The 72,089-nt window shown below is 36.8% G+C and overlaps 2 pseudogenes; both read left to right on the forward strand.

Moving 5' to 3' along the window:
• Positions 1 to 6,067: 6,067 nt before the first annotated feature.
• LOC149142689 (DNA gyrase subunit B, chloroplastic/mitochondrial pseudogene) lies at positions 6,068 to 8,054 on the forward strand (annotated as a pseudogene).
• Positions 8,055 to 28,467: 20,413 nt separating this feature from the next.
• On the forward strand, positions 28,468 to 60,343 carry LOC149142690 (DNA gyrase subunit B, chloroplastic/mitochondrial pseudogene; annotated as a pseudogene).
• The last annotated feature ends 11,746 nt before the right edge of the window (positions 60,344 to 72,089 follow it).

Consider the following 72,089-nt stretch of genomic DNA (forward strand, 5'->3'; position numbering starts at 1 on the left):
ACTCATTTGTTTTCACATGAAGATATCGCTGTTGTAAACTAACTTATTTTCATCTCGTCTTCTTTTTAGGAATTCAGTTGAAGATGCCATGGAGATGCAACGAACTGTCAGGCCAGGCAGTAACTCCATTAAGCAAAAAATGATTCGTGTATTATTCCATCAGGTAGGTCTTTTTTATATACAATAGTGAGTGACTGTTCAGTGCATCTACTAATGACTGTTCACATTTCTAATTTAATTATTTACATAAATTCACCCAATCATGAGGATTAGGTTTCAACATTCCCCCCCTTAATCTGAAGGGATGTTGGTGAGTCCAAGCATCATTCTGAATTGTTCAAGCTTTTCTCTTCCAAGCACTTTGGTGAAGATGTCTGCAATTTTCTCATTTGTGGAACAATGACGGAGATGGATCGTTCTGGCCTCAACATGATGTCGAATCAGATGATATTTAGTATTGATGTGCTTCGTTCAATCATGGAACTTTGGGTTCTTTGCCAACTTTATTGCAGAGGTATTGTCAATCATGAGTGGAGTTGATTATACTTGTTTTACCTACAAATGTTCAAGAATTTTCCTGAGCCACACAATTTCATTTGTTGCTTCAACTGCTGCCACGTATTCTGCTTCTGTTGTGGAATCTGCTGGAATTGATTGTTTGCGTGATCTCTAGGAGACAGCTCCTGATCCAAGACTCATAGCATATCTTGAAGTTGATACCCCAGTTTCTTTGTCTCCATCAAAGTCTGAATCAGAGTATCCAATCAAGATGAAGTCCTCCACCTGTGTATACTTGATTCCAAAGTCTTGAGTTCCCTTCAAGTACCTTAGAACTGTTTTTGCAGCAGACCAATGTCCCTCACAAGGCTTTTGCATAAACTTGGAGAGGATTCCAACAGCAAACGAAATGTTTGGTCTGGTAGTAGTGAGGTAGTTGAGACTTCCTACAAGCTGTCTATACTTTGTTTCATCCTCAAATTCTTTTCCTTCAATAGATGTGAGCTTTAAGTTTTGTTCCATTGGAGTAGTAAGAGGATTGCACTCTGTCATGCCAAACCTGTTCAACAGATCTCCAATGTATTTCTTTTGAGAAAGAAATATGGACTTTGGATTCTGGGTTACTTCAATGCCAAGATTGTAATGAACATAGCCCAAATCAATCATTTCAAAACTTTTCCCCAATTCCTTCTTTATGGATGCAATGCAGCTTTCGTTGTTCCCTGTCATCAGAATATCATCTACATATACCACAAGATATACAATTGTTTTGCCAACTTTCTTGACAAATAAAGTTGCATCATCAAGATCAAAATGTTTGAAATTGAGTTTCAGAAGATGCTCAATCAGTTTTTCATACCAGGCTCGCGGTGCTTGTTTGAGGCCATACAAGGACTTCACAAGTTTGCATACTTTATGTTCATGTCCTTTCACAGCAAATCCTTCAAGCTGCGACATAAAAACATTCTCTTTTAGATCTCCATTCAAGAAAGTAGTTTTTCCATCCATTTGATGGACTTTCCAATCGTTCTGAGTTGCTAGTGCAAAGAGTGTCCGGATGGTAGCCCATTTCGCTGTGGGGGCAAAAGTCTCCTCATAATCGACCCCTTCCTTCTGTGCAAAACCTTTTTCCACAAGCCTAGCTTTGTGCTTGTCAAGTGAGCCATCAGCTTTATACTTGTTCTTGTAGACCCACTTGCAGCCAATTGGTTTGGTTCCTAATGGTGGATCAACCAGCTTCCAAGTGCCATTCTTTATGAGGGCATCATACGCCTTTTGCATTTCTTCTTTCCATTCATCATGAGAAGCAGCTTCTTTGAAGGAAGTTGGTTCAAAATCTGTAGACAAGTTCAACTCACAATCATAAGAAACATCCATATCAACAAGGGAATTAGAGTCATCTACATCACCTCCATTTTGCCGGTTTGAATTTCTGGTTCCTGTCTTTCCAACTTCATCAGGATGAACACTTTGAAGTGTCTTTGTCACCCACTTTGGGGGACCTTTCTGAGATGGTCCAGGATGCTCTATTGATTGAGTTGGGACTGAATCAAGATTGAGTCTCCCAATTGTATCAATTACATCACTTAAAGCATCATCCCTTGTTGGAGTTTCATGCGGGGGAGGGTGTTCTTCAGAGAAGATTCCACATGTTGATCTAATATAGGAATCCCCCCTTCAAGATGTGGAATTGATTATCAAATTCTTGAAATGATTTTGCTTTTGTGAGTCTATACAACCGATCAAGTTGTCGCTCAACAACATTGTTAGTTTTAGATGATTTAAAGAAAATTACATCTCTAGATACAACAAATTTCTTATTTACTTCATCATAGAGGCGGTATGGTTCGGAGGTGTTTGAATATCCCAAAAAGATACACCTATGAATTCTAGCACCAAGTTTGTTTCTATGTACCTTTGGTATCAAGGCATAACAAGTGGAACCAAAGACCCTGAGATTCTTTACCGAAGGAACATGTCCGTACCACATTTCATATGGAGTCTTGTTTCTTATAGCATTAGATGGACATCTATTCTTTATATATACAGCACATAGAACATCATTAGCCCAAAACATTATCTTTACATTTTTGAAGAAGAGCATGGATCGTACCATATTTAAGATTGTCCTATTCATTCTTTCAGCTACACCATTCTGTTGGGGATTATAAGGCACAGTTGTTTGATGTTTGATCCCATGTTAGCGAAGATAGTTTTCAAATTCATTTGATGTGTATTCTTTTCCATTGTCAGTGCGAATAGACCCAATATGAGATTGTGCATCATTTTCAATGCATTTATGAAAATTCTTGAATGTTTGAAAAGCATAAGATTTGTTCTTCAATAAATAAACCCAACACATTCTGGTGTAATCATCAATAAATGTCATGATATATTTATTTCCATTTGCAGAAGGAACAGGAATTGGAACACATAAATATGAATGAATGAGTTCAAGTTTCCTATGTGCTCTTGAATGTGAATCATGAAAAGACTGTTTGCTATGCTTTCCTAGAATGCAAGCATCACATTGCTTAAGTTTCCTAGGAATTGTAGGCAAACCAGCAACACCATTTTTCTTCAATAAGCAGAGATTGTCATAGTTCAAATGTCCAAATCTAGCATGCCATAACAAACTTGATGGAAGTGTACTTTCTTCATAATGAGAATTGTATGAGAAATTTTGTGAATGAGCAGAGGTTCCTTGCAGTTTGAGAAGCCTTTCCTCTTCTATTCCCCTCATGACAAGTGAGTAGTCAGATGCTTTTCTTACCTCAAGCTTGCCATCAAACATACGAATGGAATGACCTTGCTGGCGGTTGTGGATTGAGGACAACAAGTTTCTCTTGAGCTGTGGGAGATATAGAACATGATCCAGAAGAAATTCTGGAAGACTAGGCAGTTTAAGCCTGATTGTGCCAAGCCCTGATGGCTTGATTTTTGATTGATCTGCAAAGTATACTGCTCCATCAACATTGTCAGTGAAATTTTCAAAAAAATATTTTCTATGAGTCATGTGGTAGGTTGCTCCTGAATCAAGCAACCAATCATTTTTCCAAGAAGCAAGTGAAGCATGAAATAAATCTTCATTTACTCCAATGTTACATTGTGCCACAACATAGTGATCGGATTCAAGTGCTTTACATTTGTCTGTATCATTAGTTTTACCTTTCTGTTGGTTTCTTTTCTGCTCAATTTTGTCCCATGGTAGCTTGCATGTAGAGGCATCATGTGATCCATTTCTTTTGCAGTGAATACAGTGCAAATCTTCCTTTTCTCCTTGAGAATGTCTGCCCCCTGCCTATGAAATATCTTCCTCTTCCTCTTGTAGAATCTTGAGCAGGATGCTTTTCTTAATGAGAAAGGCACACAACTTCTTCAGAAGATTTAGGGGTTGTCTTCTTTCCAAAAGCTTTCTCTGTTTCAGCAAACCTTTTCACAAGAGTGTCAAAGGTTATATCTTTGAGATTTCCATTTGCTTGCAATGACTCAAGATAATTGGAGTAAGTAGGATAAAGTGCCTTGAGAAAAGCGATAAGAGGAATATCCAATTCAATCTTAGTGGATTTGATATCATGCATTATAGACCTTACTGCAGATGCAAGAGCAAGAGGATCATTATTTTGTAGTTCAAGAGTGAAGAGTTTAATCATGAGTTGGACAACTTCAAGTGCAGAATGTGAGCCATAGAGTTCTTTCAGCTTTTGTAAGGCTTCAAAGGTAGTTGAATATGACGAAATATGGTGACTCACCTCTTCATTTACAGATTCTGTGATTAATGCTTAAGCTTTGTTGTTCTTTTTTTCCCAAATGACGAGCTCTTTATTTGAGGTAGGCTGTACTGGGTCATTGTCTCCTTCTTTGACACACACTCCTTTCCACAACTCATTGAAAATGAGGGTGTGTTTTATCATCCAGGACCATTTAGGATAGTTCTCCTTGCTAGTGAGAAATATTCCCACCATGGATATGATTGAATGCATTCTGTAAAAAAAAATTACTTCTACTGATGGAAAAAATACTTTTGCTGCTAAAAAAAATGATTATGATATGAAAGTGTATTCAAAACCATCCAAAATCGGAGCAGGAATAGAATTCTGCTATGCCATTCATATACCATTGACCATTGAAAGGAACGCTACCACTGTCATAAAAATCTTCACCACATATAACATTTTAATCCATTATATGCCATGTCCAACATATAAAATGCAATGTGAAAAAAAAACTAACATGCACATAAAGTGGTATACAGTCATAGTTTAAATTTTAACACCATTCAGAAGGAACGCCCAACGAATATGGGGTTTATCCACAGAAAAAATATCCCAGTCAAACAATAACCATCAGCTAGAAATGACATGAATGAATCCCGAAGCCCGTCACGACAATACACACTCGAACTCGCTTTTTTTTTTTAACTGGCGCTCAAATTCCACATTGGACCCCTCTTGACGCGCAACTGAAAGCTTCACTAACTTCTCAGAGAAAGCATGCATGTACAGCTCAAACCAAAGTCTGGCACTCCACAATGTCTAGAACACTCCACTCAGTAACCTCAAAAGCACTCTCAAAAAACAATAGTTTCCTTACACGCAAGCTTTTGGGTTTCAAGCTCCATCAATTGAAGTGTGAAAGCCCATGCAGTAACACTCATCAAAACCAAAAGGCTGCCTCTATATTCCAAAAAAACTAGCTCGGAAATGTACTAAAAAGAACCCATCCAAGGATTTGAACTGCAGGCAGACTACAGTGTGACCATTTCATGAGAATTCAGAGACAGAAAAAGAGTAGCTGAGTGAGAAAACCGTAACAATGAATACAGAGCAAGAATTTGTACCATAAATACCCCTTCAACATGACACTAAGCTAGCGGGTGGTAACAAGGGAATAAATGATTGAGAGTATCAATGTTTACAAGGATAAAAACTGGTAGCCAATATTATCAACAGAGAGAAATCCGAGACAAAATTAGAAGACCAAGATGCGGAGGCCGATGCAGCCTCTGAACTATAGTCTCAAGGAAACCTCGACTATCATGTCATGCGTGGAGGCACCTATGGTTAGTGAAGGATAGCGCTAAAATTATGAAACGTTTATGGACAGAGAGCGCAGGTAAAGGAATATGGCAGACAGAACAGAGGCAATTTCAGACAGGCGTACAGGCACTCAATCACTAAATTATATGGAGAGCAGAGGAGCAGACTAGGGAGTTACAAAGACAAAAAGGCTAAAAAAAGGAGTTGGCTCTGATACCATGTCAGGCCAGGCAGTAACTCCATTAAGCAAAAACTGATTCATGTATTATTCCATCAGGTAGGTCTTTGTTATATACAATAGGGAGTGACTGTTCAGTTCATCTCCCGATGACTGTTGACATTTCTAATTTAATTATTTACATAAATTCACCCAATCATGAGGATTAGGTGTCAACACGAACTATGCTACAGTTGCATAATTATTCCCTTCACATGACACCACTAAGATGCTTTGGTGCCAGAGAGCACGCACCTTCAAAAGGATTACAAATTTCACACCTACAAGATGTTCTACGACCATACATGCTTTTATGTCATCAACTAGTTCCATAGACCCTTCATCTGATCCAGCTGCTTCAAAGTCTTATAATGCTAGACAAATTCAGGTTTTGGGAGGTCTAGACCCAGTACAAAAGTGGCCAAGGATGTACATTGGAAGCACTGGATCTCGTGGTTTCCATCATTTGGTTTACGAAGTTTTTGACAATGCCATAGATGAGGCTCAAGCTGGGTTTGCAACATGCATAGATGTTATTCTCTTCCCTGATGGCTCTATTAGAATCACAGATAATGGTTGAGGGATTCCCATAGATTTACATCATGTTACACAGAAGTCTTCTTTAAAGACTATTTTGACGGTGTTCCATGTTGGAGGCAATTTCGGTGGGGAAAGCAGTGGCTATAATGTTTCTAGAGGATTGCATGGTGTTGGTGTTTTTGTAGTGGATGTTTTGTCTGAGAAATTGGAAGTGACAGTTTAGCGTGATGGAAAGGAATGGGATCAAACCTTTGTGCATGGTGAGTGACTGAACTCACCTCTCATGACATTTTAGATGAATCCAAATTTCATCAGGGAACATGTGTAAGGTTTTGGCCAGATTAGGAAGTCTTCACAACCATGACAATGTTTGACTATAACATAGTAGCTGGACGTGTTAGAGAGCTTGCATTTCTAAACCCACAGGTAAAGATAACCTTGATGGAGAAGAATTTGGATGCAAAAAATATAACCTATAACGAATATCACTATGTTGGAGGCTTAGTTGAATATGTCTGTTGGCTAAATTATGACAAGGCACCTATTCATGGAACAATCTCCTTTAAGAATGAAAGAGACAAAGTCATTGTTGACTTAGCCCTTCAGTGGTGCTCTGATGCATATACAAACACCTTGTTGGGATATGAAAACAATATCCAAACAAGTGATCGAGGTTCTCATATGGATGGTGTGAAATATGCATTATCTAGTACAATGCATAACCTTGGAAGGAAGTCAAATATTATCAAGCAAGAGGATGAGAATCTTAGTGGTGAACATGTGAGGGGGAGGTTGACATGTGTAATTTCAGTTAAATTTTCAAGACCAGAGTTTGAGGGGAAAACAAACACAAGGTTAGGAAATCCAGAGGTGAGGAGGATAGTGAACCAATCTGTTTAGGGATATCTTACAAAAGTGTTTGGAATGTAATCCTAGAGTTCTAGAAATCATTCTCTCAAAGGTTTTAGTTGCGTAAAAAGAATCCATGGTAGGAAAAGGAGCAAGAGAATTACTAAGGAGAAAAATAATTTTAGGGTCATCTGCACTTCCTGGAAAGTTGGATGATTGCTCTGCATCAGATCGTTATGAATCTAAGATTTTTTATAGTTGAAGGAGAGTCTACAGGACATGCAAAACAAGGATGAGATAGGTGATTTTAGGCTATCTTACCTCTGCATGGTAAGATATTCAACATTGAATGTAAAGTTTAAGAAGATTTGTATAAAATGTATAAATTCAAGATCTTATCATTGGATTAGAACTTGCGGTGAAGGGTGAGGATTTCAAGAAAACGATTTATGATATCATAAGATCATCATCCTTACAGATGCTGATGTAGATAGTGCTCATATTCACACTCTTCTATTAAATTTTTTTCATATATCAGTAAACGCTTTGTGAGGAAGAGTTCCACCACTATAGAGGGTTGAGAGGGGTACACAGTTTCATTACTGCTTCGATGATGGTGATTTAAAGGAATTGCAGAAGAATCTTCCATTAAATGCATCATATAACATCAAGTGTTTCAAAGGAATAGGAGAGAGGATGCCTTTACAGTTTGGGAGATGACCTTGGATCCAGCAATAAGGAAGCTGAAACAACTAATAGGGGAAGATGTTGCAGAAGCAAATGAGGTTCTCTCTTTATTGATGGGGAATGAGGTGGAACCATTAAAGGAACATATTGAGAAATTTTAATCTAAAATCAACATACTAAACCTTGATATTTTAGAGAATTCCCAAGCAAAGATGATATTGTGAACTATATTCTCAACCATGTTGTGGCAATGGAAAGTCAAGGTCTTAGAAGCCATGTGCATTGTTGATTTTTTTGTAAAATTCAAATTTGAGAGTAGATTTTTCTGGTCATGTTCCTTTTGTTTTTGTATTATCACTTAGTAATTAAAAAGGGTAGTATTAAAGGTAATGTTTTGGGAAGTAAGGGCCAAGCGTATTGTATTCCAACAGTAAATGAAAAACTTCATAAGAGTCTACAAATGTATGCCTATCATTTGTGGTGAGCCTATTGAAAGTATCCCAACGAGTGTGAAGCTACCAACACTAACGTTCCAAAGGATCACATTCTTTTAGAAAGACCTTAAATTGTGAAATTGCGTCTTAAGAGTCTCAACTCGAAGTGCGACCAGCTTCACTATGACTGAGCGACCTGGAGGAGGTCCTGATTCTAGCCAAGTCACTTGATCACATTCCAATGCCTCAAGCCAGATTGCAGAAAATATGACCAACCCTTCCCTGTGACCATGTGACCTCTAGTGAGTTGCACTCCCACCTAGGTCATGAGATCACATTCCTATGATTTAGGGGAACATCCAAATAATATGACTTTGTGAAAACGTGACTATGTGACCTTTCATAAGTCATGAACTACTTCACTGGTTGTTACTTCGGTGGAATTGTCTCTTGAAAAGATTCTTCTTCTAAATGGTTATGCTGCATTGCGAGATCGATCAAATTTGTCTTTTGATCGAGAAATTAATATAAATTCAAGGATCAAAACCTAAAGTGTATCATGACACAAAAAAGGGGATGCTCAGAGAGATAAAACAATTCACTACTGGTTAGTCAACTTGTACAAAACACTTCACAGGCTCTTTTAACAATGAGATTATGATTTTGAGGAAATATGACAACTCCACAAAAGAATTTTAATCATTTGCGATTTCCCTGAGTTCAAGATTTCGATTTTGGTGGTTATTAGAATATCCTTGTGGTCTCTGATATCTTCGATACCATTTATTTTCTCAAATCAAATGACTTCAAAGTGTCATTTACAAGAAACATGGACACTTGTTGGAGTGATCGTTTGGGAGGATAGGGAAGCACATATATTTTATAGGTGTAGTATCATGGTTGTTACTTCAGATTATAGTCAATAACTTGGATAGGAGGGAAACCCACCAACCGAAACTAGGGAGACAACATCCATTCATAATATCTTATGTTTGTTTCCACAAGGATATTTCTATCCTAGTGGTGGCTCGACTAGTTAAGGTAGAAGTTAGGATTTGGATTCACTATGATTAAACCCAGGAAGACCCTGAAAATCCACCCTCTATAGCACTTCCATAGCACAGGATAGGACTATCCAGGGGTCCATAGATGATTTTGGTTTTTCGTGATTACTGCTATTTATTTCTCTGTTTTACATTTATGGCGTGGTTCTTCGATTATCATCGTGTATAACTATGGTTATTTTCTTACAGGGTATAGGAGAGCGAGAGCTTCCACCTATGAGGAGAGATCTATGGTTACTTTTGGGAAGCCCTACAACTAGGATTCCCAACTATTGAACAAGTTGGCTCCACATAACTGATCGAGACACTATGGCAACTGCGATGGCATTCCATGTAGCCAAGGAACCGCACAATTTGGTCTTGAACTGTGGCGATTGCCTTGGTGATAAGTGTTCTAGGTTCTACAAGAACCCTTTATATATTCTTCTTCTTTTTCATCATGATGTAAATATTCTCCTATGTTTTTAGTAGTTAGGCTGAGATCAAGTAAGCCTGTACTAGGCAGTAGGCATGAGAGAATAGTGTGGAAGCTTAAGAGGCATGAAGGTAGTTGAAAGGGCATGAGGGAAGGCCAAAGGTCATGGTAGGTGAACAGTCACCTGACCTCTATAAATGTGCCCTCATCCCTCATCTAAATGGATTCTATCACTTGAGTTGAGGCCAATATATATAGTTGATTTATGCTTGAGAGCTATGGCCACTCAGCTCTTGGTAGCTAGTAGAGTGTTTTTGCAGTGGGGCTAGGGTTTTGGCATTGGGCAACGATATGAACAACCCATGTTCCACTATAGGTTATTGACAAATTGCATGATATGTATTTAAAGTTGCAACAATATTAATAAGATTTTTCTTTTATCTTTGGCACTGATTCCCATGCTTACTGATGGGGGTTGTATTAGTTGTTTGGAACCTCACCATATTTGTATGTGTGCTTTTATATACGCAACCTGTTATGTACTGATACATAGTGGTTACATGTATGTTTCACTTTCAAATTTATGTTTATTTGTTCCTTGCCATGTCGGTGACCTATTGTGAACTACTTCGTAATTGAATTTTGGCATGTTCCTATTTATTATTTCGGATGGGGTTTTTAGCTCACTAATCCCTCTCAACGTATATCTATTCATATTTTTGCTGAGATTTGTTCACACCTGCTTTTGCAATTTGTCAATCTTGGGTTAATTTTTTTGTTTCTCGAGAATTCCATTCTTGCCCTACTCTGAAACTTTCTCATTTGATAACCAAGAGAAGAGAACATTCATGGTGGCAGCCAGACCCAAATACCGGATGGGGATCCTATCCCAAATGGTGTGAGGTCTATGGGACTTCACACCAGGGAGACCCCTTAGATGTTGGCAGTACATTTCAACCCATAAACACCACTAAACTCTAAGTCCTTTGTTTCCTTTAAAAACCTACAAAAATTACAGGATTTTATTAGTGGGCAGGTTTGAGGTCCCTGTGATGTCATTTTGTTTTTTTGTTTTTTGTTTTTTCATTTTTGTTTGCAGGACACAAAGGTTTCCTCAAATGATGTTTTCAACCTGTTTGCCTGCACTGGGCACTTCAAGGGAGGTTTTCACCCAGGGATCTTTTTATTTTCCTTTTTTCACTCTTGGGCTTCCTCAAGCACGTTTTCAACCCAAAAGTTGGCCTCAAATGCCTTATAGAGGTTTTCACCTAGGTCCCTTATTGTTTTTTTTCCTTTTTCATTTTTTTCAAAAATAAAACAATTTTAAGAATTTAGTGAGATGGAAGCTTAGACACTTCCAAGAACATTCACTTACTTACTAATGGTACTCATGAACTCTTCCCTTCATAAATGTATTTTATAGGTTTTTAATCTGTATCCTTTGACCAACAAGGAGATACTTCTCCATCAATGGTCCTTATTTTCACAACCTCATTGTCATGGAACGTTTCTATCAGATATGGGCCCAACCACCTCGTTATCAATTTTCCTTTGAAGTCCTTGAATGTGGATTCATATAGCAGAGCCCAATCACCTTCTTGAAAAAAAATGTCTTTGATTTTCTTGTCATGCCAAACCTTTCTTTGTACTTGAGTCATTGATGTGTGTAGGAAGGCCTGCATCCTAAATTCATCTAAATTGATGAGCTGGAGCAACCTCTCTTGTTGTGCCTTTGTAACATACAAATCCAACTACATTGTCATTGTCAAATTGCTGTACTCAAAATCAATGGAGACAAGAGCCTTATTCCCATACACCAAGTCATAAGGGGTGAAGCTAGTGGTTGTCTTCCAAGTTGTATTATAGGCCCAAGTGGCCTCCACTAGTCTGTCAACCCAATATTTCTATTGGTTCTCATAACCTTAGTAACAATGCCTTCCAATGCTCTATTGGTAACCTATAATTGTCCATTGGATTGATGATGATAAGCAGTTGACTTCTTTTGACTGATCTTATGCCGCCTCAATAGATATTCCATTATGTGTGAGGTGAATTGAGCTCCTTAATTAGTGAATAGCCCTCTAGGGTACCCAAACTTGTAAAATACATTCTCCCTTAAGAAATCAAACACTTCCTCTTTTGTTCTACCTTGACAGCCTTGGATTTAACCCACTTTTTCAAATAATTAGTGCACACAATTATGTACTTTTTTCCCCTGATGGTTGATTGAATCTGAATTAGGGTCAAAATTTTTCTCATAAATAAAAGTTCTCTAAATCGATCAAAACCTAAATTATCGCATCCATCTCACTGATACGATCCTAATGCAACTTGTTTCACTCAAAACAGAGTTCGTATGAGAAAGTTAGAGCATTCTGATCGTTTGGTCAAATAAGCGAATTTTGGTACAGGCTAACTGAGATGCCGACTAGGGATCCATACAACTCAATAAGAAAAAGTAATATTCTAGGGAATATTCCTTTGAATCAAGGAATATATTCCTGCAATATTCCCATAGGTGGCTCAATCACATCTTGACACTTGGCAACACGTTATTGGTCATAGCATATTTCGTGGACCAATGAGAGGGTGACATGTGGCAAGCCTGGAAGGTACCACGTGCCATCTCAAAGGTCTATAAAAGGTTTGTTTGGAGGCTAGCAGAGTTGAACCCATGACCTCACCCACACAAGCACCATGCACCACTGTTACACCAAATCCAATGGACTTAATATATAATGGTCACAAATTGTATTTATAGCTTAAACCATGGTTGATTTGGAGTTAACCACTAGCATTAATAGCTAATGATTAACCTTCGCATGTGGCCACCACCAATAAACTACTAGCATTTTATGTTAATCACAAGTGGTTACATAACTGCCAGGTAACTCTAACCGCCAGCATGTGACCAAAACCAATGGTAACCACCAGATTAATGCGCTAAGCGATATTAGTGCTAATTAATTTATGTTTATCATTTAATTAATGATGGATTAGGTTGGCGTAGCTTTTGGTGGATCCAAAAAATCCTGAGCTAACTCCAAATTTGGCGGAGTTAACTAGATTTTTTCTAGATTTAGTGGAGATTTCCTAGGAAAAACTGAAGAACCCACAACTTTGGCAGTTTTTAACCAATTTTGGCTTAGAAAGAGTCATTCCTAGATGATTTAGATGCTATGAACCCAATGGAATAGGTTGTATATGCAGAAAGGAGCTTCTTTACATGATTTTTCTACGTTGAGTTTTAAGGAAGCCTAGGGCCGTTAGAAGAGGAGGTCAAGCTTAGATCAACTAAAGTCCAAATGTAGAACTTGGAAAGTCATTTTTGGTGTTTTTGAGTCTTCTGAATCCAATGGAGTAGGATACAAAGCCGTTGGAGCACTGAAGGTGCATGTAATCAGAGAATCGACCATTAATCCATAGAGGGCCTAGCCATTGAAGTAGCTCCAAGGAGATGTAGCCTAGGAGGGGTGAACTCTTTTATCAACTTTTTGTTATGAGTTTGTTGTATTTTACTTCTCTACATTTTACTTGTTGTATATGTGTTTTTAAACAGCTAATTAACCTCATGAATTTCTCATAAAAGACACTCAAAACTTGACACATAATCCCTTACATTTTAGTTAATTTGAGACGATCCTAAACACATTTTAAATACTGATGAGGGAGATTGCATAGCATTAACAAGTTTACCCAAGATTTCAGATCAAGTTGGTATCAGATAAATTGTTAGATTGTTTTAACCCTAAGATGGTTTGCCAAGGTTAGCTAGAAAATTAGCTATTGGTTTTGTATTTGTGCAAGGATAATTTAATTGTGTGCAATTTTATGTGTGTAAGCTGAAGAAGGGAGATAATTCTTTGTTGAGAAATATTTTTGAAGCTTTGTGAAGCCTTTTGATGCATTAAAAGTGTGATGGAAGCTTCAACAAGTGATGTTTCTAATCCATATTCCTTAGCAAGACTCTTTGATGAAGATATGTTGCAAGAGATTATCATCATGACAGATATGGTGCAAGAGCTCTATGAAGATATGAAGGAGAACACTATACTTCAAGAGAAGTTGATGGCCTTGAAGGAGGAGAAGAAAGAGCTTCTTGAAAAGATGCATGAGATGGAGATTCAACACAATGATGCCAAGGAAACCCTCGCCAAGTATGTAAATGAAAATGAGGTATGAAATTCAATTTTATCTTCAATTTCCTCTCAAAATGAATTTTTTGGTGCTTTTGTAAGACACACTAGAGGAATAGGTGTTGGCATTATGATATAGGTATGATACAGGTGTTGTCCTTGATGGAAACTCACTCAGATGATAGATCATAGTGCAGTAGGTCAATTGCAAAGAATTAATGATCAGAGAGAGGTATACGCAAGTCCATTGTGACAAAGGAGTGTATACACGCGGGTTAGCAGACCAAAAGGAGCGTATAACGTACACACACACTTTCACAGAAAGAAAGGCATGTACATGTTGGAAAACTAATTTTTGGTCCATGGTATTTGGTCTGAGATATTGACCCCAGGTGTTGGGTCCAAGGTATTGGTCCTACGTGGTTTTGGACCATGGTATTGAGAGAGGAATAAACCTATATAAGGAGGAGAATATCATTAGGCCAAGGTTTGAAAGTGGTGCAAGTATTGAATATCTCATGAAGTGTGAGATCTAGTATGCTGGTTATGGGTTTGTGATGCTTTGCTTGATCTGAACTAAGGATGCACCTACGTGGGTGACAATGAATGATGGATTGGGATCATAAGGCTTGGAATGTACTATCATTATGTGATTTAATCATGGATAGACTAGATATGAATTATTGATGTATGTTTTATTGTATAAATGTTAAGATCTAGGTAACATTGATGTCTGGAATAGTTGTAAAGTTCTGAATTAATATTTATAGATCTGTATGCTAGTTCGCTTTCGAAGAAGTGCATATACACATTGGTTTGGCTCATCAGAGTTGCATATACTATTTAAAGTATGATACTTGAAGTTGCAGTTGGATCTGGTTGTTGTTACAGAGTTATGGGTTATGCTCTGTGTTCTGGTGGTTGTGTTTTGATAACAAGGTTTCAGTGATTCAGTGTTGGGTGATTTAGAGATTGATGATATAGGTGTAGTTGATGGTTGTATTGTAGTGGTAATTGTTTTGTGCTTCAATGTTGTTGATGGGTCCAGTATGAAAATTGGATGAAACATGGCCTTCAGATTATGGTGTTGTGATCCAGGAGTATCCAGTCTAAAAATTTATGAAACGTGGTCCCTGGAGGAAGAGAGAAGGTTGTAGCCTTATGTAGGCTAGTGCCTATGTACTGGTAAACATATGGGCCAGTAAAAGAACCAGGGGGTTGGAGCTCCCTTCCAATAGCAGCTAGAAAATGAGTGAAGGTTGGAGCCTTCAGTAGGCCAGTGCCTACGTACTAGTAAATATATCGGCTAGTACAAGAGCTAGGGGGTTGTAGCTCCCTTCCAGTAGAAGTTGTAGAATGAGAGAAGGTTGTAGCCTTCTGCAGGTGGGTGCCTGCATACTGGTATGAGTTTGTGCTAGTATAAGATTATAAATAGGTTTTTCTTATATTAAAGGAAGACGACAGCAGGTGGTTTTTGTCCCACATTAGGTTTCCACCTTATATCATGGTGTTCATGTGTGTTTCTTATGTGTGATGATATGTTCCATTTTTACTGCACCTAGTTACTGTTTATATTGTTAATGAAGTTTTGATGCATTGATTAAAGATCAACATATGATGAATTAACTGAATCGTAAGTTTACTGGATAAATTTTAGTTGCATTAAACATAGTTACGTGTACACGCGAGTTCCCTTAACTAGAGTAGCATATATGAATCTGATTATGGAAATGAAAAAGTTAGTGGTTTTCTAATACTGATTCACTCCCCCCCCTCCTAGTATTATTTCCAACAATTGGTATCAGAGCAGGTCCTTTGGTAGAAGATTGATCGCTTAAAGGATATCTATAGAACAATTGGAAAGAAAGCGTGTCAGAAGAAGAAGACAACTCAAAAGAATAGTGACAACTTGCCATCAGGTGGAAGTAAGTATTCATATTCTGAATCACCTTAGATTGAAGATGAACTAGCAAATGCAGCATCAAATCAACAATATCTATTTAACAAAAGAGAGAGTGCCTTGCAAGAAGGAGTTTCCAGACTAAATGCTCAGCTAGAGTGTGCCTTCAAAGTACGTCAAATGCTACAAGATGAAGTGATATCATTGAAAAATAAGCAGAATGAAGAATTACCTCAAGCAGATAAAGAACAAGAAAATGAGATTCTCAAATTAAGTCAACAAGTGGAAGAAGGAAGAAAGGCTGCAGAAATCTTGAGGAAACAACATTTAGAAAAGGAAGAGAAGCATAAGATTGAGGTAAATATCTTAAAAGTTAAATTAGACGAAAAGGATAAATTGTTATGATTTCGAGACAGTACTAAGATTTTGGATGATATTCTTAGTAGTCAAAGATCCCCTGCTAACAAAACTGGTCTTGGTTTTCATAAATCTGTTGAAGGTGAATCTAGCTCTTAGGGTGAGGCAAGGAACTCTAATGCAAAACCTGAAATGCTCAACAAGGAGATAAGAGGTCAACCACATCAACAACCAAGGAAAGAAATCCATCAAAGAAAATATTTTACTCCAAACTATGGAGTGATAGTCGGTCGCTTTCTCAGATGAATAATGTTGAGTGTTGTGTATGTCATAATCTTAGACATGTTGCAGGGAGATGCAGAAGTAGAATGGTGCAAGGCCGTCACACAGAAAGATCATCACATTCTAGGTACTTTAAGGATATTGTTTTGCTTGCAATATTTTTGGTCACAAAGCCATTGACTAATACAGAAGGAATATGAAACATTTAAGATTTTATGCATGTAACATGTTTGGAAATATAGAAAAGGAATGCAGGAACAAGGTACGGGCACCATACCAAAAGGAGAAAACATCATCACAGTCAAAGATATCAAAGAAGAAGGAAGTGCAGTCAGAAAGATGTGGCATAGAAGAGTATACAGACAAGACAGACTCAGAGGGAGCTAAAAGTGTGAAACTTCAGTGTTCTAAATCTCATATGTAGGTTTCATGAAGAGAAGTCGCGTGTATACGTGAGTTAGATGCTGCATAGTCACATATATGATGTTCTGAAGAAAAGCAGCAGTACGGAAGTCTCATATGGTTCAGTCACTTATCTGCTCTGTTTGATGATGGCATGACACAGGTTTAGGGGGAGCATATGCTTCAAATAATGCATTTTTTTCATTATGGTTATAAGTCTTTGGTGATGATGCTTATACATTTGGCTACTTATTATTGGTTAGTGAAAAGAATGGTATTGCAGGTCACAGGTCTGGATGTTGATGACAGATGCTTATGGTGCAGATCATATATGGTGTATGATAGTTGCTAATGACTATCATGGTGTTGTTTAGATTGCTGGTATTTGTTATAAAAGTCATGTATATCATTTGATGTAAGGGTCATGCAAAGACCTAATTTTTATCCCCACTATGCATGGGAAGGATAATGTAATAATTTCTATTTTGAGTCATGTATAAACATTTGGTATATCTGCACTTGGTTGGGTGGAAGACTAAAAAATGGTGTATCCCCACTTGGTTGGGAGATTGATGTATGTATGAGTCATTGGTGATAGGAAGGTCATACTCACTTAATTGAGTTGTAGAGTCATGTTATTCTTTTGAAAAATATTTTTGCAGACTCGGCATGTACTGAGGGGGAGCATGGATGGATTGATACATCTTAACATGTACAAAGGGGGAGCTCAATCGGAGACTACAACATGTACTCAGGGGGAGTATGGATAGTAGAATATATATCAAGGGAGAGAATATCTTGGTCCGCCCTTTGCCCTTGATGTCAAGCGGGGAGAGTGACTTGGTGTGGTTGTTGCCATCAAGTCCAAAGTGGGAGATTGTTTGCATTATGATACAGATGTTGTCCTTGATGGAAACTCACTCAGATGACAAATCATAGTGTAGTAGGTCAATAGCAAAGAATTAATGATTAGAGAGAGGTATACACAGGTCCACCATGACAAAGGAGCATATACACGCGGGTTAGTATACCAAAAGGAGCGTATAACGTACACACACACTTTCACAGAAGGAAAGGCATGTACTAATTTGGAAAACTAAATTTTGGTCGGTGGTATTTGGTCCATGGTATTTGGTTCGAGATATTAACCCCAGGTATTGGGTCCAAGGTATTGGTCCTACATGGTTTTGGACCATGGTATTGAGAGAGGCCTAAACCTATATAAGGAGGAGAAGATCATTAGGCCAAGGTCTATAAGTGGTGCAAGTATTGAATATCTCATGAAGTGTGAGATCCAGTATGCTGGTTATGGGTTTGTGATGTTTTTCTTGATTTGAACTAAGAATGCACCTATGTGGATGATGGTGAATGATGGATCGGGATCATAAGGCTTGGAATGTATTATCATTATGTGGTTTGATCATGGATGGACTAGATTTGAATTATTGATGCATGTTTTATTGTATAAATGTTATGATCTGGGTATGATTGATGTCTAGAATAACAACAAAGTTATGAATTAATGTTTATAGATCTGTACGTTGGTTCGATTTATAAGAAGCATGTATGCACGGTGGTTCCACTCATTAGAGTTGTGTATACTATTTAAAGTATGATATTTGAAGTTGCAGCTGGATCTGGTTGTTGTTACAGAGTTTTGGGTTATGCTCTGTGTTCTAGTGAATGTGTTTTGATGACAGGGCTTTAGTGATTTAGTGTTGGGTGATTGAGAGATTGATGATACAAGTGTAGTTGATGGTTGTATTGTAGTGGTGATTGTTTTGTGCTTCAAAGTTGTTTATGGGTCCAGTATGAAAATTGGATGAAACGTGGCCTTCAGATTATGGTGTTGTGATCCAGGAGTATCTAGTCTGAAAGTTTACGAAGTGTGGTCCTTGGAGGAAGATAGAAGGTAGTAGCCTTCCGTAGGCTGGAACCTACGTACTAGTAAACGTATTGGCTAGTATAAGAGCTAGGGGGTTCGAGCTCCCTTCCAGTAGCAGCTAGAAAACAAGTGAAGGTTGGAGCCTTCAGTAGGCCGGTGCCTACGTACTAGTAAATATATCGGCTAGTACAAGAGCCAGGGGGTTGTAGCTCCCTTCTAGTAGAAGCTGGAGAATGAGAGAAGGTTGTAGCCTTCTTCAGGTAGGTGCCTATGTACTGGTATGAGTCTGAACCAGTACAAGATTGTAAACAGGGTTTTCTTATATTAAAGGAAGACAACATCAGGTGGTTTTTATCCCACATTGGGTTTCCACCTTATATCATGGTGTTCATGCGTGTTTCTTATGTGTGATGATCTGTTCTGTTTTTACTGCACCTAGTTACTATTTATATGGTTAATGAAATTCTAATGCACTGATTAAAGATCAACATATGATGAATTAAATGAATCATAAGTTTAGTGGATATACGCTAGTTGCATTAAACACAGTTGCATGTATACGCGAGTTCCCTTAACTAAAGTATTGTATATGAACTGATTATGGAAATGAAAAAGTTAGTGATTTGCTAATACTAGTGCACCCCCCTCCCCCCTCTTAGTATTATTTCCAACAATAGGGTCCAAATTATTGATTAAGATGGGCTATGAAGGTAAAGGGTTAGGCAAAAATGCACAAGGCATAGTTGCGCCAATTTTTGTTGAGGAAAGGCCTAGGTATTTGGATCTTGGTTATGGACAACATGATGGAGAATGTTCCAAAGCCAAGGAGGCAAATGAAGGTGTTCAAAGAGGGAATTTCACTACATTTTCATTACCTCAAGCTTGTGAAGTTTGTGTTGATGAGGATGCAAGAGTTTTATAGCCACTTTGCAAGAAGATGCTCATGAGCATGTAACTAGTGGAAATGGAAAATAAGAGGATGTTGAAATCTCTAAGGTCATTGAAACCATTGTTGGTATTCTGAAGAGAGCCACTACCTCATCAAATTCACTTCCTTAAGAGTGCGACAAAGGTGAATGTCAAAGGTATAAATATGCCTTTATTCAAGTTTCTTTTGATTATGATAAACATGATAATTATTCACATAAGATTTGGAGAAAATTTACATGTTCCTTTTGTGGTTTGAATAACCATAATGTTTCTAGGTGTTGGAAGAGCATAGCCATACACAGGAAAATTTCAAAACAAAAGAGATAGAAAGCCCAAGGTCCATTGGATAATGGAAACCATCTTGAAAATAGGATGTAATTGTTTTGCACTCATTGCCATAATCAGGGTCATCCTGTGGACAAGTGTTGGAATTTTCATCCAACAAGTCATCCATGACATTTGAAGAAGATGGAGAGATATTTTGGAAAGAATGAAAAAGAGGATTCCATAATTGATTTGGGTCATGATGATATGCATGATGAAGTGCAACTGAAAGAAGCACCATTGAAATGGTTTGGAAAGAGATTGCTAGATTTCTTAACCAATTAAGGCCTTGCATTTCTTTTGATAATTGATGCAAATCTTTTCTTATTGATGCATCTCCTTGTTATTGGGATACATTTCTTTTATCCTAAAATCATGTTTCATATTACATGAAGAAAGATGTTGGAGAAGTAGAGTTATGTTGACTCACTTAGATGCATCAAAGATGGCAATTTGCAACTACAAATTTGCATGCATGATTGCATTCTTGAACTTGCATGTTTATGCCAGGAAGGTGTTCAAAAGTGGAGTATGTTGACTCACTTTATTGAAGAAAATTGGTCATTTCAGCTCTTTAAGTACTCGTATATACCAATGGGATTCTTGTACCTCTGATTGTACTTGTGAGAGAGTTCAGAGTTATTATACATGCATGAGAGTTTGTTTGTGTGAATAGTGGAATTTTTAATAGTTTCATTTTTATTGAATATGCATGAGTGATTGAATTGTCTTGGTTGATTTCTTATTTAACATGTATGTTGTCAACTTGAGAATGTTGATCATTTGCACATGCATGCGTCTTGTCTTGTGTGGTTGATTAATTGTTACATGTATGTTATTTTTGACTTGGAAGAGTTTATTTTGTCTCCAAATATGAAAGGGAGATGTGACGAATTGTTTCATGAGAATGTGGAATTCTTGTTGTAAATCGTCAAGTGGTTGTACTTGCTTTTGCTTGATTTGAGTCAGTTCCTTTGAAGAAGCATGTTTTGTCTACTTGTGTTTAGTAAACCATCGACTAAACACCAAGAGGGTTTATACACCAAGATTTAAGAGTACATGGAGATGTTCACATGATGTGACATTTGTTGCTTTGAAGAAGCAAAAGGAAGAGGTCGTCAACTTATATTCTTGCATGAGTGTTTTTCAAGGTTAATGGTGTTTCTTGTGACAAGATGTCAAGGATTTTGGAAGGTCCAAGCTTGAGGAAGAGGCTCATGATTGGCCTTCATTCGCAAATCATGACATGAGAAGCATATTAATACTTGAGAATGATGGAATCAAGAAGCAAAAGTGGACAAAAATCGAAAGAGATGGTGAATTCATTCGTCCAGATGTGAAATTTGGAACCATGGAGGTAAAATAATGGTCACTTATTTTCTTGTTATTACTGATATTGGAACTCATTGCTTTAGTTCACTAAGATGGGCTTAACTTGGAAAAGTGGTTTCTAAAGAGAAGCTTGCATCGAATGCATGTGTTGCAAAGGAGGAACATGATTCTCAGTGGGAAGGTCACTAGTCATCTTTCCAAGCACCGAGTGATCTCTTTGGTACAACAAGGTGTTTAATCAGCAAGAAGACAACAAGTGTTGGATTGGGTCAGTAGAAAAACAAGAACATTGGTTGAAGTGCCAAAGCATTTGCAAGGGAAGGCAAGTTAGTGAACACACATGGTTGACACAATTTTTTTTCCAAGTAGACTCAATTGATAAAACTTGGGAAGGATAAGAGTATTCAACTCTCATTAGATAACTAGCTTTTGTGGATACAAAATCTTGTCAGTGGGAAGGAGTGATTATAATCTAGATTAGAGGCAAGAATTTGATCAAAAATCAAAGTGCTCAAAATTTATCAAAACCTGAACAAACACGTTCGCCTCAGTGATATGATCTCAAGCAACTCGTTTAACTCAAAATAGAGTTGGTATGAGAAAGTTAGAGCATTCTGATCGTTTGGTGAAATAGGCGAATTTTGGTACTGGTTGACTAGGATGCTGACTAGGCATCTGTACAACCCAGTTAGTAAAAATAATATTCCAAGGCATATTCTCGGAATATTCCCACAAGTGGCTGAATCGCATCTTGACACTTGGAAGCACATTATTGGTCAAAGTGTATTGGGTGGACCAATGAGAGGGTGACACATGCGAAGCCCGAAGGCCGCCACGTGCCCTCTCAAAGGTAAATCATTTTTTTTTTGGAGGCTAGTGGAGTTGAACCCACAACCTCACTCGCAAAAGCACCATGCACGACCATTACACCAAAGCCATTGGACTTAACATATATTAGTCATATATCAGTCACAAATTGTATTTAAAGCTTAAACTCTGGCAGAATTGGAGTTAACCACTAGCATTAACCACTAACGATTAACCTTTCCATGTGACCACCACCATTAAACCACCATCATTTATGTTAACCACTAGCAGTTACATAACCTCTAGGTAATACTAACTGCCATCATGTGACCAACATCGATGCTAACTGCTAGATTAATGTGCTAAGGGAGATTAATGCTAATTAATCCATGTTTATCATTTAATTAATGGAGGATTAGGTTGGTAGAGCTTTTGGTGGATCTGACAAATCTAGATCTAACCCCAAATTTGGCAGAGTTAACTGGAGATTTTCTAGATTTAGTGGAGATTTCCTAGGAAAAATTGAAGAAGTCATAACATTGGCAATTTTTGACCAATTTTGGCTCAGAAAGAGTCATTCCTATATGATTTGGATGCTATGAACACAATGGAATAGGGTTTATAGTTACAAGGCACTTCGCTACATGGATTTTCTATGTTGAACTTTAAGGAAGCCTAGGGCCATTAGGAGAGGAGGTCAAGCCTAAATCAGCTGGAGTCCAATTGTAGAGCTTGGAAAGTCAATTTTGGGGTTCTTGGGTTTTCAGAATCCAATGGAGTAGGTTGCAAAGCCATTGGAGCACTACAAGTGCATGTAATCATAGAATTGACCATTAATCCAAAGAGGGACTAGCCATTGAAGCAGGTCCAAGGAGATGTAGCACAAGAGGGGTGAATGCCTTTATTAGCATTGTTTTATGAGTTTGCATTATTTTACTTCTTTGCATTTTAATTGTTGTTTATGTTTTTTTAAATAGCTAATTAACCTCATTAATTGGTCATTAAAGACACTCAACACTTGACACATAATCATTCACATTTTTGTTAATTTGAGATGATCCTAAACACATTTTAAATACTGATGAGGGAGCTTTCATAGCATTGACAAGTTTTCCAAACATTTCAAATCAATGGTGGATCAATGGGCCCAATGAAATACATTCCCCACTTCTCAAATGTCTCAAGAGTCACTTGAGGTTGCATTGACATTTTGTCCTTGGGAGTAGGTTTTCCCATTCTTTGGCACTCGTCACATCGACTAGTGTATCTTCTTGCATCTTAGTGGAGAGTGGGCCAGTAGTAGCCAAATTGTAGTACCTTGAAGGTTGTCCTCTTGGCTGCAAATTGATCTCCACAAGTCCCATCATGATAGGATAAAATGGTGTCAAAGACTTCCTCCTCCCTAACTATCTCCTCAAAATTTGATCTGGTCCTATCTTGAAGAGATTTGCCCCAATCCAAGTGAATGGGGCGCTCTTTCATATAATTCTACTCTTTTCCTTGGAGGAAAAATTTGGAGGGAACTGTGGAGCCACTTAGTAGTTGGCTATGTCAAAAAACCATGGAGAGAGAACTGAAATACTAAATAAATTATGATCTGTTAGCTCATCATCAACCATTCCTTCCTGATCTATGGGCAACGAGAGTCTAGATAAACAATGTGAAACTACATTTTCTCTATCAAGATTATCAATGATAGTTAGATCAAATTCTTGTAATAAAAGAAGCCATCTAATAATTCTAGCATTCACATTAGGTTTTTTCATCAAATATTTAATATAAGCATGGTCAGTATGTACAAAGGTCTGGTAACTAATGATGTAATGTCTAAATTTATTTAAGGAATGGACAACACCTAGGAGTGATTAAGGATCGAGGGTGCATCTAGCCCTCTTGTAGCTGAGTTGGAACATTTCTTCATAATCTTCCAAAGATTCAGCGTGTCCCAAATTCATTCTAAATATTTCCTCTTTAGTGACTTTGGACCTACAATAATCCCTGTAAGTTAGAGAAAGATTTCGGCGTAAATCACATGGAGAGTCATTTGTCATCATAGATATAATCATAACTTCTGAAGATGACAACAAACTTTAACTAAAAGGTATCAAGGTCTTTTAAGGTTAAGCGATGGAAGTGATGAAGGGAAGAAGGGATTATGTTTTTCATCGTAGCATCTCCATTAGTTTCTCTAATGGGAAAAGCACCCTCAGTTCTGCTTTTAGCTCCATTTCTGTTTTCAATCGCATTTCTATTTTCAACCATGCTGAAGTTGGTGGAATGGTTTCTTCTTCTTCTTCTTCCCCAATAGGCACTTCGAATATATTTGGTTTTTCACCAAATGGGTTATCTAGATCACAACCACCGAAGAATAGGGAAAGTTCGTTGTTTGATGGTGTGCGGGTGTTTGGCAGAAATTTTCCTAAGTTGTCTCTACTCCTATGAGGCATGAAAGAAATTTGTTTTTTTCTTTTAGGGTTTCTTTAGAACCATTTGGAGAATGGAAATAAAGTATAAATTACAACTATTTATTAAATGAAAAACAAAAGGAAAGCAAAAATCATATCTACATAAACACCTCCCCAACAACGATGCCAAAGAGTGATGATCCCAAGTATTGTAGCAAGGATGTTGCAACTCGTAGGGATACCAACTTTACTTTATCAACCCATGGTTTGTACAAACTTGGAGCTGATAGTGCTATCTTCACAACAGATGTAACAATTTACTCTTATCACTTCTCAACTGGGGAAATAAATCGTTAGTGTTTTTGAAACTAGTATTCTATTGACTAGAAGGAGGTTGAATACAAACAATGAATGTAAAGCTATCTTTAATGCAAAAAGTACATGCTTGCCTATGTCAAGGAAATGAAAGTGTTGAATAGAAAGTTCTATGAAAATGACATGAAATCACCTAGCTAGGAATTAACACTCACTACTTGCAAACGATACCTAATTTAACCTTGCATTCTATAATCTAGTTATTTGGACTAAGTAGGCATGGAAATGATCCTAACATTGCTAAGAATGATGTATGATGCATTACCTAAATATTGTAGAAAAGAATCTTTTGTTTTTTTCAATTTAGAAATGTAAATGTTAAATTAATCAAGTTGATCTTTTGCAGGAGAGGAAGGTATGGGAAATGTGGTAAAAAAATGCATTGAGCGGTATGGAGGTCAAGTTGAAGGCCTACCCTAGGCTCCGATCATTATTTCTTTCCAAAATAGTCTAAAATAGACTGCTACAGGGTTTCCTGTAGTTGCTACATGATTTCTTGTAGTTACTATAAGATATCCTGGTTTACAATAGGAAACTTAGCTAAAGTCGTAGGAAGGTAGGGAAGGTTAAAGGAAGTGATGGGAAGATTTATGATGGTAGAATAAGGTATGGGGAAGGTGAATACCACCCAAGGATCAACCCAACTCTTCAGTATGGTTAGATTATCTCAAGGTGGTTTGCCTACAATGGCTACAAAACATAAATCCAAATTGGTGATTGGTAGGGTTTGGCGAGAGGTGGAGAAAAATTTAGATGGGCCTAGTGGAATGTGTTCCTCCCTGGAGATTAGAAACTCCTACAACAAAACATGTTCATTTCTTCATTTATGCACAACTTTATGTAAATATGGAAAATATGGGTTGAATTTAAAAAACCGATTTATTGATGGCTAGTGGATCAAATCTATGGAATGGAATGCTTTCTAATCTACAACAAACGTAAGGAACCAAAATGAAAATTGCAGGTGCTTCTAAGAAATCATTGACAATTGTCTACTCAACAAGAAATCCTAAGCTATGTAATAACCAAAAGATAACATTATTTTTGGGGTTGTGAGTGTTGGGCCTGCAAATGATGATCCCATGAGGGAGATTAGGATGAGGCCACTGTCAGAAGATTTTATGAAGTTGTTTTTCACTAATGTAACACTGATCTACTCCTCCAACTAATGGAAGAAAAATTAACCATTCATTCAAAGACATGCAAATTAAACAAAACAAAAATATTTTCAGTAGCTAATCTATGATTTTAATCTAAGGATACATGTACAAAAAGAAGAGGAACCTCTGCTTTTAGGGTATGACCCTTACCCAAGAGCTTCAGCCATCTAAGTCAACTCAGTGCTAGATCAAAGAAGCCATTTTTTATTATCAGCAAAATGTCAAAAATTACATGAGAATAAAAGTAACAATATCTTAAGCTCAACTGCCTCTTGGCTACAATAAAAAGTCGAATCCTAATGAGGCGCTAGGCCTTCTTATTTATACAACTAAAGCTACCAACATCTTCCTTAAAATTAGGGACGCTTGGCTTCCAAACTATAGATTAAATTGTCTTCAACTATCATTGGCTTAGCTGCTAATGAACTCGGTGGGCTTGGTTGCTTGTAACTCCGAGATGATGAGATATGGTGGAGGAATATTCGAGTGATTGAGCATATAAAGAGGGAGACCCAATCTCCTAAAATACCTGTTTCTTGTCTACTTCGAGTTCCTACATTTAAATTAGCCAAAAATTCCTCCAAATCCTACAATTTATGCACATTAGGCCACATGACATAACATCTCACCTTTACCCTTCTCACTAAGAAAAACATAATAAAATACGTAAATAAATGTGAGAAAAGTTAATTTTAATAAGCTCAAGAGTGGTTTTAAGGATGATACAATTTACTTATTGATGAGCCTCATCAACTCCTTTCTCACTAAGAGGGACTGTTGAAGTTGTAGCTTGCATAGGTGTTACACAACATTTTGTCACTGTCCCTATACTCCCTGTCCACGATCTTGTAGGAACTCTATAGTGAACCCTACGTGCTTCCCCATCATGAAGAAACTCCCAATATGCCCCTCTTCATGAGCAAAATGATTTCCTTTTGCATCATTTCCCAAGAATCTTCCTTTTACCCCAATTTACAAGACCGACGCTACTGATCAATTTCCTCCTCATGGCATTTTGTAGAGATTAAAACTAGCACTAGCGTCGTACGGAGTAACTAAGCCCTTTTTCGGTCACACCGATCCACTTTTGGCAAGTTTTTTAAATATGGAGTCGAAGCTTCCAAGTCTAGAAGCTTCGTACCAGAAGTCTGGTAGATGGTTGGAACAACGTAAACTTTGAAACGGGAACTGATATTGTTACTTGCTTCGTAGAGATGGCAAGAAAGTGTCCCGATTTTGAAAAAGGGGCGATGCAAAACACACATATTTTTTTTAAAGCATAGTTTTGTCACTTTAAATAACCGATACAATTCCCCGTTTCATAGAGGTAGCAAAAAAGTGACTCAATTTTGAAAAGTGGTGATGCATAATACACTTCTTTTTTTTCGGAGCATATTATTGACACTTTAAATTTTCTTATGTATCAAATATAAAAATTTTCTTTTAAATGATAGTGATTTTCATGCTGATTTTGAAACGTGTTGATGCAACATGCCTTTTTTGTAGAGAGCTTATTTTTCACACTTCAAAATTTATTATGTCCAATTTTTTTGAAATCATGATTACTTAACGGATTTTCAAGTTGTTTTATTTTTCTTTTTTTAAATGTTGATTACTAATATATATATATATATATATATATATATATATATATATATATATATATATATATATATATACATACATAAAAAAGAGAAAAAAAAAAACATAAAAAAAATGTATTAAATTTTTTTTATCTCATAAACCATAAAATAATTTGGAAAAGAAAAACAAAATTTAAAAAACCTATAAAATTATGTAAGTAAAAATAAATAAATAAAAATTTAACAAAATTTGAAGATTAAAAACATTTAAAAAAATAAAATAAACTCAAATTATATATATATATATATATATATATATATATATATATATATAAAGAGAGAAAATTTAAAAATATATATATATATATATATATCAAAAAACATTTAAGGTTAAAAAGAAATATCTATTATTGATTTAAAAAAAAAATTAAATAAAAAAATAAAATTTTTTGTTAAATTTTTTTGTTAAACCTTATATTTTTTATTTAAGAAAAAAAAAAAAAAAAAAAAAAACATATATATGTTTGGTTTTAAAAAAATAAAAAATAAATAAACATTTAACTTTTTTCAATAAACAATTTTTTTTTATTTAAAAAAAAATAAAAAAAAATATGCACATATTTTTTATTTTTTTCAATAACAAACATTTAATTCTTGTATTTTTAAATCGGACTTTTTTATTTTAAAAGAGAAAAAATAATGTTTAATTAATTTATAAGCTTTTTTTTTACTTCTTTTAAATAAACTTTAGGAAAAAAAAAAAAAATTAAACAAATTAAAATTTAAAACTTTAATTAATTTTAAAAATTTTAAACAAATATTTGTTAATTAAAAAAAAATTGATTCATGCCCGACGACCCGTGGTGGCATGATCATGGGCGGAGGGGCTGCATGCAGGCTCTTCCACCTAGGGCCGCGACACCACAGGTGGCCAGGTGCCCCACCGTTGCCCGACCCTCGACGAAGGAGGCTGCATGTAGCCCTTCTACCCATGGCCGTGCCACTATGGGCGGTCGGGCGTGAAACAATTTTTTTTTTTTTTTAATTAAAAAATATTTGTTTAAAACAAAAGTTTATTTAATAGAAAATGGTTAATAAATTTTTTATTTTGTTTTAAATATAAAATATTTGTTTTTAAAATGGTTTTTTTTTTTAAATTATATATATATATATATATATATATATATATATATATATATATATATAGTTTTAAATTTAAATGTATTTTGTTTTGTTTTGCTTTGTCTTTTGTTTTGTTTTTTTTTTTTTTTTTTAAATTTGAAAATACATATATATTTTACTTTTTAATTGGTTTCTGGTTTTTTCCTCTTTTAATTTGAATATATCTATATATATATATATATATATATATATATATATATATATATATATATATATATATATATATTTAATCTTTATTTTAGTAGTTTTTTATTTATTTTTTTATTAATTTTCTATCTATTTTTTTTTTAAATCTAGTTTGATTTTAATTTTTGTTTTTTTTTTAGTTTTTTTTGTTAGTGCTTTCTTTAATTTTTCTATTTTTACTTAATTTTATAGTTTCTTTTAATTTTTATTTTTATTTTCTTTTTTTTCCAATTTTTTTTATGGCTTACAAGATATATATATATATATATATATATATATATATATATATATATTTTTAAAATATGTTTTTGTTACTATTTATTTGTTTATAATTTTTATTTTATTTTTCATTTTTTTATTCTTATATTTTATAGGTTAATTTTGTTTTTTTTAACAGTTTTATGATTGATGGTTTTTTTTTTTTTTTTCTTCTATGTATGATTTTCTTTTTTCGTTTTTATTAATTTTATGTTTTGTTTTTAATATATATTTTAATTTATGTTTTGTTATTTTTTTTAACTTTTTTGTTTCATGTTTTTTCATTTTTTTTTTATGTTTTCATTATTCTTTTGAAATTTTAATGTTTTTTGGAGTCATGATAAAATCTTTTACGCCATTATTTCGAAATGTTGAAAACTTGCCCTTGAAAACAAAAGTGTTATTCCAGCATCAACACTTTTCGTTTTGAGGGTGTTTTTTGCACAAAATTTACCATTGAAAAAAAAATGCTATTCGAACCTAAACAATTTTCATTTTGAGGGTGTTTTTCGCAAAGTGTTATTCGAACATCAACACTTTTTGTTTTGAAGGTTTTTTTGGGACAATTTTTGCACAAAAAATTGGTTTTCACCGCTATTTTCAAAACATGTTGAAACTTTACACTAGAAAAAAAATGGTGTTATTCCAGCGTCAACACTTTTTGTTTTTAGCACTGTTTTTGATGTTTTTACGGGGTTTTTTGGCCACAATTCCCGTTTTGAGTTTATAGTTCCCGTTTCAATGTTTGCATTGTTTTGGGCTAGATGGAGCTAAGGAAGTCAATTTGGGCTCATTTCCCCTATTAGGATGGAACAAACACAAGAGATAAGGCCTTCTCCCATGATGAGAGGAACCATCTCCCCTCTATGCAAGCTATATAAACATGTCTTTTCCCAAGCTAAACTAGTTTTGGAGTGAGTTTGAATGATTAGCAAGACATCTATAGCTTGTAGCTAGCTTTCTTGTGTATGTTTGTGTTGGAAATAATACTGAGAGGGGGGGTGAATCAGTATTATCTAGCAATTTAACAAATCTTCCTTATTTGATCTTTTGAATTATTCTTGCATATCAGTACCATAAAATAATGAGCATGAACAAAGAAAATAGACAGTCACACCAAAGAACACAAGATGTAAGGTGGAAACCCAATGTGGGAGAAAACCACCTGCTGCAATATGTCTCTATCTTCTTTCAATTTAGAAATTCTTTTACAATGATTTTGTACTGGTGCAGTCCTTTACCAGTACGCAGGCTGCAACCTGCAGAGAGCTACAACTCTCTCTCGTTTTCCAGTCTCTCCTGGAAGGGAGCTACAACCCCCTACTTCTTTTCATACAAGGACCACTTTTCATAAATTTTCAAACTGGATCCATAAGCATTAATTGATCATCAAGAGTAAGAGAATCACCCAATCAACTGTAGTAACCAGATCAACAATAATAGGACCAAAACCTAGAACACAACAATGATAAACAAGGATTTTAAGAGAAGGAAGCACCCTGCTCAACTGCCAGCCTGAGTCCGGACTCACCCTGTTCAACTGCTAGCCTGAGTCCCTGGACTCACCCTGCTCAACTGCTGACCTGAGTCCCTGGACGCACCCTGCTCAACTGCTAGCCTGCGTCCCGGACGCACCCTGCTCAACTGCTAGTCTGCGTCCCTCGCACTGAGTCTATTGAACTGCCTGCGTCCCGGCGCACCAGAACCCTTCCTGCACCTGCGTCCGGCGCACCTGAAACGCTTCGCTCCTGCGTCCTGGACGCACCTGAACACTTACTGCACCTGCGTCCCTCTGGGCAAAGATGATTTCAAGACTTTAGAAGTAACCCAGACAATCAGATCTACAGATCCGAGCAAGAGCCGAAGAGATCTCGGTCCATCAGATTCGCCTTGTTTAGATCTAGACCAGATCTTACCCTCATAAGATGTTCAACCAAAAACATGATTAATCCAAATGAACTCCTTTGCTTTATATAGGCAAGCTCCTCCCCAAAACATGGAACAATACCACGAGCCGACACCATAGAAACACAAAACCGTCGGCTAGAAACCACACAAGAAACCCCCACGTGCTTTTCTCTGTCTTGAAATGTGTGCACTGGGTGGACGCACCCCCTGAACGGCTGGCCTGCGTCCCTGGACGCGGGTTCTGCATGGTATACCTGCGGGGACGCACTTTCTGAACAGATTGCCTGCGTCCTTCTTAGAAATAGAGAGCTGATCATCAAGAATAGTGATCTATCACCTGAATGGGTTGCCATCAAGGACAACACCTGAATCATAATGCCAACAATCTCCCCCTTTGGACTTGATGGCAACCTCATGATCTTCAGCTTCATTCTCCCCCTTTGACATCAAGGGCAAAGGGTATGCTCCCCCTACGCTCATGCTCCCCCTATGAACCTGATCTGCAGCAACGTACCACCATGAAAGAGATAGAGACATATTGCAGCTATTTCCAAGATCTCCTTCTCCATAATGCCAACAATGCATTATGTGCTCCCCCTGATCCTATACCACCAATAAGAAGATGTTCAACAATAAGATGATGCATCAACAACCCCCAGCTTTTGCCTGAGGTATTCAAAAGTGTCCCTGGGCAACGGTTTGGTGAAAATATCAGCAACTTGTTCCTTAGAAGGAACGTACTCCAACATGACCTTCTGTTCAAGTACTTGTTCCCGGAGAAAATGGTACTTGATTGGTATGTGCTTGGTTTTTGAATGCATAACCGGATTCTTTGAGATGTTGATTGCACTTGTGTTGTCACATAAGATAGGGATTGGAGGTGTACAAGTGATTTGATAATCCTGCAAAGTCTGCATCATCCAAAGGAGTTGGGTGCAACAAGATGCAGCAGCAACATATTCTGCTTCAGCTGTAGACAAGGCAATTGAACTCTGTTTCTTGCTGAACCAAGATACCAGTCTGGAACCCATAAAGAACGCACCACCACTTGTGCTTTTCCTGTCATCCACGCTTCCGGCCCAATCTGCATCTGTATAAGCATGAAGAGTGAGATCTGTATCTCTAGGATACCATAAGCCATAATTTTGAGTCCCTTGAAGATATTTGAAAATTCTCTTCACTGCCTGAAGATGAGTTTCCTTCGGATTTGCCTGAAATCTTCCAACTATTCCAACTGCATGCATGATGTCCGGTCGGGTACCTGTTAAATATAGTAAACTTCCAATCATAGATCTGTAGGTTGGTTGATGTACTGCTGCAGATTCATCATTTGCACTGAGACTACATCCTGTGACCATGGGTGTACATACTGGTTTTGCATCTTCCATGCCATATTTCTTCAAAATCTGCTTGAGATACTTGGTTTGAGATAAAAGGATTCCTCCTTCCTTTTGTTGGATTTGCAAACCAAGGAAGTATGTCAGTTCTCCTAGCAAGGACATTTCAAATTCTTTCTGCATGACTGAGGCAAAGCTTTGACTCATAGCTTCTTCATTGCTGCCAAAAATAATGTCATCTACATACACAACAAGTATTAGCAATTTGTCATTTTCAACTTTTATATATAGATTGCTATCTGCTGAACCTTTTGAAAAACCTTGTTGATGAAGATATTTGTCCAACCGGTAGTACCAAGCCCTTGGGGCTTGTTTGAGACCATAGAGAGCCTTTTTCAATCGGCATACAAGATTTGGATCATTTCCAAGAATGAACCCATCTGGCTGTTCAATGTACACTTCTTCTTCCAAGTCTCCATTCAGAAAGGCTGATTTTACGTCCATTTGAAATACTTTGAAGTTCTGAAAACTTGAGAGAGCAAGGAACATTCGGATGGCCTCAAGTCTTGCAACAGGAGCAAAAGTTTCTTCAAAGTCTATTCCTTCTTGCTGTGCATACCCTTTACAAACGAGTCTGGCTTTGTTTCTAATTACTTCTCCATTTTCATTCAATTTATTTTTGAAGACCCATTTTGTTCCGATAACATTCTTATCCTTTGGTCTAGGAACCAGCTCCCAAGTGTTGTTCTTTTCGATTTTCTCAAGTTCTTCATCCATTGCTTTCACCCAACATTCATCTTTGCATGCCTCTTTCACATTTTGTGGTTCAGTAGAGGAGAGTAATGCCAAATAGCTTGAAGCTTCTGCAACTGTTCTTCTAGTTTGTATACCTGCTTCTTTCTGTCCCATGATCTGAGATTCTGGATGGTTCTTCTGAACATATCTGGATGGAGTTTTTTCTTCTATTCTTGTTCGTTCTTCTGCGTCTTCGTGAGGTTCTTCTTGAGATTCTTCTTGAGGTTCTTCTTCTTCATCATTCTGTCTTTGAGGGTAGCTTTCATCTTCTTCGATGTCTTCACGATGTATTTTCCTAGGAATGTATCCCTTCTCATCAACCACTACATCAATGCTGTCAACAATTCTGCCAAGTCTTTTATTGTAGCATTTGTATGCTTTGCTATGTGGAGAATAGCCAAGAAGAATGCCTTCATCTGCTCTAGGATCAAGTTTGCCAAGCTGCTCCTCAGTATTCTTGATATAGCATTTGCTCCCAAAGATTTTGAAATGCTTTACTGAAGGAGTTTTACCACTCCAGAGCTCATGAGGAGTTTGAGTGCTGTTCACCCGAACATTTGTCTTGTTGAGAATAATAACCGCAGCATGTGCAGCTTCACCCCAGAAAGTTACGGGAGTTCCTGATTCATCAAGCATAGCACGAGCCATTTGTTGGATTGTTCTGTTCATTCTTTCAACAACTCCATTTTGCTGAGGAGTTCTAGCTGTAGAGAATTCTCTCCTTATCCCATGTTCATCACAAAAATCGAAAAATTCATTTGAAGTAAATTCCCCACCTCTGTCGGATCTGAGGCACTTAATTTTGTGACCTGATTCATTTTCAACCAAGGCTTTGAAGGATTTGAATTTTTCGAATGCTTCATCTTTGTGCTTCATAAGTCCTAACCAAACAAACCTGGAGAAATCGTCAATAAATAATATCAAGTATTCCTCTCCTCTAGGTGTTCTTTTCCTGAATGGTCCACATACATCTGTATGTACTAGCTCAAGAGGCATGCTAGCTGATCCTTCTTTCTTTGGAAAGTTAGTCCTGGTTTGTTTTCCAAACTGACATGATTTGCATATGGTGTTGTCAGGAATTTTGATATCTGGAAGATCGCGAACTGCCTGATATTTGCATGCTTTCCTTATTTGAGAGAAGCTTAGATGTCCCAACCTTCGATGCCATAACCAGTGCTCTTCATCCTTGCTTAGATAGCATTGTTGTTGTCCTTCTTCAAATATGTATAGATTATTTGGAGTTCTTTTCCCTTTGAGAACTGTTTTACCTGTATCAAGATCACGAACAAGACATCCATTTGATCTGAATATAACCTCGGTTCTTTGATCACACATCTGGCTGACACTTAGTAGATTATGCTTCAATCCATCAACAAACAAAACATTTCCAGCCTTAACATCTTCTTTTAAAGGAGCAATACCTTTTCCTTTTATAGTTGCAGGAGTATCATTTCCAAAAGAGACTTTCTTTCCCTTTTGTAAAATAGAATAAGACTCAAGTTTTTCTTTATCACCTGTCATATGCTTCGAACATCCACTGTCAATGTACCATAGATTTTCCTGTCCTTCTACATAAAATGCTATCCCACATCTTTCTGTTTGAGGTTCCTTTATTCTCCATGTTTTGGTTCCTGAGGCTTGTTTCTTTTTCCGTTCTTGTTCCTTTCTTTCCTGAAACCTGCTTCTGCATTCAAAGTCTTCATGACCAAAATTATTGCAAATAGAACATTCAACTTCATTTTCAAGAGCCGAAAAGCTGTTATAGGTCTTTTTTGTAATCCCTGTCATACTTCTTTGTTTTTGAGCTTCCCTAGTCATGATTGTTTTATACGCAACACATTGAGCTGCTTTGTGACCAAAGTTATGACAAGAAAAGCATTGTCCATTGAAGAAGCTTCTGCGGTTATTGAATCTACCAGCCAACTGATTGTAATTTCTATTTTCATCTATTTTTGAACCAAACTGGGAAGATTTTACCTGTGGCTGGTTGTGGCTTTTGTTCACCCTTAAGCTGGATTGCCCCTGATAGTTTCTGTTTGAAGTTTGTCCCTGCTTTACCTGATGATCTTCATTGTGCTTTTGCTCATTTCTTCTTGCCGCATCAAGATAGCTTTTTGAAGTGGATGCTTGAGAAGTTTCTCCATTATAGCCCAGACCTGTCTTATTTAGTGGAGACCGCTGCACACTGATAATCTCATCCAAAGTTTCAGATCCTTTGACAAACTTGAGATTAATAGCTTTTGTTTTCTCAATTTCTTTTCTAAGACCAACAATTTCACCTTCTAATTTTTCAAGATGTTTTTCCTTTTCATCAATTTGAAATTGTAGAGTATCAATGATCATGTTCTTTTCTTCTATACATCTCTTGAGTCTAGTAATTTCATCATAAAGGTTATCCACATCTACCGCATCCTCATAATCATCATCTTCAAATGTCATTAACAACCTATATTTATTACCTTGTTCATCTTCATCACTGTTTGATAAGCCATCACTATCTTCATGGGTGTAGTAGCTTTTCTTATTTGCACTTTGTTTCTTGTTCCATCTAGCTGGTTCCTTTCCTTTATCCTTATAAGGACATTTTGCAGCATAATGACCTACTCTTCCACAAGCAAAGCATTTGAAAGGTAGCTTACCTCTGAACCTTCCAGAACCCCTTTGAAGATTTCTGACAAAATTTGATTCTTCTTCCTCTTCTTCTGGAACATGGCTTGCTTCATAGTGATCTTCTTTGCCTGCTGCCTTAAAAGCAGCCTCCCTTCTGTCTGATGGACCTCCCTTTCTCATTTCATAAGCAGTTAGAATTCCATGTAGCTGAGACATAGTGAGAACACGGAGATTTTTTTTTTCTTCTATTGCAGATACTTTAGATTCAAACTTGGGGGATAATGATCTTAGAATCTTTTGAACTACTATAGACTCTTTTATTTCTTCACCCAAATTTTTCATACAATTAACAATCTCATCTACCCGAAGAAAATAATTAGCCACACTTTCATCATTATACATCTTGAGAGTCTCATATTGAATCCTGAGAGTTTGAAGTTTAGCTTGTTTTACCTGTTCATCTCCTTCATAGCTCGTGATCATTTTGTCCCATATTTCTTTTGCTGATTTGAAGTGCATTACCTTCATGAATTCTGTTTGGGATATACTTCCTAATAGAGTACTGACTACTTTTGCATTTGTTTCATACTTCTTTTTCTCAGCTGGATCTGTAGGAGTAGCTGAAGGAAAAGCATAGCCTGTTTCTACAATGTCCCAAACTTCTGTACCAAGAGATTGAAGATATGCAGTAACTCTTACCTTCCAATAATTGAAGTTTGTCCCATCAAAAACCGGTGGCCTGATTGATGCTTCTCTCTCGTAGTTGCTCATGATGAACGATCTACCTTCAAGCGATCAAGCTTTTCTGAAGGACCTGCTCTGATACCAATTGTTGGAAATAATACTAAGAGGGCGGGTGAATCAGTATTATCTAGCAATTTAACAAATCTTCCTTATTTGATCTTTTGAATTATTCTTGCATATCAGTACCATAAAATAATGAGCATGAACAAAGAAAATAGACAGTCACACCAAAGAACACAAGATGTAAGGTGGAAACCCAATGTGGGAGAAAACCACCTGCTGCAATATGTCTCTATCTTCTTTCAATTTAGAAATTCTTTTACAATGATTTTGTACTGGTGCAGTCCTTTACCAGTACGCAGGCTCCAACCTGCAGAGAGCTACAACTCTCTCTCGTTTTCCAGTCTCTCCTGGAAGGGAGCTACAACCCCCTACTTCTTTTCATACAAGGACCACTTTTCATAAATTTTCAAACTGGATCCATAAGCATTAATTGATCATCAAGAGTAAGAGAATCACCCAATCAACTGTAGTAACCAGATCAACAATAATAGGACCAAAACCTAGAACACAACAATGATAAACAAGGATTTTAAGAGAAGGAAGCACCCTGCTCAACTGCCAGCCTGAGTCCGGACTCACCCTGTTCAACTGCTAGCCTGAGTCCCTGGACTCACCCTGCTCAACTGCTGACCTGAGTCCCTGGACGCACCCTGCTCAACTGCTAGCCTGCGTCCCGGACGCACCCTGCTCAACTGCTAGCCTGCGTCCCTCGCACTGAGTCTATTGAACTGCCTGCGTCCCGGCGCACCAGAACCCTTCCTGCACCTGCGTCCGGCGCACCTGAAACGCTTCGCTCCTGCGTCCTGGACGCACCTGAACACTTACTGCACCTGCGTCCCTCTGGGCAAAGATGATTTCAAGACTTTAGAAGTAACCCAGACAATCAGATCTACAGATCCGAGCAAGAGCCGAAGAGATCTCGGTCCATCAGATTCGCCTTGTTTAGATCTAGACCAGATCTTACCCTCATAAGATGTTCAACCAAAAACATGATTAATCCAAATGAACTCCTTTGCTTTATATAGGCAAGCTCCTCCCCAAAACATGGAACAATACCACGAGCTGACACCATAGAAACACAAAACCGTCGGCTAGAAACCACACAAGAAACCCCCACGTGCTTTTCTCTGTCTTGAAATGTGTGCACTGGGTGGACGCACCCCCTGAACGGCTGGCCTGCGTCCCTGGACGCGAGTTCTGCATGGTATACCTGCGGGGACGCACTTTCTGAACAGATTGCCTGCGTCCTTCTTAAAAATAGAGAGCTGATCATCAAGAATAGTGATCTATCACCTGAATGGGTTGCCATCAAGGACAACACCTGAATCATAATGCCAACAGTTTGAGGGAGAATAGTGTGTTCTGGTTTGGTTTGGGACTAAGGGGGGAGGCCTTAAAACTTCCATTGTTGGGGCTATCCATGAGATGCTAGTAGAAGTGTGGGAACCGGGATATGTCAAAGGAGACCAACAATGTCAAGGCATTGGTTGTAATCCCTTTCAGATTTATATGAATACAATTATTGATTGATTTCCTACATGAAATGTTATTTTACATCTTTATAGCTTAATGTTCCTTGACCTGTTAAGTATGCTAAATAAAATATTGTATGGTTCATGTTTTTTGTTGTTGTTTGTTTGCTTGTTTCAGATATTCAAAAGAAGGAAATGAAAGATAGCTGGAGTAAAGAAGCAGGATCATCACCAAGCAGAATAGTGTCCTAAGAGGTAAGCCCTCTTAATTGATTCTAGCTTAAGTAGATTTTCCATAGATTGTTTGTTTGTGGCTAGACCTGCTCTCTTGGGCTAGAGGAATTGTTTGTGTCCGCACCTATAATTTACCTGCACCACAAATTGGCAACTCTGCTAGGGAGCCAATCCTTCTGTTTGATTGATTGTCATTATATGGTTTTGGTGTGAACTTTTCTAGTATCACCATTTCCCTTTATTTTTCTCTTCCTTGCTTGGTTTAGTGCTTTGAGTCTAAAATTTACAGTGGTAGGTCTGTTTTTGGCCTTTGAATATTTTTTTTCTTGAATCCCTTGATTAGTGCTCCTTTTGGGCAAACAGTTGTGCCGATCAGCCCTATCAGTGCTAGTTGTAGTCTGGCTAGTCGCATCAGTCATGGCAATCAGTGCTTGTTGTTAGTTAGGCAGTCACTCTGATTCCTGTAGGTGAAGATTATGGTTTCTATTAGATCATTTCTTGCCCTCTTAATTTCTTCCTCTTAGCTCATTTTGCCTGTGTTCTCCTGGACTAGAAAGCTTCATTGGCTTGGTTTGTGTGCTTCTTTGGTTTGCCCTCTTTTACTTGGGTTTTTGAGTCTTTGGATGGTTTGTGGCCCTACAACATCTAGGTCGTCATCTATTCAACTGCTTGTGTGCTCGGCAAGTCAAGTTATTGGTTAGCTACTCCATGAATTTTATTTTTTTAGTCGTTTTATCACTTTGATTTCAATTAAACAAGTTTGAAAAGTTTCATTTGGTTTTCTCTTGATTAAGCATCTCTTTTCGAGTATAGATCACATTGTTCGTCTTGTTCTTGATTGAGTCGTTGCATCATTTGTTTAGAAGGCTTCCTCTTTTCATGGTTTCCATTTGATTGATGTTGATTGTTTTGAAAATTTTTCATTGAAGTGTTTGTGAAAGATTCGTTTTATCATTCCATTGAAAATACATAATTATAGTTTGCTGAATCAATATGTTACATTAGCTAGTACCATTGAAGACTAGAGTTGCATCATCATTTGCATTCGAAAAGAAATGAATTCTCTTTACTGTTGAAAGGACTAGTTGAAGTGCATTCAATAGGAAGATTTAGTGCATTTTGTAGATTTATGAGTGAAATATTTCATTCTTTGATTATGTTGAAGCCCCTAAATTCGGGTCTACAACAAGGGGGATACCCACTCGGTCCAGACCTTGGTTAGCAACTCCTTTTCTATTTGGTGTAGTGGGTCCGACTGGGGATATAGGACCAGTTTCCCAATTTATGTGTGTGTGTGTGTGTTGAGAATTGATATTTCCTTTCTAATAACTTCTAAGTAAAATGCTTTTATTCTAAATCTAATTTAATGACACGCAATTGTATTATAATGAACATAAATATCTAATTCTAAAAACTATCCTGGGATTTGATCTTTCAATTATGCGATCTAAAATAGTTTCTACAGCAATTGGTAATAAAGATCATTCAATTGCTATAAGAAAACAATTCAATAAAGATGAACTGTTTCGTATAAAAAGTTAGCCGAACAGTTGTGAAAAACATATCGCATAATAAGTCACTCATATATTAAGCATAAATAAATATCTATCACCGTACAAAATTGCCAAATGATAACTCAAGCATTTAAGCGTTCATACATAAATAACTGAACATAAATATCACCATAACGCAAGCAGAATTTGTTAAGAGATAAAAGTACCATTTATAACGAGTCCTACTCATGACTTCTAGCAATAATGATTTATCTCTTCTTAATCCAATATCCATTAAGAGTACAAAAGTGCAACATCAGTAGTAGATATTAAACACAGATATCAATAAATCCTTTTCCATTCATTCATCAAAACCTCCTTGGAGGGTGCAAAAGTGCATGTTTTAAGGACACGTTTTTGATAAATTTCAGGACCATTCTGTAAATGCATGAGAAGGGTTTAAATACTACTAGCTAAATCTAAAAATAATTTATTACAAAAATGTAGGATACGGTTTAAATGACCCTCCTCCTTTTAGGAAAAAATAAAGCAAAACTAAAACTAAAACTGAATCTAAAACTAAAACTAATCACTAAATATCTATGTATCTGTTCCTTGTAGTCACAAGTGTTCGGCATTTGCTTGAGGAGAGTTGGCTGGCCGGCTTCTGATTTTAGATGTCCTGCAAAAATGGAATCGGCAAGAGCTGGCACCATCTTCTTGGAAGAATTAATGATACATTTGAGAGTCATGCACTGGCTGTGTGGTTTTACCAAGTACGTTCAATAAGAATCCCAATTCAAATTGGTTAACCTTTTGATGGACTCTGATTTTTCTTGATCCTTCTGTCTCCAGCTTGTCTATAGATGCTGTACATTTGGTAGATATTTACATACTATTTGAAGATAAATACCATTGGTTTTGAGTTCAAGTTTTACCTTCCGCCTTTAGCACTTTTTTCCTACAAATTTCCGAGCTTACAGGTGACTGAGCGATTAGAGGCTTTTGATTTTAAGAGGTTTTGCCTGGCGATGCGCGATTAGCGCTAGGCGCTAATGCACTAATCGCGCATCAGAAACTGCCTCGGTTTCTTGATCCGAGCTTCCCTGATGCTATTTTTTGCCTCTTGTGTGCCTTTTAATATAAACCTTAAATTTTGTGGAAAGAATGACTTCGTATGTTCTTGGCTCTGAGTCTTGAATTGTCTATTTGTGATATCAACACTATCCAGTACCCGTTTGACCATGTCCATGTATGGAAGAATTTTAGGCCTTGCCGCTATCTGGTGCAAGAAAGAACATGCTAGTTTTGTAATAGATGCTTCAAATGACCCGTGTGAGCCAGCAGTAGCTATAACCTCCATTACCCTGGGATTTTCTTCCTTGAGTAGATTGTACATGCCTTGCGAAGTAGTAATACCAGCATCTTTTTTATAGGTGGTGTCTGTGAATAAGGGCGTCATCTCTTTATCTTCAGAACTTGGAGCTTTACCCTTCTTTCCCATAATATTCTGAACACTGCTATGTACACTTCTCTGCTTTTCGCTCCTGCAGTTTACAAATGAGGCAAGAATAATGATAAGAAAAAGGTGACGGGAAAGCTTTAAATGTCGAAAATATATAAAATATATCACCTTACATGAAATGGCTCCTCGATTAGATCAAAACCATATTTCATTAATGATTGCCAACTAACTCATTAAATTAACATTAACGCGCATAATTGGGTATCGGTTTATGGAAAAAACTTTTTTGAACAACGAGCCCTGTAGATCTACGATAAGGCGATTTTGTGATTTGATTCACAATATCATAGATCGCAATATCACAAATTGCAATATTGAAAATTTGTTTTTTGTGGCAAACATCCGTTACAATGTGTTTTCTGCGAGATGCGATTTGCGAGACGCACCATCACATATTGACGATTTGAGGCATTTTAGATTAAGTGATATTTGAGGCATGTGATGCGATAAGGATCTTTTGATGGGTGATCTCGAATTGCGATTTCGCAATCTTAGGATTCCGCTTGTAGGATGGCATCCTTTACCTTTTTGTGAGGCGACGCTTTTTATTAAGGGAATGAGTTTGTTCAAACTTATCATAAAACTCAAGTCTTTTAGGGATTTTAAGGTATTTTGCTAGGTTTTATGATAGTAAGATTTATTCAAAAAGGAAATACAAGTCCTAATTTATTTTTTTGAATTTTATGGATAAGGGTCCCCACTTATTTAATATTAGAAATAAAACTAAATAAGAAGGGGGGTTGTTGTTGGCCACAACAATTGGTGATTCACTTGGAAGATCCAATTATCTCTTCTTTTCTTTTGAATTTTATAAACTTCCAAAACAGAAAATTTTCCAGAAAATCAAACTTTATTATAGAAAGATAAAGTACATCATTCTTTTAGTTGTCAATGATAGTTTGTTTCTTCTATGTCAACTTTGTTTAATATTTACTTCCTAGAGCCACTCATTGTATCTACATCAGTCAATACTTAGTTTATAAAGATAAAAGCAAAGGCTTCTCTGTAAATCAGTTTTAAACATGCTCATTTGTCGTAGGTAGAGCCTCTGCTTCCATCAGGCGTTTATAGCCTCGACAAGGTTACCTATTACCCAGCAATGATCTTGTATCCTACTTAGGGAAATATATGATTTTCAAAGGGAAATCTATATTCACACTTATTTATTTTTATTTTCTTTTAATCCTCAAAGAACAATGCCTTGGTTTGGTAGCCAAATTACGATAGTGCCACTCACTTGATTTATAACTTTGTTGAACAAGCTGGCTTGTGATGAGACCTCTTATTCTTTAATTTAAAGTGTATCGTTGGATTATTCCTTGAAGCTCGTAATTCCCTAGGCGGGGAGGAAGTCATTGTTTCCTTAAGAATAGATCTAAATGACAATGGTAGAGTTTTTGGAAAGAGCCTTTCTACAGAGAATCTTTGTTTTGTTATTGTACCTTTCATTTGACTGATATAAAACAAATTCCAACTAAAGTTCATTTTTTATCAAGATTTACAAAGTTTAAAGTAGTATCATTTTCAGGTTTATAGCCTTTGATTGTATCTTATAATAATAATGATTAAATTTTCTAAATCAGTTCTATTTATACAAGTGATTTTTCTTTTCTTTAAGAAATGCTTGTCCTTTTCGTGAATTCCAAATGTAACCATTTACAACTAGTTTTATTATTAAAATAAAGGAAAAACTAATCTACAAAAATAGAAGAATGATCTCCTATGGAAAGTATTTTTTGAGGATCTTTCCATTAACAGGTAAATATTCTCTTTTTCCTGTTAAATCCTATAACATAAAGGTAGATGGACCTACGATTTGGAAAGGACCAATCCACATTGGTTGAAACTTCGTATGTTTGTCCTTTTCCTCATGAGACTTATCCCATTTTAAAACTAGATCCCCTATCTGAAAGTCTTTTCTGAACATCATTTTTGAGTCAAAAGAAGCTTTTACTAATGCTTGGTGATGCGCATGAGTTATTTTATTCTGTTCTCTTTGCTCTTCTAGCTTAAGGATTTGTAGCTACCTTAGTTGTAAGGAAGAGGTTGGTGTTTCATCAATATATTATACTAAGGCCAAAGAGGAAATCACTAGATGAGTTGGAAGGACCACTTCTTTCCCATAAACCAAATTAAAGGGAGAAGTGCCAGTGGAGGCTTTCTGCGTTATTCAATCTGCCCATAGAGCATATATTAAGGATTTGTGCTAATTCTTATGATTTTGATCATTGGTTCGCTTAATGATTCTAATTAAGTTTTTATTTGTTGATTCAGATAACCATTGCCTTGCAGATAATAATTGGCAGAGTATTTAAGCTTAAAACCTCTTTTGAGCGCAAATTCAGTCATAGCATTGCCAAAAAAATGTGATGCATTATCAAACATTAATGTAGAGGGTGAACCAAACCTGGTGATTATGAACTGATCTATGAAATCAATGATGTGTTTGACATTGGTTGTCTTGAGAGGAACTACTTCTACTGATTTAGTAAAATAATCTGTAGCTATAAGGATATATCTATGGCGTTTAGAAGAGTGAGGAACAATCTCACCTATTATATCCAATCCCCATTGTTCAAAGGGTTGATCAATATTGACTGGTTGCAAACGCAGTGATGGTTTCTTTTGCCTTCCAGTAGCAGTTTGACAAACTCAACATTTCCTCATGTAGCTATGCGCATCTTTAAATATTGCAGGCCAATAGTATCCTTCGCGCAAGATTTTATGAGTTGTAGTATCTCCAGCATAATGTCCACCTGCTGGTCCATCATGGAGTTCCTTCAACACTTTTTCAGCTTCAGCTTTCTCAAGACATCGAAGGAGAACAGAATCATAATTTATCCTAAAAAGTACATCGTTTACGAGTTGATAGTGCTTAGCCTACAACCTTAGGGCTCTTTTCTTTGTATAATCTAAGTTTGAAGGAGCATATATGTTCTTTAGATAAAATATGATATCAGCGTACTATGATTCAATATCGTTTAGGCTTACCTCATACATTTGTACTTCTGAAGACGATATTTCAGAAATAAGTGTTGCTCTAGCTAGCATTTTACAAAAACCTTGATCTTTTATAATATTTGTTGGTTTAATCTTGATGTCGTATTCTTGCAAGGCAGTAACCCAATTTGCTCTCTTTTCACCCACATTTTTCTATACTAAAAGATTTCTTACCGTTCGAAACGACACAATGATTTTTGTATGGTTTTTAAGTAAGAAAGGTCTAAAATGTTTGATTGCTTTGAAAACAGCGTAAGCTTGCTTCTCGACGTCAGAATAATTTAATTCATCCCCTTGTAGATTTGAACTAAAAAAGGCAATTGGGGCTTCCACCTTGTCTTGATTTGCTTGAGTGAGTATCACAACATGTGATCTATCAGAGGCAAATGTATATAAAATGAAAGGATCAGAGAAATTTGGAGTGGTTAAAGATGGGGCGTTAACAATCGCTTGTTTAATCAGATTGAATGCTTCATATTTTTCTTGGCCCCATTTGAATATTGAATTCTTTTTAATCATTGCTTGTAAGGGAGATATGATTCTTGAAAAGTCGGGAACAAATCTCTTTACAAAATTAATTTGGCAAAGGAAAGATTGCATAGCTTTCTTGTTGTGAGGTAAGGGTATTTCGAAAATCTCCTTGATTTTGTTGGGATCAATATGGAATCCAGATTCTGACACTATAAATCCAAGAAGTTTTCCTTCACTTAATGCAAAAAAGGAAATTTTCGAGTTAAGTGAAATTTCGTTCCTTTGGCAACGTTGGAAGATCTATTTCAAATCTCTGATATGATTACCTCGTTTTTTGGAATATACAGTTATATCATCAAAGTAGATTACTACTGATTTGTTTACTAATCCCTTAAATGCGATGTCCATGGCTCTTTGAAATGTGGCACTAGCGTTGATTAGACCGAAAGGCATCTTTTGATATGCATAAGTGCCCCATTTGGTTATGAATGTAGTCTTTAATTGATCATCAGGGTGGACCAAAACTTGGTTGTGGCCAGAGAAACCATCCAAAAAGGACATTAATTATGATCCTACAACTGCTTGTAATATTTGCTCCATGGGAGGCAAAGGAAAATTATCCTTTTGGCAGGCTTTGTTAAGATTTCGAAAGTCAATGCAAATTCTAATATCTCCGTTTTTCTTTCTAACGGGAACCATATTGGAAACCCATTTAGAATGTCACACGGGGAAAATGATTTTAGCTTTCAATAACTTATTGAGCTCGAATTTAATCTGGTTTTCTAGGTTAGGATGGATCTTTCTCAGCTTTTGCTGGATACGTTTTTCATCATCTATCATTGGGATCGTATGTTGAATGATGAAAGTGTCGTAATTCTTAAGTTCATCATAGTTCCAGGAAAAGACACTTTTGTATTGTTTCAAGAGACAAACTTATGCTAATCTTTGTTAAGGTGCTAGGCCAAGACCTAGATTGATATTCTACGGCTTGGTATCAGTTCTTAGATTTACTAATTCATAGTTTAGAGTCGAACTTTGAAGTTTTGAATTGGCTTTTGAATCGGTCTTTCAAATCATATAAGTCTTCCAATTTGACTACTGATTTTGGCATAGCATTATTATTGCTATCTTGTTGCAATTGTTTGTCATGTTGGTATTCATCTATAATCTGATTACTGTAAGATCCCTATGATGTGAAGAAGCTTACAATATCAGGATCACTGTTGAAAATTCTCCAATTTGTGATGTTATCAGGAATCAAGGGTATAAAAATTAATTCAATTGAGAATCTATCCGGGCTAAAGTCTTCTGAGGGAATGAGCTTGGAAGCTCCATTTTCCAAGAGGTCAGCACTAGCATTTTGGAGTCTGGGGTTTGATGAAATATTGAATGCTATAAAATGTTCAATCAGATCTTGTACTAAAGATTGATAATGCTTTGAATGACCTGATAGACAATGCATAGTATTTCGTACCTGTCTAATTACAATCTCAGAATCTCTAATAACTTGTAGATACTTGATATCTAGTCTGATTGCTTTATATAATCCTTGGATTAAAGCCTCATATTCTGTAGTACTATTGATACAATCGAACTCGAGCTGCAAGTTAACATAATTTTGTTTCCCTCTGGACAAACTAATACACATCCTACTCCTGCTCCTTCGTTAGACTTAGAACAGTCATAAAATAACTTCCGAAATAAAGATTTATTTACAAGACTATCTATAAAAATAACACATTTAGAACTATCTGTTTGAGAAAAAGTTTCCACTTGAGATAAAACAGAATGTTCTAAGTAAGGTGAAGTATGAGCACTAAAATTTCCTAAGAAAGAATCAACATAATAGTTGCCAATTATATTGTTGTTGTATGCTATAGGTTCATTTTCTCCTTCCAATTCTGTTACCATGTATTTTTGATGTCTTTCTCGCGCCACCTTTATTTGATTTGGTTTGCCATTGTAAGGGAGCCACATATGCGACCAATCAGTTGCAAAATATCCATGAATCTTTTCAGACCAATCCCTGCTAAGAATTAAGCCATAGAATTCTGGAATGTCTTTAACTAAAATATCGATAACTTGACATACCTTTGGATTAGATGAGAGCCTTATGGTATCCTGATTTAGTTCTCCGATTACTTCAACCTGTGATTGGTCCAGCTGAACTATATGCACTACAGATTTTTGGGCTTGAATGTTTAGCTTTGCACATATTGATTTAGGTAAGATATTGGATGAAGCTCCTGAATCAACTAAACAATTATGCAAATTTTTATTGAAAATTTCATAAGAAGAAATGGCGGAGTATGAGATCTTGACCTTCCTCCAATTAAAGTGATGTTGTTAGGATCAAATTTACTAGTGACAGTATTTGGAGGTCTACCCATCTCGTGGGAAGCTTGCGAGATTATAGCGGTAAGCAGAGGTGCAACTAGTATTGTGTGAAATTATTTCAAAAGGAGCTTTTGTTGATGTTTTAACTTGCTCAATTCATAAAACGTAATGTTAGCCCTAGTCTTCTTCATGTCTTCTATGATATTATACTCCATCTCATCAGAAACAATCAATGTTTTAGATGGGGTTGGTGAGTCTGTTTGGACTTGGCTTGTTTGAGTCGCTTTGGGTGATGTTTTCTTAGCTGCGACTTTATCCTTAGTCTTTGAGCTTGCGCTCTTTGGCTTAGGAGTAGGTTGAGGAGGATCGAGTTGATTTCAACTTCTAGTACTGACTGGTGATGCCTCTTGATCCTCTTCATCTGGGAGGATAAAATCCCACATTCCCTGTTCTTCTACAATTTCTTCTTCATCAGTAACCTCTTCAGTGGAAATTTCCTCTTCTTCTTCCTTTGATTCAGCATTAGTAATAGCATTGGGAGGCTTTGAATCAATTGAAGGATTTATTCTATAAGGCTTGTAAGGCTTTTTAGAAGAAGTCTCTATTACTTGTTTCTTTATGTCAACCATTTCATTATACATTGTTTTCAAAACTTTCTGTAATCCCTCTAAATCAAATGGGTCTTTGGGCTGTTTTTTCTTTGGATCTTCTTTAAAAGTAACCTTCTTAGATTTGCATTCATCAAGAGTGTTTTTCTTTTCTAAAACTATGATACGTTTCTCTACTGTTGTTGCTTCCTTCATATTGTTAGCTAAAGTTGTTTTGTTAGCTCTATCAACGAAGATTGCTATGTTATATGGTAGAGCAGATATGTACCATTCCCTTCGAACTTCTTCGCTAGGTTTGGAGGTGGTAGGAATTTTTTTCAAAAGTTTATTAAAACGTGAGTTAAAATCTTTGACAGGTTCCCTTGATTCAGCCCTAAGGTTAGACAGGTCATTGATTAGTGTCGTAGTGGATCTGTCATCACCAAACTTAGTCAAGAATTGTTCTTGGAAAATATCCCAACTAGTGATAGATCCGAATGGTAATGAGAAATACCATGATCTGGCTATTCCTTGCAAAGTGTAAGGAAAGAGCTGGATGATGGCGTCTTCATTAGTAACCCCATTGAGATTTATGGATAGCATAAAGTCGTTTATGTGTTCTTCTACTAGCATGCCTGCTTTAGGATTAAACTTAGGCAGCCATTTTTTGGGATGGGTTGGTAATTGACTCAAGGGCGCAGGCATTAAGACTGCCCCTAGGTAATTCCATGGCATTTGGGCCATTGTTGAACTACTAACATAGGAAAGCACAGAAGATGATCCATGCAGTTAGGAAGATAAGGATATTACAGTTCCAGATGATTGAGAAGGAGATGTCGAAGGTCCAGTGGTCGCGTGGACGATGATTTGAAGTGGAGGAGTGGATGGTTGACTTTGTGGTGGAGAGGTTAATATGGATGATGACGACGAAAGGGTCTCACTATCAGACCCTTTAGGTGATTTCCTTGCTCTCTTCCTTGTAGGTAGAGGTAACTCAGTTGGTTTGATACCAAACTTTTCACTCTGCAATCTGGTAAGGGGATGAGAAGGGTTATATTGCGAAGTCACACTACCTTGAGATTTTTCAAATATTTGAGGAGATATTGAAAATCACTGAAGTTTATGGATCAAAGATTCAACTTCAAGAGGTTTAATAGTAGATTTCTCTGAAATATTCGGGTTCGTGGCAGTGGTTGTTGTTTTATCGACTTCTCGCTCAAGATTTAAGGATTCTAAATGCGATGGAGAAGTTGGGGGAGATGGTGAGGGCGATTTACTCTTAGAATGGTATTTAGATTTAGATTTACTTTCCATTCATACTTCAGGACCCTTCTTCTAGTGCCAAATATGTTGAAGCCCCAAAAATCGGGTCTACAACAAGGGGGATACCCACCCGGTCCGGACCTTGGTTAGCAGCTCTTTTTCCGTTTCATTTAGTGGGTCCAACTGGGGATATGGGACCAGTTTACCAATTTATGTGTCTGTGTGTTGAGAATTGTTATTTTCTTTCTAATAAATTCTAAGTAAAATGATTTTATTCTAAATCTAATTTAACGACATGCAATTGTATTCTAATGAACATAAATATCTAATTCTAAAAACTACCCCGGGATTTGATCTTTCAAATATGCGATCTAAAATAGTTTCTACAACAATTGGTAATAAAGATCATTCAATTGCTATAAGAAAAGAATTCAATAAAGATGAACTGTTTCATATAAAAATTTAGCCGAATAGTTGTGAAAAACATATCGCATAATAAGTCACTCATATATTAAGCATAAATAAACAACTATCACCATACAAAAGTGCCGAATGATAACTCAAGCATTTAAGCATTCATACATAAATAACTGAACATGAATATCACTATAACACATAAGTAGAATTTGTTAAGAGATAAAAGTACCATTTATAACGAGTCCTACTCATGAGTTCCAGCAATAATGATTTATCTCTTCTTAATCCAACATCCACTAAGAGTACAAAAGTGTAACATCAGTAGTAGATATTAAACGCAGATATCAATAAATCATGTTCCATTCATTCATCAAAACCTCCTCGAAGGGTGAAAAAGTGCATGTTCTGAGGACAAGTTTTTGATAGCTTTCAGGACCATTCTCTAAATGCATGAGAAGGGTTTAAATAATACAAGCTAAATCTAAAAATAATTTATTACAAAAATGTAGGATACGGTTTAAATGACCGTACTCATTTTAGGCAAAAATAAAGCAAAACTAAAAATAAAAATGAATCTAAAACTAAAATTAATAACTAACCATCTATGTATCTATTCCTTGTAGTTGTAAGTGTTCATTATTTGCTTGAGGAGAGTTGGCTGGCCGACTTCCGACTTTAGCTGTCCTGCGAAAACGGAATCGACAAGAGCTGGCGCCATCTTCTCGATAGAATTAATGATACATTTGAGAGTCATGCACTAGCTATGCGTTTTTACCAAGTACGTCCAGTAAGAATCCCAATTCAACTTGGTTAAACTTTTGATGGACACTGCTTTTTCTTAAGCCTTCTATCTCCATCTTGTTTGTAGATGTTGTACATTTGGTAAATATTTACATACTATTTGAAGATAAATACCACTAGTTTTGAGTTCAAGTTTTACCTTTCGCCTTTAGCACTTTTTTCCTACAAATTTTTGAGCCTATAGGCGACTGAGCGATTAGAGGCTTTTGATTTTAAGAGTTTTTTCCTGGTGATGCGTGATTAGTGCTCGGTGCTAATGCGCTAATCGCGCATAAGAAATTGCCTTGGTTTCTTGATCTGGGCTTCCCTGATGCTATTTTTTGCCTCTTGTGTGCCTTTTAATATAAACCTTAAATTTTGTGGAAGGAACAACTACGTACGTTCTTGGCTCTGAGTCTTAAATTGTCTATTCATGATATCAGCAGTATCGAGTACCCATTTTACCATGTATGTGTATGGAAGAATTTTGGGCCTTGCCACTATCTGGTGCAAGAAAGAACATGCTAGTTCTATAATAGATGCTTCAGATGACCCATGTGAGCCAGAAATAGTTGTAACCTCCATTACACTGGGATTTTCTTCCTCAAGTAGACTGTACATGCCTTCCCAAGTAGTAATACTAGCATCTTTGTTACAGGTGGTGTCTGTGTATAAGGGCGTTGTCTTTTTATCTTCAGAACTTGGAGCTTTACCCTTCTTTCCCATAATATTTTGAACACTGCTATGTACACTTCTCTGCTTTTCGCTCATGCAGTTTACAAATGAGGCAAGAATAATGATAAGAAAAAGGTGACATGAAAGCTTTAAATGCCAAAAACATATAAAATATATCACCTTACATGAATCAGCTCATCGATCAGATCAAAACCATATTTCATTAACGATTTCAAACTAACTCGTTAAATTAACATTAACGCGCATAATTGGGCATTGGTTTATGGAAATAACTTTTTTGAACAATGAGCCCTGCAGATCTGCGATAAGACAATTTTGTGATTTGCTTCGCAATATCTCAGATCGTAATATTGCAAATCGCAATATCACAAATCACAATATCGTAAATTCGTTTTGTGTGGCCACCATGCATTACAATGTGTTTTTTGCAAGATGCGATTTGCGAGACACGCCATCGCATATCGGTGGTTTGCGGAATTTTAGCTTAAGTGATATTTGAGCCATGTGATGCGATAAGGATCTTTTGATGGGTGATCTCGCATCGTGATTTTGAAATCTTAGGATTCCGCTTGTAGGATGGCATCCTTTACCTTTTTGCGATGCAACACTTTTTATTAAGGGAATGGATTTGTTTGAACTTATCATAAAACTCAAGTCTTTTTGGGATTTTCAGGTATTCTCCTAGGTTTTATGATAGTAAAATTTATTCAAAAAGGAAATACAAGTCCTAATTTATTTTTTTGAATTTTATGGATAAGGGTCCCCACTTATTTAGTATTAGAAATAAAACTAAATAAGAAGGGGGGTTGTTGTTGGTCACAATAGATTGTTGTATTGATTATGCGTTCTCTACCTCTCAATTAGTGTTAACTTTCATCGAAGAAAAATATTTATTTTTTCATATAGCTGCATGTAGGAGTTTTTTCAAATGACAGCAGTAGGGCCTTGTAATTGAAGCCTAATTGAAGATAAACTATTAAAATGTATTGAATTAACCAAAGGAAGCATTGAAACTTAATGCTCATATTTAGAGTTCTAGGCTAGAGATGTGTTCTAGCATCTTAAAAACTAGCACCTGTCATTCGCTTTGGCACTAGACAGCATTAGTACGGACTTGTGCTACCCATACCATCATGTATATAAAGGGAGACAACACTAGGTTTTCAATCCTTTATCTATAGGAAGTTAAGTTTGCCACCTTGTAAATGTGATACACTGAACACAACATTCGGGGAGATTGCCTACTCGTACTTCTCGGTTCGCCAAGAGGTATTCTACAGGTCATGGTTACCTGGTAATCCTTTTGCCTAGATTATCTTGAGTAGTCATTTTGGTATTTCTTACTCTTTAAATTTAAAAGATCATCGAGCACTTGTCCTTTTTATCTTGTTAACTCGAAAGAGACTAGAGTCACCTTTCTCCCTTTTCTCGACTCTTAAAACATGAAAAGGCAAAGTTTTGTTTCAATGTTTTAAAATTAACTTCCCACGAAATATTCCTGGTAAAGTTATCTTCCTTAGTAATTCTTTAGGGTCGATTCCAATGGCAACATTTCCGGAGACTACCAGTCAAGGATTCTCCTTGGATGGGAATCTTGGTCTTTTCCTTCTTTTGGAAGTGTTGGGGCTCCTTATATGGTGATGTTGTCCCTTCCTGGGTTAACCAATGGTCTACATGTCTGGTTGTTTTCGACCTTGGTGGTCCTGAGCTTCCCGACTCCTATCCAAATGTCTCCTTTTCTTGAATCACATCACCATGATTCTAATTTTGACCCCTCACCTTCTCCCCCTATTTCTTCACACTCCTCTTGAACTTCGCCTAGTGAAAGTTTGAAATCTAGTAGCCAAGAGGTTAAGAAGAAGAAAAAGAAGATGAAGAAGAAGAAGTTTGATAAGCGAGAGGCCAACCATGCAGTTGTTGCTCTAAATGAATTTCCTAATTTTGCTCGACAAACCTTCTAATCCTCCACAGAAGGTTAGATTCCCTTACAAGCTGTGTAAGGGTGACCATCTCCTTCCAGACTGTCCTGGCATTCCCAGAGTCTTAGAGGTATGGTATCAAAATCTAGATTGACCATCCCTATCGACCTCAAGAGATCATTTTGATGCTACACCCTCGGCTAGAGATGGTAAGAAGAAGGGAAAAAATAAATTCCCCTGTAGGTTATGTGAAGGAGAGAATCTTCTTCACCTTTGTCCTTCTATGGATAAAGCTTCCAGAATTTTGGAAAACCTTACAGCTCCTCAAACCCAACTTCATGTTGGTTATCATAGGCTTTCTTCTAACTCTCTCCTAGTTGGTAAAGAGATTGACTTGTATTTGTCTCTTTCCCATTTAGATCTTCCTGAGCATGACCCTCTTATGTCTGTTCCCAACCAGCCATTGGTTGAAAAGAGTGTCAACTTGGCTCCTTCTTCAGTTGTTCACTATGTTCCCGAAGAGAGTAGTGATGATCATACTTCTCATGTTCTTCTCGTCTCCTCATATTACCATGAACCAAAGAGTGACCCTCCCATCTTGGTTATTCAGGAGATCCTTTCTTCTATTCCTATAGAGCATGGGGGAAATCATATGATAACCCCACCACATATTTCTGTCGTCTCTTTTGATTGGAGTCAATTGACTGTTTTCCACCACCCATCTTATGTGATTTTCCAGATCACAGTACAAGCCTATAATATGGTAGTACATGGAACTATATTAGATGAAGGCACATTTGTTAGCATCATGTCTTCTACTACTTGGCAAGCTTTGGGCTCCCCACAGCTTGTACCTGTTACTTAGAATCTGTTGGCTTTCAATAGAGGAACCAGTCAACCCTTGGGGGTCCTTCCAAAGTTACCTATTACTTTGGGAGGAAAGATTGTCTCTATAAATGTGATGGTAGTCCAAGGTCCCTTAGATTTCAATCTTCTCCTTGGACATGACTATGTTTATGTCATGGGAGCTCTTGTTTCTTCACTTTTCTTTGTGGTTTGTTCTCCGCATGAAGGGAGAATTGTGACTATTGATCAACTATCATTCATTGGTCACCACGCACCTCCTTTGAAACCATCATCCCCTCTCAGCTCTTCTTTATAAACAGTAACTTCCCCACCACAAAGTCAATTATGTGGCTACACGCTCCATTTCTGCATATGTTGATCATCATACAGATGGTATTTTACATTATGTACTGGGGGCATTGGAACCCGATTTGTCTTTGGTACCAAATGATATGTATTCCTCACAGAGCGTGGTTCTTCCAGCTAGTGAAGATCTCTTGGGAGCCATGTTATCTTATGGGTCATGAACATACATCATGAGGATAGTTCCTGGTCTTGTGTCAACCTCGTTAAAAAATGAAATAAGGGTCTAGAGGATAGTTCCTTTAATCTCTCAACTTGATTAAAAAATGAAGCACCTCCTTTTTCCAAATCAAGTCTTTGATTAAGATCTCAAAAATCCTAGTCGAGTCTTTCCTGGATCTCAAAAGTGAACCTCATTCCTTTCACCTAATAGAATGAAATGAAACTTGGGGGGCATGTACCTCGAATTAAGTCATTATGTCGGGGGCATGCAAACTTATCTCAAGCATAGTTTTTCGTTTCAAGCTTGTGTAAACATGAAACTAAATCCAAGTAGAGTTCTCCATGGTTCAAGATTGTGTCAAAATGAACCCATGCCAGATTTACATCTCGTGAATTCCATTTTAATCTGATGATTTATTCTAGATGATCCTTATCTTTTTTCTTCCATCGCCACCAACTCTTTGGCTGATCATATGCTTTCACTTGGTTGTTTTTTCCTCTCCTGAGGAACCACAGTAATGAGTGGTTTTATTAGCCAGCCTCTTAACCATTACATGTTTTGAGTAGTTCCTCCATTACTGGAACCAGTTGCTACCCTTTATACCACTCGTTCCTCCAAGACAAGTAACCTTCTAGCTCTTTTCTGACTCGTAAAAGATTGAAAATATTGCGGAGTATTTTTTCTTTTTTTTGACTCGTTAAACATAATAAAAATGGGGGGTTTGTTTTCATCTCTTTTCTGACTCTTAAAACACGTAAAGGTTGTCAAGCTCTTGTCATTTTTGAACTCATTAAAGGTTCCAAAATGTTGTTTACCCAGTATACGTTTACCCATTTTTCGGGCTAGGATAAACTATTTACGAAAAAGGTACTCCTTGACTAAAATGGTCAAGCAGTTCTTTCAGGTATTATTTTCTACCTTTTTAGGCTCGAGAGACACAAATGTACAAAAAGGGGCCATGTGGAGTTTTCTTTTCTGTACCTTTTTCAAACTCTCTAAAAATGGAAAAGATACTGAGTTACACCTTTTTCGGACTTGTTAAAAAATAAACAACATTGGATTCGTCATCATGATGGACATGAGCTTCTTCTTCCTAGGGCTCATTAAACTTACTAGGTTGGATTCTTCCAAAGGATGAACTTATAGTGCAATAATATGCTATCCCCTTCAAGCTTGCGATAAAAAATTATTGGGGTACCTGCCAGAAATGGTGGGGGAAAATTGGAAATTCTATCAGTTGTGTCCATAACTCACTCATGAACATGACACTTTCTGCTTTGTGTTGGGTTGGGATATCCTCCTTCTCATCATTGACCTTCCTGAGTTGGGCCATTCATTTTTTTCTTCCATTTTCTCTATGCCACATCCTCATGACCACCGATCCTATGGATCCAAAAGCTGCCAAACTCAAAAGTTGTGTCACCGATATGTTCAATAGTTAGTCCTTCTACAGTTACACTTATGCTTGATTATTTGTATCATCTGTAAATCATTTGTATCCATTTTTCTTGTGTCGATGATGTGGGATACATCATGGCCCTCATTCAACATGGTTTCTTGCTGTCAACTTCAACTCATTATCCATGAAGCTAACCGAGAGACTCCCTTCCAGTACCTTAGAGCTTGCATGCCTTAATGGCAAGTTCTTCACACTCGATGACAAGTTCACATCATTGGCTTTTGATTGGGTGATTTCATGGGTGTTCGACATTGGTTCCTTTATTCACATTCTGTGAACTATGCTCCTAGTACCTTGAGAGACATTGCCATTATTGGTGGGTTCTCTCGCGCTTGTTAATGTTTCACATCATTAACCGATAATCAAGCGACTTTCTAGCATGTTCAACTTCGACAAAATCATTCACATGTTAGGATTTATACTTTGATCAGGTTGTTTGTAGCATAAGACCCTGGGCTCAGATTACACCAGTCCAGGTTGCAAGGCAATGTCACATGATCATGGTTATATACATGTCTCTTTTAGATGGATGGTTGCGACCATACCATGAGTTGTTATATGTGATGCTTCTCATTTTTGGTTGGTTTCGATATGATCCTCTCAATTGGAGGCTACACCCATGCCTTGGATCCATTCACATGATCATTCCTTGGATGGATGCATCGATACCACGATTCATGTATCATTTGTCAGAGTTTTCAGTGATGCATATGTATCTATGCTTGCTTGAAGGTTTTCAAACAATGGAATCCGGTCCCCCGCATCCACTTGTAAAGCATTTCACCCTTCACATCAGTTCAGCCTTCATGCTTTAGGGGGCATCTGTTACAAAGCATTTTTTCATTGTCCCTGTACTCCCCATCCAACATTTTGTCACTATCCCTGTACTCCCCGTCCATGATCCTGGAGGACCTCTACAGTGACCCCTAAATGCTTCCCCATCATGAAGAAACTCCAAGTATGTCCCTCTTCATGAGCATAACGATTCCATTTTGCATCATTTCCCAAGAATCTTCCTTTTACCTTAGTTTACCAGACCAGCGCTACTAAAAAGTTTCCTCCTCATGCTGATTTGCAAAGATTAAGACTAGCACTACCATCATATAGAGTGATTGAGCCCTTTTCCGATCATGTCGATCCTCTTTTGGAAAGTTTTTTAAATATGGAGTTGAAGCTTCCAGGTCTAGAAGCTTCGTAATGGAAGCCTGGTAGATGGTTCGGCTGGATGGAGCTGAGGAAGTTAGTTTGGGCTCCTTTCCCCTATTAGGATGGAGCAAACCCAAGAGGTAAGGCCTTCTCCCATGATGAGAGGAACCATCTCCCCTCCATCCAAGCTATATAATCTTCTCTTTTCCCAAGCTAAACTAGTTTTGGAGTGAGTTTGAATGATCAGCAAGACATATAGAGCTTGTAGCTTTCTAGTGTACGTTTGAGGGAGAATAGTATGTTTTGGTTTGGCTTGAGACTAGAGGGAAGAGACCTTAAAACTTTCATTGTTGGGGCTATCCATGAGACGCTAGCAGAAGTGTGGGAACCCAGTTACGTCGGAGGAGACTAGAAATTTCATGGCATTGGTTTTATCTCTTTCTAATTCATATTAATATATCTATTGATTGATTTACTACATGAAGTGTTATTTTACATCTTTATGGTTTAATGTTCCTTGACCTGTTAAGTAGGTTGAATACAATATTGTATGCTTTCACATTTGTTGTTGTTATTTGTTTGCTTGTTTTAGGTATTCAAAGGAAGGAAACGAAAGATAGTTGGAGTAAGGAAGCAGGATCATCACCAAGCAGAATAGCATTCTAAGAGGTAGACCCTCTTAATTGATTCTAGCTTAAGGAGATTTTCCATAGATTGTTTTTTTCTAGCTAGACCCACTCTAGGCCCTCTTAACTGATTCTAGCTTAAGGAGATTTCCATAGATTGTTTGTTTCTGGCTAGACCCGCTCTCTCAGGCTAGAGGAATTGCTTGTGTCTACACTTAGAATTTACCTGCACCACAATAGGTGTCTTTGCATAAGCTTTGCATCCAAGAATGCAAAATATATCTTGAAAATTTACTTATTTTGGATTTTTTTTAATTCTTCCTATGTCTAGACTTAGAAAAGGCATTATAATCAATTTAATTAGTTATTTTTGGATGTGTAAGTCATATGTATAAAGTTATAACTTTGGAAATTAATATTTCCATTTGAAAAATCAAATAATAAGATTAATTCTTTTCTTTTGAAAAATTCTTTGAAGATCTTAAGGAAAATATATGGTTATGGGAGAAATTACAAATAATTTGTTGGAAAGAGTGGTTGAATGACAAATTAGAGATCACATTGAGTGAGAGAGAAGAGGGTCAATTTTAGTGAGAAGAAGGAAGGTTGAGAAACCAAGAGAAGGAGGTTTCTTGTTCAGAGAAAGAAGGATCATAGCCTGTTTGTAATAAGAAAAGAGTGGGGCCAAAACCTAGGTGATGTTTATAGGAAATAGAGGTTGAGTATGGCTGCCGAGTTTATTTCTTTATGCAAGGTTGAACTATAGGATGAAATCTGTTGATGAAAATGGGTTGTACTTTGCTGGAGAGAGGCCATATTTCAATCCCTATGATTACAAAGGAGAGAGGGCCGATTTCTGTAGTTTTTCTTGATTCACTGATGTAATTATTTAATGAGTATTTTCTTTGAAGCATACTAAAATCCCTCTTTGATAGTTTTTCCCCATACTGTGGTTTTCTAATGTAAAAGTTGTGTAAAAAGTTTATGTGCTTGGATTTTGTGTTTCCTCTATTCATAATTTGTTAGAAGCTTAGTTGTGTTAATTGTGCATAGATTTTAGATTTGAGTGTTTTGGGTTTTTCAGTAAAAATAAAATTATCTGTATCAAAAGTTTACTCACACATTAATCATTTTGTTGGTCTTAGAGAAAACTAAGAGTCATGATAATTAAATCCAAAAAAATTACTTATGATAGTTTCATATATGAAAACAACTCCTTGGAAGAAGTTCCTTCATATAAATATATCATAATCACATCCATAATAAGATCAATTGGAATTACAGTATTAAGATAATGATAAATGGAAATTAGAAAGTTTACTATGGGCTTGAAAAAGATTGTAAGTTGATAGATATTTAGATTTTGAATTAAAAATATTCTCCTTGATACTCTTGTCACCTATAAGAATGTGAGTTTTGGTGTTGCAGTTTGTGTGTAAGGTTTTGGCCAGATTAGGAAGTATTCACAATCATGACAATGTTTGACTATAACACAGCAGCTCGACATGTTAGAGAGCTTGCATTTCTAAACCCACAGGTAAAGATAACCTTGATGGAGAAGAATTTGGATGCACAAATATAACCTATAACGAATATCAATATCTTGTAGGCTTAGCTGAATATGTCTGTTGGCTAAATTATGACAAGGCACCTATTCATGGAACGATCGCCTTTAAGAAGGAAAGAGACAAATTCATTGTTGACTTAACCCTTCAGTGGTGCTTTGATGCACATAAAAACACCTTGTTAGGATATGAAAACAATATCCAAACAAGTGATCGAGGTTCTCATATGGATGGTGTGAAATATGCATTATCCAGTACAATGAATAACCTTGGAAGGAAGTCAAATCTTATCAAGGAAGAGGATGAGAACCTCAGTGGTGAACATGAGAGGGAGAGGTTGACATGTGTAGTTTCAGTTAAATTTTCAAGACCAGAGTTTGAGGGGAAAACAAACACAAGGTTAGGAAATCCAGAGGTGAGGAGGATCGTGAACTAATCTGTTCAGTGATATCTTACAAAAGTGTTTGGAATGTAATCCTCGAGTTCTAGAACTCATTCTCTCAAAGGTTTTAGCTGTGTAAAAGGCATCCATGGTAGGAAAAGGGGCAAGAGAATTAGTACAGAGAAAAATCATTTTAGGGTCATCTGCACTTCCTGGAAAGTTTACTGACTGCTCTGCATCAAATCCTTATGAATCTAAGTTTTTTTATAGTTGAAGGAGAGTCTGCAGGGGATGAAAAACAAGGATGAGATAGGCGATTTTAGGCTATCTTACCTCTGCATGGTAAGATATTGAACATTGAATGTAAAGATGAAGCAGCTATGTATAAAAATGAAGAAATTCAAGATCTTATCATTGGGTTAGGACTTGGGGTGAAGGGTGAGGATTTCAAGAAAATGCTTTACGATATCATAAGATCATCATACTTACAGATGCTGATGTAGATAGTGCTCATATTCACACTCTTCTATTAAATTTTTTTAATATATTAGTAAACTCTTTGTGAGGAAGAGTTCCACCACTATACAGGGTTGAGAGGGGTATGCAGTTTCATTACTGCTTCAATGATGGTGATTTAAAGGACTTGAAGAAGAATCATCCATCAAATGCATCATATAACATCGAGTGTTTCAAAGGATTAGGAGAGATGATGCCTTTACAATTTTGGGAGATGACCTTGGATCCAGCAACAAGGAAGTTGAAACAACTAACAGGGGAAGATGTTGCAGAAGCAAATGAGGTTCTCTCTTTATTAATGGGAAATCGGGTGGAACCACGAAAGGAACTTATTGAGAAATTTTCATCTAAAATCAACATGCTGAACCTTGATATTTAAGAGAATTCCCAAGCAGAGATGATCTTGTGAAGTATATTCTCAACCATGTTGTGGCTATGAAAAGTCAAGGTCTTAGAAGCCATGTGTGTTGTTGATTTTGTTGTAAAATTCAAATCTGAGAGTAGATTTTTCTGGTGATGTTTCTTTTGTGTTTGTATTATCACATAGTAAGTTCAAAGGGTAGTAATAAAGGTAATGTTTTGGGAAGTAAGGGCTGAGTGTATTGTATTCCAACAGAAAATTAAAACTTCATAAGAGTCTAGAAATGTATGCCTATCATTTGCGGTGAGCCTATTGAAAGTATCCCAACGAGTGTGAAGCTACCAACACCAACATTCTGAAGGGTCACATTCTTTTAGAAAGACCTTAAGTTGTGAAATCATGTCTTAAGAGTCTCAGCTCGAAGTGCGACCAGCTTCACTGCGACTGAGCGACCTGGAGGAGGTCCTGTTTCTAGCCAAGCCGCTTAGTTGCATTCCAATGCCTCAGGCCAGATTGTAGAAAATACAACCAATGCTTCCCTATGACCATGCGACCTCTAGTGAGTTGCACTCCCACCTAGGTCATGAGATCACATTCCTATGCTTTAGGGGAACATCCAAATAATGTGACTTTGTGAAAATGTGACTATGCGACATTTCATAAGTCATGAACTACTTCACCAGTTGCTACTTTGGTGGAAGTGTCTCTTGAAAATATTCTTCTTCTGAATGGTTGCACTGCATTACGAGATCGATCAAATTTGTCATCTGATCAAGAAATTAATATAAATTCAAGGACAAAAACCTACAGTGGCTCATGACACAAAAGTGGGGATACTCAGAGAGATGAAACAATTCAATACAGGTTAGTCAACTTGTATAGAACACTTCACAGTCTCTTTCAATAATGAGACTATGATTTTGAGGAAATATGACAACTCCACAAAAGAATTTTAATCATTTGCGATTTCCCTGAGTTCAAGATTTCGATTTTGGTGGTTATTAGAATATCCTTGTGGTCTTTGATATCTTCGATACCATTTATTTTCTCAAATCAAATGACTTCAAAGTGTCATTTACAAGCAACAGGGACACTTGTTGGAGTGTTCGTTTGGGAGGATAGGGAAGCACATATATTTTATAGCTGCAGTATCATGGTTGTTACTTCAGATTATAGTCAATAACTTGGACAGGAGGGAAACCCACCAATGGAAACTAGGGAGACAACATCCATTCATAATATCTTATGCTTGTTTCCATAAGGAGATTTCTATCCTAGTGGTGGCTGGACTAGTTAAGGTAGAAGTTAGGATGTGGATTCACTATGATTAAACCCAGGAAGGATGATATGGAATTCTAGGAAGACCCTGCAAATCCACCCTCTTTGGCACTGCCATGGCACAGGATAGGACTATCCAGGGCTCCAAAGATGATTTTGGTTTTTCATGATCACTGTTACTTATTTATCTGTTTTACATTTATGGCATGGTTCTTCGATTATCATCGTGTATAACTATGGTTATTTTCTTACAGGGTGTAGGAGAGCGAGAAATTCCACCTATGAGGAGAGATCTATGGTTACTTGTGGGAAACCCTACAGCTAGGATTCCCAACTATTGAACAAGTTGGCTCCACATAACTGATCAAGACACTATGGAAACTGCGATGGCATTCCATGTAGCCAAGGAACCACACAATTTGGTATTGAACTATGGTGATCGCCTTGGTGATAAGTGTTCTAGGTTCTACAAGAACCCTTTACATCTTCTTCTTCTTTCTCATCATGATGTAAATGTTTTCCTATGTTTTTAGTAATTAGGCTGAGATCAAGTAAGCCTGTACTAGGCAGTACACATGAGAGAATAGTGTGGAAGCTTAAGAGGCATGAAGGTAGTTGAAAGGGCATGAGGGAAGGCCAAAGGTCACGGTAGGCGAACAGTCACCTGAGCTCTATAAATGTGCCCTCATCCCTCATGTAAATGGATTCTAGCACTTGAATTGAGGCCAATATAGATAGTTTATTTATGCTTTAGAGCTATGGCCACTCAGCTCTTGGTAGCTAGTAGAGTGGATTTGTAGTGGGGCTAGGGTTTTGGCATTGGGCAACGGTATGAACAACCCATGTTCCACTATTGGTTATTGACAAATTGCATGATATGTATTCAAGGTTGCAAATAAGATTTTTTCTTTTATCTTTGGCACTAATTCCCATGCTTACTCATGGGGGTTGTATTAGTTGTTTGGTAGCTCACCATATTTGTATGTGTGCTTTCATATACGCAACCTGTTATGTACTGATACATAGTGGTTGCATGTATGTTTTTCTTTCGAATTTATGTTTATTTTTTCCTTGCCATGTCAGTGACCTATTGTGAACTACTTCGCAATTGACTTCTGCCATGTTCCTATTTATTATTTCTGATGGGGTTTTTAGCTCACTAATCCCTCTCAATGTATATCTATCCGTATTGTTGCTGAGACTTGTTCACACCTGCTTCTGCAATTTTTCAATCTTGGTCTGATTTTGTTTTGTTTCCCAAGAATTTCCTTCTTGCCCTACTCTGAAACATTCTCATTTGATAACCAAGAGAAGAGAACATTCATGGTGGCAACCAGACCCACATACTAGATGGGGATCCTATCCCAAATGGTGTGACGTCTATTTGGGACTTCACACCAGGGAGACCCCTTAGATGTTGGCAGTACATTTCGACCCATAAACACCACTAAACTCTAAGTACTTTGTTTCCTTTAAAAACCTGCAAAAATTACAGGATTTTATTAGTGGGAAGGTTTGAGGTCTGTACCATGTCATTTTGTTTTTTTTTTTTTTTCATTTTTGTTTGAAGGACACAAAGGTTTCCTCAAATGATGTTTTCAACCTATCTGTATGCACTAGGCGCCTCAAGGGAGGTTTTCACCTAGGGATCTTTTTATTTTCCTTTTTTCACTCTTGGGCTTCCTCAAGCAGGTTTACAACCCAAAAGTTGGCCTCAAATGACTCATAGAGGTTTTCACCTAGGTCCCTTATTGTTTTTTTCTTTTTCATTTTTAAAAAAAATAAAACAGTTTTAAGAATTTAGTGAGATGGAAGCTCAGACACTTCCAAGAACATTCACTTACTTACTAATAGTACTATGAACTCTTCCCTTCATAAATGTATCTTATAGGTTTTTAATCTGTATCCATCGACCAACAAGGAGATACTTCTTCATCAATGGTCCTTATTTTCACAACCTCATTGTCATGGAACTTCTCTATCAGATATGGGCCCAACCACCTGGTTATCAATTTTCCTTTGAAGTCCTTGAACGTGGAGTCATCACCTTCTTGAAAAAAATTGTCTTTTATTTTTTTGTCATGCCAAACCTTTCTTTGTACTTGAGTCACTTATGTGTGTAGGAAGGCCTGCATCCTAAATTCATCTAAATTGTTGAGCTGGAGTAACCTCTCTTGTTGTGCCTCTGTAACATACAAACCCAACTACATTGTCATTCTCAAAGTGTTGTACTCAAAATCAATGGAGACAAGAGCCTTATTCCCATACACCAAGTCGTAAGGGGTGAAGCTAGTGGTTGTCTTCCAAGTTGTATTATAGGCCCAAGTGGCCTCCACTAGTATGTCAACCCAATATTTTCTATTGGTTCTCACAACCTTGGTAGCAATGCCTTCCAATGCTCTATTAGTAACCTCTAATTGTCCATTGGATTGATGATGATAAGCAGTTGACTTCTTTTGATTGATCTTATGCTTCCTCAATAGATCTTCCATTAGGTGTGAGGTGAATTGAGCTCCCTAATCAGTGACTAGCTCTCTAGGGTACCCAAACTTGTAAAATACATTCTCCCTTAAGAAATCAACCACTTTCTCTTTTGTTTCTACCTCGATAGCCTTGGATTCAACCCACTTTTTCAAATAATTAGTGCACACAATTATGTACTTTTTTTCCCTAATGGTTGATCAAATCTAGATTAGGGTAAAAAATTTGCTCATAAATAAAAGTTCTCTAAATTGATCAAAACCTAAACGATTGCATCTGTCTCACTGATACGATCCCAATGCAACTTGTTTCACTCAAAATAGAGTTCGTATGAGAAAGTTAGAGCGTTCTAATCGTTTGGTCAAATAAGCGAATTTTGGTACAGGGTAACTAGGATGCTGACTAGGGATCCATACAACCCAGTAAGAAAAACTAATATTCTAGGGAATATTCCTTGGAATCAAGGAATATATACCTCGCATATTCTCATAGGTGGCTCAATCACATCTTGACACTTGGCGACACGTTATTGGTCAAAGCATATTTTGTGAACCAATGAGAGGGTGACACGTGGCAAGCTCGGAAGCTACCACGTGCCCTCTCAAATGTCAATCAAAGGTTTGTTTGGAGGCTAGCAGAGTTGAACCCACAACCTCACCCACACAAGCACCATGCACCACTGTTACACCAAATCCATTGGACTTAATATATAATGGTCACAAATTGTATTTAGAGCTTAAACCTTGGCGGATTTGGAGTTAACCACTAGCGTTAACAACTAATGATTAACCTTCTCATGTGACCACCACCAATAAACTGCTAGCATTTTATGCTAACCACTAGTGGTTACATAACCGCCAGGTAACTCTAACTGCCAGCATGTGACCAAAACCGATGCTAACCACCAGATTAATGCACTAAGCGATATTAGTACTAATTAATTTGTGTTTATCATTTAATTAATGATGGATTAGGTTGGAAGAGCTTTTGGTGGATCTGGAAAATCCAAATCTAACTCCAAATTTGGTGGAGTTAACTAGAGTTTTTCTAGATTTAGTGGAGACTTCCTAGGAAAAGCTGAAGAAGCCACAACTTTGGCAGTTTTTGACCAATTTTGGCTCAGAAAGAGTCATTCCTAGATGATTTGGATGCTATGAAAACAATGGAACAAGTTACAGATGCAGAAAGGAACTTATTTATGTGATTTTTCTACGTTGAGGTTTAAGGAAGCCTAGGGCTGTTAGGAGAGGAGGTCAAGCTTAGATAAAATAAAGTCCAAATGCAGAGCTTGGAAAGTCATTTTTGGTGTTTTTGGGTATTCAAAATCCAATGGAGTAGGTTGCAAAGCCATTGGAGCAGTGAAGGTGCATGCAATCAAAGAATCGACCATTAATCCATAGCTGGCCTAGCCATTGAAGCAACTCCAAGGAGATGTAGCCTAGGAGGGGTGAACTCATTTATCAAGTTTGTGTTATGAGTTTGTTGTATTTTAATTCTCTGCATTTTACTTGTTGTATATGTGTTTTTAAACAACTAATTAGCCTCATGAATTTCTCATAAAATACACTCAAAACTTGACACATAATCCTTTACATTTTGGTTAATTTGAGACGATCCTAAACACATTTTAAATATTTATGAGGTAGATTGCATATCATTAACAAGTTTACCCAACATTTCAGATCAAGTTGGTATCACAGAAATTGTTAGATCGTTTTAACCCTGAGATGGTTTGCTAAGGTTAGCTAGAAAATTAGCTATTGGTTTTGTATTTGTGCAAGGATAATTTAACTGTGTGAAAGTTTATGTGTGTAAGCTGAAGAAGGGAGATGCTTCAATGCTTCTTTTTTGAGAAACGTTTTTGAAGCTTTGTGAAGCCTTTTGATGCATTAAAAGTGTGATGGAAGCTTCAACAAGCGATGTTTCTAATCCATGTTCATTAGAAAGACTCTTCGATGAAGAGATGTTGCAAGAGATTATCATCATGAGAGATATGGTGCAAGAGTTGTATCAAGATATGAAGGAGAACACTATACTTCAAGAGAAGTTGATGGCCGTGAAGGAGGAGAACCAAGAGCTTCTTGAAAAGATGCATGAGATGGATATTCAACTCAATGATGCCAAGGAAACCCTAGCCAAGAATGTAAATTAAAATTAGGTATGAAATTTAATTTTATCTTCAATTTCCTCTCAAAATGAATGTTTTGGTGCTTTTGCAAGACACACTAGAGGAATAGGTGTTGGCATTATGATACAAGCGTTGTCCTTGATGGAAACTCACTCAGATGATAGATCATAGTGCAGTAGGTCAATAGCAAAGAATTCATGATCAGAGAGAGGTATATGCAAGTCCATCGTGACAAAGGAGCATATACACGTAGGTTAGTAGACCAAAAGGAGCGTATAACATATACACACACTTTCACAGAAGGAAAGGCACATACATGTTGGAGAACTAAGTTTTGGTCCATGGTATTTGGTCTGAGATATTGACCCTAGGTATTGGGTCCAAGGTATTGGTCCTACGTGGTTTTGGACCGTGATATTGAGAGAGGCCTAAACCTATATAAGGAGGAGAATATCATTAGGCCAAGGTGTGCAAGTGGTGCAAGTATTGAATATCTGATGAAGTGTGAGATCTAGTATGCTGGTTATGGGTTTGTGATGCTCTGCTTGATCTGAACTAAGGATGCACCTATGTGGATGATGGTGAATGATGGATCTGGATCATAAGGCTTGGAATGTATTATCATTATGCGATTTGATCATGGATAGAATAGATCTGAATTATTGACACATGTTTTATTATATAAATGTTATGATCTGGGTAACGCTGATGTCTGGAATAACTATAAAGTTCTGAATTAACATTTATAGATCTGTATGCTGGTTCACTTTGGAAGAAGCACATATACCTGTTGGTTCAGCTCATTAGAGTTGTGTATCTATTTAAAGTATGATATTTGAAGTTGCAGTTGGATCTGGTTGTTGTTACAGAGTTCTGGGTTATGCTATGTGTTCTAGTGACTGTGTTTTGATGACATGGTTTCAGTGATTCAGTGCTAGGTGATTCAGAGATTGATGATATAGGTGTAGTTGATGGTTGTATTGTAGTGGTAATTGTTTTGTGCTTCAATGTTGTTGATGGGTCTAGTATGAAAATTGGATGAAACATGGCCTTCAGATTATGGTGTTGTGGTCCAGGAGTATCCAGTCCAAAAATTTATGAAACATGGTCCCTGGAGGAAGAGAGAAGGTCGTAGCCTTCTATAGGATGGTGGCCACATACTGGTAAACATATCAGCTAGTATAAGAGCCAGGGGGCTGGAGCTCCCTTCCTGTAGTAGCTGGAAAAGTAGTGAAGGTTGGAGCCTTCAGTAGGCCATTTCCTATGTACTAGTAAATATATCGGCTAGTACAAGAGCTAGGGGGTTGTAGCTCCCTTCCAGTAGAAGGTAGAGAATGAGAGAAGGTTGTATCCTTCTGCAGATGGGTGCCTGCGTACTGGTATGAGTTTGCACTAATACAATATTGTAAACAGGTTTTTTTTTATATTAAAGGAAGACGTCAGCAGGTGGTTTTTGTCCCGCATTAGGTTTCAACCTTCTATCATGGTGTTCATGTGTGTTTCTTATGTGTGATGATCTGATCCGAATGGAAAATGGCATCAACCCATGGTACTTCTCCACCCATATTATTCATTGACCCATGGAATTTACCCATGGTATTGTAAATGGCATCCACCTCTGGTATTGTAAAATCCACCCATGGTATTCATTCACCCATGGAATTGACCCGTGGTATTGTAACTAAAAATTACTACAAGTAACAAGTCACATTTTGTAAAAGGATAGATTGTCCGCCACAATGTAGCCTTTACAGTTCAGAGGCATGTAGCCGCCACATCTCTTCTTAGAGATAAGCTACCATCACCCTAGCTGGTTTATTTCCATTTCGGGTTGTAAGCATATTTCAATATTTTTCATTAATGAAATGAAGTATTATTTCTGCTGCATAACTATCTTTATGGTTACCTCTGTATTTTGTTGCATTCATGTTTAAATCCAGATTAGTGGGTTTTCATAAAAAGTTTCTTTATGGTTTTGTTTATTGAGAATTCTCCTATTTTTCTTCTGGAAATGCAAGTTTTCAGATCTTGGGGGTCTCTCCTCCCAAGATCCATTTCAATCTTTTAGATCTTGGGGGCCTCCTCCCAAGATCCAGATGAGTTGTATCAGAGCAGGTTATGATTCCATGGCAATGAGGGTTTGATGCAGTTTCAAATTTTGTAGAAATATTCAACAAACTTCAGGCATGTGCTACAACCTCCACAGAGCACTTTCTTGGGTGAAGCATGAAGAATTTTTCTTTTCTCATTTTTTTTGCAGGAAAGTTTTTTTTTTAGGTGCTAATTTGCAGATCAGATCTGAAAACTTTGGTACAAAACTTACAAAAACTACCATATCTGGATTCCTCTAGAAAAATCACCGAATTTCAAAAAAAAAAGTGTCGAATCGGAGTTCGGATGTGGGAGATATCGCTGATTTAAAATCAGCTATTTTATCAGAATTTTTGTGACAGCGGAACTGTTGCAGTGCGAATCTGAGATCTCGGAGTGTCCAGATAAGGATTTCCAACTCATGGGAAGATGAAATGACCCTTCTGCTTCCAAAAACAGGTTATAATAAATATTCTGAGTTATATTTGTCGAGTTATGTCCATTTTAATTCTGGAGCAGCATTCTGAGTGGGTTTCCATTGGAGACGTGCCCTCCCACCCCACTTTAGTAGGCACCTGCTTCACATTCATCAGTTTCAACATAGCAGCATTCGGCTTGGGTTATTTGGAGACATGCCCTCCCACCCTAGGCTATGTAGGCACCTGCTACTTCATCAACAACCAACATCATGGTTATGGGTCAACCACATAAAATCCTTGTCATCGAAGTCCATTTGCTAGGTCACACACTGTTAGAATCATAGTTGGTCACAAGCATTACAGGGTATCTCTATCCTTAGATCTTTGTTTATCATCATTTTGGGTTAACCACATAAAACCCTTATCTTTAGTGGCTCTTCATATTCAACAAAGGCTTCGCAGGAGGGAACTTTACGCAATGGGGACGATTGCTTCTTAAGGAGGGAGGAATGATCCAAATGGAAAATGGCATCAACCCATGGTACTCCTCCACCCATATTATTCATTGACCCATGGAATTTACCCATGGTATTGTAAATGGCATCCGGCCGTGGTATTTTAAAATCCACCCATGGTATTCATTCACCCATGGAATTGAACCGTGGTATTGTAAATACTATAAGTAACAAGTCACATTTTGTAAAAGGACAGATTTTCCGCCACAATGTAGCCTTTACAGTTCAGAGGCATGTAGCCGCCACATATCTTCTCAGAGATAAGCTACCATCACCCTAGTTGGTTTATTTCCATTTCGGGTTGTAAGCATATTTTAGTATTTTCCATTAATGAAATGAAGTATTATTTCCGCTGCATAACTATCTTTATGGTTACCTCTGTATTTTGTTGCATTCATGTTTAAATCCAGATGAGTGGGTTTTCATAAAAAGTTTCTTTGTGGTTTTGTTTATTGGGCATTCTCCTATTTTTCTTCTGGCAATGCAAGTTTTCAGATCTCGGGGTTCTCTCCTCCTAAGATCCATTTCAATATTTTAGATCTTGGGGGCCTCCTCCCAAGATCCGGATCATGATCTGTTTTGTTTTTACTGCACCTAGTTACTATTTATATGGTTAATGAAGTTCTGATGCACTGATTAAATATCAACGTATGATGAATTAACTGAATCATAAGTTTATTGGATATACATTAGTTGCATTAAACATAGTTGTGTGTACACCAAGGATAATTTTAGGGGCGAATGTTCCTTTGGCGAAATTAAAGGGTTTTAAATTTTTAGTGGGCGAATATTTTGTATCATAGTACATTTTTACAAATCACCGCCCACCTTATTTTAAGGGAGAGGGTAAAAAAGGTAAATTTAGCCCTTGAAATTAGGACTTACAACCTTCCATTCACCCATTTTCAAGAATAGGTTTTATTTAAGTGAATCCATTAGCCCATTTTCAAGAATAGGTTTTATTTAAGTGAATCCTATGGTCCAAATACCATATTTATAAAAGTGGTATGGTAAATTAATAAAAATATAAATAAATGAGAGGTATGGTAAATAAATAAAACATTTTTTATATTTATTCCATAAGTCACCTTATATACATGTAAGGGTGTAAACAAATAAAAATATAAGTAAAGTGGAGGTATGGTAAATAAATAAAACGTCTTTTTATACTTACTCAAAAGGTATGGTAAATAAATAAAAATATAAATAAACTAGACGTATCGTAAATAAATAAAACCTCTTTTATAATTAGTCCATAACCCTCGTTCTATTTATGAAGGCTCAAGAAAGAGGTTTTATTTAAGTGAATCCTATGGGCCAAATACCATATTTGTAAAAGAGGTATGGTAAACTAATTAAAATATAAATAAATGAGAGGTATGGTAAACAAATAAAACATTTTTTTATATTTACTCCATAAGTCACCTTATATTTAAGGACACTCAAAAAATGGGTTATATTTAGGTGAAAGCTATGGCCAAAATACTATGGGACAAATACCATGGACTAGATTGTTATTAATACCATGCAAAAAACCATTATTAACCATAATATTAGAATTAATAAAAATAAAAATGGCACATGGTATTGACCCATGGTATTCACCAAAATTGCACATGGTATTCACTTGGAATGTAGCCTATTTAAATGGGGGAATTAAACCAGCATGTAGCCTATGTTAAGATTCACTAGGACTTTACAAAGTTTTATTATTTAGTGAAAGACTCGCCAAGATCTTACAAGATTTTATAATTGAGTAAAATATTCGCCATGCCTAGTGAGAGATTTGCCAAAAGGTTATATATACATATTATATTATTGATAAAATTGCCTTCCATTTTTCCTATATACCATGGAGATTCACCCATTTATTATATTTATAAATTTAGGGGGGGTTCTTAAAATTTTCCCTGGTGTACACGTGGGTTCCCTTAACTAAAGTAGCATATATGAATCTGATTATGGAAATGAAAATGTTAGTGATTTTCTAATACTGATTCACCCCCTCGCCCCGCCCCCCCCCTCCTAGTATTATTTCCAACAATTGGTATCAGAGCAGGTCCTTTGGTAGAAGCTTGATCACTTAAAAGAGATCTGTAGAACAATGGGAAAGAAAGCACGTCAAACGAAGAAGACAACTCAAAAGAATAGCGACAGCTTGCCATCAGGTGGAAGTAAGTATTTAGATTCTGAATCACCTTAGATTGAAGATGAGCTAGCAAATGCAGCATCAGATCAACAAAATCTATTTAACAAAAGAGAGAGTGCCCTGCAAGAAGCAGTTTCCAGACTAAAAGCTCAGCTGGAGTGTGCCTTCAAAGTACGTCAAATGTTGCAAGATGAAGTGATATCAATGAAAAATAAGAAGAATGAAGAACTACCTCAAGGAGATAAAGAACAAGAAAATGAGATTCTCAAATTAAGGCAACAAGTGGAAGAAGGAAGAAAGGCTGTAGAAATCCTGAAGAAACAAAATCTAGAAAAGGAAGAGAAACATCAGGTTGAGGTAAATATCTTAAAAGGTAAATTAGAAAAAAAGGATAAACTGTTATGATTTCAAGACAATACTAAGATTTTGGATGATATTCTTAGTAGTCAAAGATCCCGTGCTATCAAAACTTGTCTTGGTTTTCATGAATCTGTTGAAGATGAAACTAGCTCTTAGGGTGAGGTAAGAAACTCTAATGCAAAACCTGATACGCTCAATAAGGAGATAAGAGGTCAACCACATCAACAACCAAGTAAAGAAATCCGTCAAAGAAAATCTTTTACTCCAAACTATGGAAGTGATAGTTGGTCATTTTCTCAGATGAATAATGTTGAGTGTTATGTATGTCATAATCTTGGACATG

The sequence above is a fragment of the Pinus tabuliformis genome, chromosome X (assembly GCF_031772625.1).
Source record: "Pinus tabuliformis cultivar Carrire ecotype Pingquan chromosome X, CPIR1, whole genome shotgun sequence".
NCBI lineage: Eukaryota > Viridiplantae > Streptophyta > Pinopsida > Pinales > Pinaceae > Pinus > Pinus tabuliformis.